The 72,089-nt window shown below is 46.0% G+C and overlaps 1 protein-coding gene across 1 annotated transcript; it reads left to right on the forward strand.

Moving 5' to 3' along the window:
- The first annotated feature begins 32,948 nt into the window (after positions 1-32,948).
- On the forward strand, positions 32,949-36,690 carry LOC125520287 (FHA domain-containing protein FHA2-like). Its single transcript, XM_048685169.1, has 4 exons — positions 32,949-33,339; positions 33,531-34,280; positions 35,011-35,165; positions 36,214-36,690. The coding sequence occupies exons 2-4, from the start codon at positions 33,614-33,616 to the stop codon at positions 36,421-36,423; spliced, it is 1,032 nt and encodes a 343-aa protein (XP_048541126.1). The 5' UTR covers positions 32,949-33,339; positions 33,531-33,613; the 3' UTR covers positions 36,424-36,690.
- Positions 36,691-72,089: the final 35,399 nt, after the last annotated feature.

Here is a 72,089-nt window from a genome sequence, read left to right on the forward strand (position 1 = left end):
TTGTCCTACGGACTAAAACCCTCCGGTTTATATAGACACCAGAGAGGGTTAGGGTTACACAAAGTCGGTTACAATGGTAGGAGATCTACATATCCGTATCGCCAAGCTTGCCTTCCACGCCAAGGAAAGTCCCTTCCGGACACGGGACAAAGTCTTCAATCTTTTATCTTCATACTCCAGGAGTCCGGCTGAAGGTATAGTCCGGCTATCCGAACACCCCCTAATCCAGGACTCCCTCACTCTTGTCAGTACCTTTTGCCTTGTAACGTTGTACTTAATTAATTGCTATTTGATTATGTATCATTACTCTGCACCTGAGCTTCATTATCCTCTATTTCTTCCAATATTATTTGATCTATATTTACTCTTTGCAAAATTTAGAATAATGGCAACGCTTATAAAGAAGTTTCTTTGGGGAATTTATTGAATTATCCTTCCATCGACATGGAGAAGGGCTTTGTCCAGCCCGTGTTAACATGTAATGTAAGTTCATCCTTCTCAAGCCTTCAAACTTTGTTCTAGTATAGATTTGGATAGGCATCATTTCCTCCACTGCTACTTACTTTGGTGTTTACATCTGATTGGATGTTTGCAACAACTACCGGTTTTAAATTATAGTTGTAAAAACATGTTCCTTATGCAGAACAGATCCATTTATTTGCTTATATAATTATGAAACCTATTGCGTGCCTCCTTGTTTCTCTTTCAGAGTCATATCTCTTATGCCAGGCATAACTTTAGGAAAGATAGTGAGCCAAACCATCTTGAAGAGAGCGAGATGACCCCATGGTCCTGTCTTGATGAAGACAGTGAGTTGTAGCTACTCACCAGCAGCTATGAGACAACCTCTGTGCAGTCGTCGCCTCAATCAGTTTGACTTCTTCAGTCTCAACTTAAAGCAGAAAGGCTTGCTTCAGCTCAGCTCTGACTTGATGTCAATGATGCAATGTAGATCTCAGAGGACTACCTTGCGGGATTTGGTGCTATACAGCTAGGGACAGAGCATCTATCATTGACACAACTGAGGTCTCATCAGCTCTGCTTGCGGTGCCCGTCCCGGCCAAGCCTAATGCCCTCTGAAGTGCTCTCAATTTTGTATATTCTTTTGTCGGTGTGTTTATATGCACTGGTGGCGACCTTTGATGCCCAGTGTATGTAATCCGCGGTCACGTTGCATTTATTATCAACGGTGGCGAACTTTGATTCCCGGTGGATCTAATATCCTATAATTTCTTTATTGTATAGTCTAGGCTTATTCTTGGTTGGTATGCTGTAATTTAGGTCAAAAGGTTCAATGGATCTCAATGTTGTCAGTATTCAGGCTGGTCCGTTACTCATATGGGCCAAAACGTGGGCCTATAATCATCTTGGGCCATTAGCAGGTCTAAACGTACAGTAGTTTTCTGCCTTTAACAAGCCGAATAAAGTTCTGGCCAGCCAGGCCAGACAATACCATGGGCTTTTAACAGGCTAAAAACTAGATTGGGCTAGCGTTGAGCCAAAAAATTCATGGGCCAATACAGGCCAAAACTGCCTAAGGCCCATGTTTGGCCCAAATAGGACGAGCGGTTAACATGCCAAAATATATCTTGGGCCCTGTTTGGCTCAATAAAATTATGGGCTTTAAGCAGGCCGGTATCAACGTGGGTCGTAGGCTCAACAATGTCACAGGCCATTATCAGATGAGCTATAAACAGACCGGATTCAACGCGGGCTGTAATTAGGCCCAACTGTTACACGGGCCATTAACAGGCTGATAGGCCAGCTGAACTGAAATTTATCCATGAAGACTACGGGCCGTTAAGAGGCCTAAAGTTACTTCGAAGAAGAAATATCCCAATTTCTGCATGGGCCGTTAAATGGCCTAAAGTTAAACCAGGCCGACAACGTCCCAGATGCACCATAGACCGCTAACATGCCGAAACTATTATCGGGCCGAACTGGTAAACGTGCATTTAACAGGCTGAGATACAAACCTGGCATAGAATGGGCCCAAAAGAAAAGTGGTCTGTTAACGGGCCTGATCCAATATGGGCCATAATTTGGCCCCAAACATGACGGGCTGTGAACGGGCCTGATCTGATATGGGCTTCAATTTGACCCAAAACATGGCAGGCTGTTAACGGGCCAGCCCACTAGTGTCTGAAAAAAATATGGTGGGCCTTTAGCTGGGCCGACATTTTTACCTTAAATGGGCCACTGTTGGACTGTGCCACGTGTCAACATATCATAGGTGTCATGGAATTGTCACGACAGAAGTCCTAGTGTGAGGACTTAGTCGTGAGGCCAACGCATCTATGTGGTAGCTTGAGAGGGGTTGAGTGGAATCGAGAAACGCAACACAAGACAAGGGTTTAGATAGCTTCGGTCCCCGGGAAACATCATCTGGTAACAACCCTATGTGCTGTTTGAGGCTATCTCTCATTATGATCATTGGGAAGTCGCCGTAAACCGGCTCTCCCAGTTAACCCTAACCCTTTCAAGATTGTTTCTTCTTACTTGTCCCCCTTTGGGGGAGCCCTGCCCCTCCTTATACATGTTGAAGGGGCGGGTTACATGTAGAGTCTAACTCGGACTTAAGGCTTTAACTATTATGACTTCTCTTCTTGGGCTTCTTAACATCTTGGGCTTCATAACGTCTCGAGCTTCATAACTCCTGGCAACCTAGTTACCACTGTCGGCCCGGGAGTTAACTGGTGCCGGTTTAAGATGGTCTGCCGGGAGTTAACTAGTGTCGATTTAAGAATGTCTGCTTAGTTATCATCTGACTTAACTCCTATCTTAACTACCAGCCGGTTTAACAACCGGCCGGTTTACCGTCTGGGTTAACTGCCTGTTTTACCTGTCTGTCTTAACTGTTAGCTGGTTTACCGTCTGACTTAACACCATCCGGTTTACCACCTGCCTTAACACATGCCGGTTTACCACCTGTAGTAACACCTGCCGGTTTACTAAGTCCCAGCTAGGTTATAACTCCGGCCGGATCATACCGCGGGGTATATTGATATGTCTCCAACGTATCTATAATTTTTGATTGCTCCATGCTATATTATCTACTGTTTTGGACATTATTGGGCTTTATTATCCACTTTTATATTATTTTTGGGACTAACTATTAACCGGAGGCCTAGCCCAGAATTGTTGTTTTTTGCCTGTTTTAGGGTTTCGAAGAAAAGGAATATCAAACGGAGTCCAAACGGAATGAAACCTTCGGGAATGTGATTTTCTCACCGAATACAACTCAGGAGACTTGGACCCTACGTCCAGCCAATTAACAGGAGGCCACGAGGTAGGGGGGCACGCCTACCCCCCCCCCCAGGCGCACCCTCCACCCTCGTGGGCCCCCTGTTGCTCCACCGACGTACTTCTTCCTCCTATATATACCCACGTACCCCCAAACGATCAGATACGGAGCCAAAAACCTAATTCCACTGCTGCAACTTTCTGTATCCACGAGATCCCATCTTGGGGCCTGTTCCGGAGCTCCGCCGGAGGGGCATCGATCACGGAGGGCTTCTACATCATCATCCAAGCCCCTCCGATGAAGTGTGAGTAGTTTACTTCAGACCTACGGGTCCATAGTTAGCAGCTAGATGACTTCTTCTCTCTTTTTGGATCTCAATACAATGTTCTCCCCCTCTCTCATGGAGATTTATTCGATGTAATCTTCTTTTTGTGGTGTGTTTGTTGAGACCGATGAATTGTGGGTTTATGATCCAGTCTATCTATGAATAATATTTGAATCTTCTCTGAATTATTTTATGTATGATTAGTTATCTTTGCAAGTCTCTTCGGATTATCAGTTTGGTTTGGCCTACTAGATTGGTTTTTCTTGCCATGGGAGAAGTGCTTAGCTTTGGGTTCGATCTTGCGGTGTCCTTTCCCAATGACAGAAGGGGCGGCAAGGCACGTATTGTATTGTTGCCGTTGAGGATAACAAGATGGGTTTTTTTTATCATATTGCATGAAACTATCCCTCTACATCATGTCATCTTGCTTAAGGCATTACTCTATTTTTAACTTAATACTCTAGATGCATGCTGGATAGCGGTCGATGAGTGGAGTAATAGTAGTAGATGCAGGCAGGAGTCGGTCTACTTGTCTCAGACGTGATGCCTATATACATGATCATACCTAGATATTCTCATAACTATGCTCAATTTTAGCAATTGCTCAACAGTAATTTGTTCACCCACCGCAGAATACTTATGCTCTTGAGAGAAGCCACTAGTGAAACCTATGGCCCCCGGGTCTCTTTCTCATCATATCAATCTCCATCACTTTATTATTGCTTTGCTTTTACTTTGCCTTTTACTTTTCACTTTGCATCTCTATACCAAAAATACCAAAAATATTATTTATCATCTCTATCAGATCTCACTTTCGTAACTGACCGTGAAGGGATTGACAACCCCTAAGCGCGTTGGTTGCGTTGAGCTATTGTTTTTGTGTAGGTACGAGGGACTCGCACGTAGCCTCCTACTGGATTGATACCTTGGTTCTCAAAAACTGAGGGAAATACTTATGCTACTTTGCTGCATCATCCTCTCCTCTTCGGGGAAATCCAACGCAGTGCTCAAAAGGTAGCAAGAAGAATTTCTGGCGCCGTTGCCGGGGAGTTTGCGCAAAAGTCAAAATACCAAGTACCCATCACAATCCCTATCTCCCGCATTACATTATTTGCCATTTGCCTCTCGTTTTCCTCTCCCCCACTTCACCCTTGCCATTTTATTCACCCTCTCTCTCTCTATCCTCCCTCTCTTTCTCTATTTGCCTCTTTTTGGCCATTTGCCTTTTGTTTGCTCGTGTGTTGGATTGCTTGTTTGTCGCGATGGCTCAAGATAATACTAAATTGTGTGACTTCACCAATACCAACAACAATGATTTCCTTAGCGCTCCGATTGCTCCTCTTACCGATGCTGAATCTTGTGAAATTAATACTGCTTTGCTGAATCTTGTCATGAAAGATCCGTTCTCCGGCCTTCCTAGTGAAGATGCCGCTACCCATCTTAATAGCTTTGTTGATTTGTGTGACATGCAAAAGAAGAAAGATGTCGATAATGATATTGTTAAATTGAAGCTATTTCCTTTTTCGCTTAGAGATCGTGCTAAAGCTTGGTTTTCATCTTTGCCTAAAAATAGTATTGATTCATGGAACAAGTGCAAAGATGCTTTTATCTCTAAGTATTTTCCTCCCGCTAAGATCATCTCTCTTAGAAACGATATTATGAATTTTAAGCAACTTGATCATGAACATGTTGCACAAGCTTGCGAGAGAATGAAATTAATGATACGTAATTGCCCTACTCATGGTTTAAATTTGTGGATGATTATACAAAAATTTTATGCCGGATTGAATTTTGCTTCTAGAAATCTTTTGGATTCGGCCGCGGGAGGCACTTTTATGGAAATCACCTTAGGAGAAGCTACTAAACTCCTAGATAATATTATGGTTAATTATTCTCAATGGCATACTGAAAGATCTACTAATAAAAAGGTGCATGCGATAGAAGAAATTAATGTTTTGAGTGGAAAGATGGATGAACTTATGAAATTATTTGCTAATAAGAGTGTTTCTTCTGATCCTAATGATATGCCCTTGTCTACTTTGATTGAGAATAATAATGAATCTATGGATGTGAATTTTGTTGGTAGGAACAATTTTGGTAACAACGCGTATAGAGGAAATTTCAATCCTAGGCCTTATCCTAGTAATCCCTCTAATAATTATGGTAATTCCTACAAAAATTCTTATGGAAATTATAATAAGATGCCCTCTGATTTTGAATCTAATATTAAAGAATTTATTTCTTCGCAAAAGAATTTTAATGCTATGATTGAAAAAAATTGCTTAAGATTGATGATTTGGCTAGGAACGTTGATAAAATTGTTGTTGATGTTGATTCTTTGAAACTTAGATCTATTCCTCCTAAGCATTATATAAATGAGTCTCTCAAAGCCATGAGAATTTCCATTAATGAGTGCAAGGAAAGAACCGCTAGGACGCGTGCTATGAAAGATGCCTTTATTAAAGCGTGTTCTCCTAGTTCCTATGAAAATAATGATGAAGATCTAAAAGTTATTGATGTGTCCCCTATTAAATATTTGTTTTGCCATATTAATCTTGATAATGATGGGACTGAATATGATCCACCTTTACCTAGAAGGCGTTCTAAAAATTCGGAGTATTTAGATCTTGATGGTGAAATTGATAAAAGTGGGATTAAAAGAAATAAAACCCAAGATGATGCTAAACCCACTATATTGGATTTCAAGGAATTTAATTATGAAAATTGCTCTTTGATTGATTGTATTTCCTTGTTTCAATCCATGCTAAATTCTCCTCATGCTTATAGTCAAAATAAAGCCTTTACCGAACATATCGTTGATGCCTTGATGCAATCTTATGAAGAAAAACTTGAGTTGAAAGTTTCTATCCCTAGAAAACTTTATGATGAGTGGGAACCTACTATTAAAATTAAAATTAAAGATTATTATTTTTATGCTTTGTTTGATTTGGGTGCTAGTGTCTCTACTATTCCCAAAACTTTGTGTGATTTGCTAGATTTCCGTGATTTTGATGATTGCTCTCTAAACTTGCATCTTGCGGATTCCACTATTAAGAAACCTATGGGAAGAATTAATGATGTTCTTATTGTTGCAAATAGGAATTATGTGCCCGTAGATTTTATCGTTCTTGATATAGATTGCAATCCTTCTTGCCCTATTATTCTCGGTAGACCTTTCCTTAGAACGGTTGGTGCAATTATTGATATGAAGGAAGGGAATATTAGATTTCAATTTCCATTAAAAAGGGCATGGAACACTTCCCTAGAAAGAAAATTAAATTACCTTATGAATCTATTATGAGAGACACTTATGGATTGCCTACCAAAGATGGCAATACCTAGATCTATTCTTGCTTGTTATGCCTAGCTAGGGGCGTTAAACGATAGCGCTTGTTGGGAGGCAACCCAATTTTATTTTTATTCCTTGATTTTTCCTCCTGTTTAGTAATAAATAAATTATTTAGCCTCTGTTTTGTTTGTGTTTTTTGTGTTTAATTAGTGTTTGTGCCAAGTAGAACCGTTGGGAAGACTTGGGGAAAGTCTTGTTGAACTTGCTGTAAAAAACAGAAACTTTAGCACTCACGAGAACTGCTGTCATTTTTATTTTGAGAGTGCTATTTAGTTAATTATTTTTGAATATGATTAATAGATAAATTCCTCACGTCCAGCAATTTATTTTAGAATTTTTGGGGTTCCATATCTTGCGCTAGATACAGATTACTACAGACTGTTCTGTTTTTGACAGATTCTGTTTTTCGTGTGTTGTTTGCTTATTTTGATGAATCTATGGCTAGTAAAATAGTTTATGAACCATAGAGAAGTTGGAATACAGTAGGTTTAACACCAATATAAATAAAGAATGAGTTCATTACAGTACCTTGAAGTGATCTTTTGTTTTCTTTCGCTAACGGAGCTTGCGAGATTTTCTACTTTAAGTTTTGTGTTGTGAAGTTTCAAGTTTTGGGTAAAGATTTGATGGATTATGGAACAAGGAGTGGCAAGAGCCTAAGCTTGGGTATGCCCATGGCACCCCCAAGATAATATAAGTACACCTAAAAGCCAAAGCTTGGGGATGCCCCGGAAGGCATCCCCTCTTTCGTCTACTTCTATCGGTAACTTTACTTGGAGCTATATTTTTATTCACCACATGATATGTGTTTTGCTTGGAGCGTCTTTTATGATTTGAGTATTTGCTTGTTAGTCTACCACAATCATCCTTGCTGTCACACCTTTTGAGAGAGCCATACATAATTTGGAATTTGATATAATACTCTATGTGCTTCACTTATATCTTTTGAGCTTTATAGTTTTGCTCTAGTGATTCACTTATATCTTTTAGAGCACGGTGGTGGATTTGTTTTATAGAAACTATTGATCTCTCATGCTTCACTTAGATTATTTTGAGAGTCTTAATAGCATGGTAATTTGCTTAAAATCCTAATATGCTTGGTATGCACGATTTAATAATAAAACTTTCTTATGAGTGTGTTGAATACTAAGAAAAGTTTGATGCTTGATGATTGTTTTGAGATATGGAGGTAATAATATCAAAGTCATGCTAGTTGAGTAGTTGTGAAATTGAGAAATACTTGTGTTGAAGTTTGCAAGTCCCGTAGCATGCACGTACGGTAAACGTTATGCAACAAATTTGAAACATGAGGTGTTATTTGGTTGTCTTCCTTATGAGTGGCGGTCGGGGACGAGCGATGGTCTTTTCCTACCAATCTATCCCCCTAGGAGCATGCGCGTAGTGCCGAGGTTTTTGATGACATGTAGATTTTTGCAATAAGTATGTGAGTTCTTTATGACTAATGTTGAGTCCATGGATTATACGCACTCTCACCCTTCCATCCTTGCTAGCCTATTCGGTACCATGCATTGCCCTTTCTCACATTGAGAGTTGGCGCAAACTTCGCCGGTGCATCCAAACCCCGTGATATGATACGCTCTTTCACACATAAACCTCCTTATATATTCCTCAAAACAGCCACCATACCTACCTATTATGGCATTTTCATAGCCATTCCGAGATATATTGCCATGCAACTTTCCATCATTCCGTTCATCATGACACATTCATCATTGTCATATTGCTTAGCATGATCATGTAGTTGACATAGTATTTGTGGCAAAGCCACCATTCATAATTCTTTCATACATGTCACTCTTGGTTCATTGCATATCCTGGTACACCACCGGAGGCATTCATATAGAGTCATCTTTGTTCTAGTATCGAGTTGTAATCATTGAGTTGTAAATAAATAGAAGTGTGATGATCATCATTTTCTAGAGCATTGTCCCAAGTGAGGAATATTAAAAAAAGAGAGAAAGTCCATAAAAAAGAGAAGGCCCAAAAAAAGATAGGCCATAAAAAAGAGAAGGCCCAAAAAAATGAGAGAAAAAGAGAGAAGGGACAATGTTACTATCCTTTGCCACACTTGTGCTTCAAAGTAGCACCATGATCTTCATAGTAGAGAGTCTCTCATGTTATCACTTTCATATACTAGTGGGAATTTTTCATTATAGAACTTGGCTTGTATATTCCAACAATGGGCCTCCTCAAGTGCCCTAGGTCTTCGTGAGCAAGCAAGTTGGATGCACACCCACTAGTTTCTTTTGTTGAGCTTTCATACATTTATAGCTCTAGTGCATCCGTTGCATGGCAATCCCTACTCCTTGCATTAACATCAATCGGTGGGCATCTCCATAGCCCATTGATTAGCCTCGTTGATGTGAGACTTTCTCCTTTTTTGTCTTATCCACATAACCCCCTCATTATATTCTATTCCACCTATAGTGCTATGTCCATGGCTCGCGCTCATATATTGCGTGAAAGTTAATAGGTTTGAGATTACTAAAGTATGAAACAATTGCTTGGCTTGTCATCGGGGTTGTGCATGATGATAGCATTCTTGTGTGACGAAAATGAAACATGACTAAACCATATGATTTTGTAGGGATGAACTTTCTTTGGCCATGTTATTTTGAGAAGACATAATTGCTTAGTTAGTATGCTTGAAGTATTATCATTTTTATGTCAATATGAACTTTTGTCTTGAATCTTTCGGATCTGAATATTCATACCACAATTAAGAAGAATTACATTAAAATTATGCCAAGTAGCACTCCGCATAAAAATTTCTGTTTTTATCATTTACCTACTCGAGGACGAGCAGGAATTAAGCTTGGGGATGCTTGATACGTCTCCAACGTATCTATAATTTTTGATTGCTCCATGCTATATTATCTACTGTTTTGGACATTATTGGGCTTTATTATCCACTTTTATATTATTTTTGGGACTAACCTATTAACTGGAGGCCCAACCCAGAATTGCTATTTTTTGCCTGTTTTAGGGTTTCGAAGAAAAGGAATATCAAACGGAGTCCAAACGGAATGAAACCTTCGGGAACGTGATTTTCTCACCGAATACAACTCAGGAGACTTGGACCCTACGTCAAGCCAATTAACAGCAGGCCACGAGGTAGGGGGCGCGCCTGCCCCCCCCCCAGGCGCGCCCTCCACCATATCGTGGGCCCCCTGTTGCTCCACCGACGTACTTCTTCCTCCTATATATACCCACGTACCCCCAAACGATCAGATACGGAGCCAAAAACCTAATTCCACCGCCGCAACTTTCTGTATCCACGAGATCCCATCTTGGGGCCTGTTACGGAGCTCTACCGGAGGGGGCATCGATCACGGAGGGCTTCTACATCATCATCCAAGCCCCTCTGATGAAGTGTGAGTAGTTTACTTCAGACCTACGGGTCCATAGTTAGTAGCTAGATGGCTTCTTCTCTCTTTTTGGATCTCAATACAATGTTCTCCCCCTCTCTCGTGGAGATCTATTCGATGTAATCTTCTTTTTGCGGTGTGTTTGTTGAGACCGATGAATTGTGGGTTTATGATCCAATCTATCTATGAATAATATTTGAATCTTCTCTGAATTCTTTTATGTATGATTAGTTATCTTTGCAAATCTCTTCGAATTATCAGTTTGGTTTGGCCTACTAGATTGGTTTTTCTTGCCATGGGAGAAGTGCTTAGCTTTGGGTTCGATCTTGCGGTGTCCTTTCCCAGTGACAGAAGGGGCAGCAAGGCACGTATTGTATTGTTGCCATCGAGGATAACAAGATGGGTTTTTTTATCATATTGCATGAAACTATCCCTCTACATCATGTCATCTTGCTTAAGGCGTTACTCTGTTTTTAACTTAATACTCTAGATGCATGCTGGATAGCGGTCGATGAGTGGAGTAATAATAGTAGATGCAGGTAGGAGTCAGTCTACTTGTCTCAGACGTGATGCCTATATACATGATCATACCTAGATATTCTCATAACTATGCTCAATTCTGTCAATTGCTCAACAGTAATTTGTTCACCCACCGTAGAATACTTATGCTCTTGAGAGAAGCCACTAGTGAAACCTATGGCCCCCGGGTCTCTTTCTCATCATATCAATCTCCATCACTTTATTATTGCTTTGCTTTTACTTTGCCTTTTACTTTTCACTTTGCATCCCTATACCAAAAATACCAAAAATATTACTTATCATCTCTATCAGATCTCACTTTCATAACTGACCGTGAAGGGATTGACAACCCCTAAGCGCATTGGTTGCGTTGAGCTATTGTTTTTGTGTAGGTACGAGGGACTTGCGCGCAGCCTCCTACTGGATTGATACCTTGGTTCTCAAAAACTGAGGGAAATACTTACGCTACTTTGCTGCATCATCCTCTCCTCTTTGGGAAATCCAACGCAGTGCTCAAGAGGTAGCATATATCCCCGACATTAGCCCCCAGTTTAATTTGGATTTATCCATATTAAACTGATCTTGATTATCCTTAAGTCCTTGTCACTTCCTTCTTCTATAAAATCCGAGTCAATAGACCAGGTTCATAATCAATTTGCTGACATTGGTTTGTCATAGAGAAATATTGTGAAGAATAACTCCTTTGACTTCAGCTCCCAATGCTTAACAAAAATATTGGCCTTTGAAATACTCATTTGATCTTCAGCCAGTTTAAGAATGTAGAACTTGCCAGTTTAAGAATGTAAAACTTTACCGGTTTACTATTGCCAAAATTGCCGGTTTAAGAATATTGATGGCACCGGATCAGAACTGTTTGTTAACATCAGTTTTGAAAATATACCTCTTATATGCCTATCAATTGTAGCCCCCAAGTCTTAAGAAGGTAGCATAGCAACAGCTTAAGACTTGCTTCAATATGAATGTCACAAGCTTGAAGAAATCCAGGTTGTTCATCTCAATCACCAGTCAAAACTGGGTATTCCACATATGTAGCCCCCAAGTGCCGGGTTGTCATGCTTGCAGCAACCTGGGACTTGAAATTGCCTTATGCTTATAAAAACTTCAATCAGCGTATCCCCCAAGGGTCGGGTCATTATGCAATAATGAGTAGGGACTTTATAGATATGATCATGTAGACTTGAACATCAACGTGTAGCCCCCAAGGGCCGGCTCAGTAAGATAATATTGAGCTGGGACTTTATATATACTTCATTGAGAATAACATTATATAATGTAACCCCCATCATGGGGCTTGAACCCACGTCCACAAAGTTGAGAGCTTTGTGCTTTACCAACTGAGCAGTGGATCCTTTAATAATAGATGAAAATTTGTGTACCTTGATTTGTTGACAGGAGCAATTGGTAGCCCCCAAGGGTCGGCTCATTACGATGTGATGAGTCGGGTCTTCAATAAGTGAGCAAAAAATGACTTTGCATTAGCCCCCAAGTGTCATGGTGCATCCTTGCAGTGACATGAGACTTGTGTATTTTTTGTAATCTCAACTTGAATAATGTAGCCCCCAAGTGCCGGCTCGTAAGCCTGCAGCGAGTCGGGACTATTCCTTCCATTGTACTCCCTCCGTCCCAAAATTCTTGTCTTAAATTTGTCTAAATATGGATGTATCTAGTTACGTTTTAGTATTAGATACATCCGTATCTAGATAAATCTAAGACAAGAATTTTGGGACGGAGGGAGTATAATAAATCATATCCATTTGATAAAATAAGACGAGGATTGTGCTAAAGAGACTTTGAAAACCTCAGTCATAATATTGGTTATTGATAACCATAATAAAAAATCCAGCCGTGTTGGCTATTAAAGATTTGAATAAGTATAACCTGGTTTGAAAACCGATTCCTGCCATATAAGCCGGTATATCCATTCACATATGATACATGCTATGATGATGTAATGATGATGTATATGTAATATATGATGATGTATATGTATGATCAAGAGGGTTTAAGCTATGGTTCAGATACGACCAGAGCCCCCATGTAGTCATAATTATGGCATTGCGCCGATCAAGATGTGTAGCTATGGTTCGAATACGACCAAGCCCCCAAGTGATTTCCCTGGTGCCCTTATGCTGATCAAGAGGTGTAACTATGGTTCGAACCCATAGCCCCCAAGTGATTTCCCTGGTGGCCTTTTATGCCTATCAAGAGGTGTAGCTATGGTTCGGATACGACCAAGCCCCCAAGTGATTTCCCTGGTGCCCTTATGCTTATCAAGAGGGTATAAGCTATGGTTCGGATACGACCAGAGCCCCCAAGTGATTTCCCTGGTGGCTTTAAGCCTATCAAAAGGTGTGACTATGGTTCGAACATAGCCCCCAAGTGATAGTGTGAGCTGTGCTCAAGAAATATCCATGTTTGAGCTGTGCTATGCAGCAGACTCTCTTTGGCCCCTTATGATAATATTGGCTTGATAGCCAGATTACGGAAATAACTAGAGCTGTGCTCTTATGATAACATTGGTCTTGATAGCCGGATCAAGAGGTGTAGCTATGGTTCGAATACGACCAAGCCCCCAAATGATACTGTGAGCTGTGCTCAAGGGGTACCTATGTTTGAGCTGTGTTGTGCAGCAGACTCTCTTTGGTCCCTTTAATTTTTCCTGAAAACTCGAACTTGCGAGAGATTATTCTTTTGAATCGGAAATTCTTAAACCGGATACTGAGAGCTTCAAAGCTTTTCGGGAGATAGCTTTCCCTTGAGCCGGATTATAAACCGGAGGCCTTCTTTTTAAGCCAGAAATTTTCTGACAGCCTTTAAATTGGCACCAATATGGCAGTTTAAGGTCCTGCATTAAATAACTTTGCAAGACAGAGTAATTGCTCTTTTAAAGAAAGCAATATATAATAAAAATAAACTGGATGGATTTCACCTGATATGTTAGGCCCAAAATTATCCACCGCGGAGTTGATGATCACCCCAGTAAAGGCGGGCGAGTCGGCTATAGGTGTGGACGATGAGTCAGTCGCGTATGTTGATGTAGTGGGGGCGGTGACTTGCTCGCGTATCCGTCCAGCAGTACGGCACGGACAAGCACTGGTGTTTGTGAACCACAGATGATCTGGACATAGACACCCGTAGATAACCTTTCTGTGTTGTCAGTGAATTCTGTTTTATCTTTATGCATGCATCCAAAGGATTTTCAACAACACCTGATCACTTTGACTTTTCGTCCAACCGGCCCTCTTTTTTTTAAAGCCCACCGGATCAACTTTTCTCCCAACCGCACCTCACCTTATCCTTTCCTTCTTGCATACAGGGATCCAACGCGACTTGAGAGTAGGGGCGGAGAACAGCGACGACTCAACGGGGGCACTGGCGGTTTTAAGGCCTCGGCGGCTCATGGTGAAAGGCGGGCGCGGCGATGCGAAGGCAACAGGCTGACTGAGGCCGCGCCCGCATCCACAGTGATGAAGCTGCTGCCCGGTGAAGCCGCAATCATCATAGAATGAGACCCGTGGCAGCTTACAATGAGGTAAGCCGGCCTCGGCGGCTCAGATTGGGGCCACGACGGAGGTAGCTAGAGGTGGATGCCTGCTAAAGCGGCTGGCGGTTTATGGTACATCCACCGCGGCGGATCAACAACGGCGGGTCAAAGCCGAGGGGCTCGAGAGTGAAGCGGGTCTGCAGGTGGTTTGTCGGGCGGCTGCGACGCACAGGCGGAGACCGCAACGGTGACTCGGCCACGGCAGAGACGGAGGTGGCCCAGAGTGGAAACGAGTCGGAGTTGACTTGAGACTGCGGCGGCCACTCGGATTGAGGCCGTGAGCAACTCGAGATGAGTCGAGGCGAGGCTGACTTGGATTTAGTTCAGTGATGTCTTGGCGGTGGTGCGCCGGCGGCTCGAGGCAAACCGGTGGGCATGGCTTGATGCCGGTGTCCGTAGGGGCGGCTCAGCCCACAAACAACGGGAGGTCGTGGCCACTTGAAGCCGGTTCGTGGTAGTAACAACTTGAGGCCGGTGTCCGGAGGTGGCAGTTCGGAAGATGCATCCATGATTCAAGGCGAAGGCGGAGTAAACCGGTGGAGGTGACTCAACAGCAGCCCGGTCGAGAGGCCCCGAGGAAGGAGATCGAGGCGGTAGGTCGGCAATTTATAATGCGGTGGGCTGACTCGGCCGCAACGGCGATTTGGCGAGGCGGACCAGAGTGAGGCGCAGTGACTCGGAGAAGAGTCGACCCGGCGGGGGAGCTTCAAAGGTGGCTCAGGAAAGGACGGTTCAAGACCGGAACGAGTGCGGCCCATAGTAGACTATTGATGCCACGGCCACGACGGCGCAAGGGTTCGGTGGCTCAAGCAACGGTGGCCTGCCACAGAGTGCTTAGAACAGCAGCAGCTGCAGTGCAGTGGAACAAACAGTCGGCAGCTTGTCGTCGGCAGTTTGGCGATTTAACCCTGACAGGCTCCAAGGCAGGAGATCAACCTAGCAACAGCTCAGCAGGGCCCTTAATCCGGGTGTCTCGGGGGAGTGAGGCGGGGAAGCAGCAACAGGGCAGTTCAACAATGAACCGAGGTGAGGCATTCTGGCGCAGTTATGGCGACGAAGTCAGCAGCGCTTCTGAATGCCTCACCTCGGTTCCGCCTCATCTCCAGGAGGCACGACACGCGACAGCAGTAGCTCTAGGAGACGAGGCGGCTCCGCAAAGGTGGCTTGGAGATGGCGGCCTTGTGGCAGGCAAGCCATCAGACGGTTTGGTCACAGAGGAGGCCGAGCCCAGGTGACCACGAGGCGATTCACGGCAACATAGAAAACGGTGCGGTGAACCGGACAAAGGCGGAACACCAACATGGCCTTTCCACGGTGGAGGTGGAGACCGCGGCAGTGACTCCGATTGAAGAATGGCGACTTCGGCGAGTTATGGACAATCAGCGACAGCGGTTCAAAGAGATGGTTACAGGTGACGGTGGCGAGGTTGTACTGGTGACTTCGGCGGAAACTGTGGTTGCTTGAACTCCAGTCGGCCTCGGAGAAGTAACACTGTAGACTAATCACCTTGTGCAGGTCTTGCCTCAGACTCAGCAGTTTGAGACGACGCGACGGCAACGCACGGCTGAACCGACGGTGGATTCAAGGCACAATGACGGCCGGTTTAACACGCAATGGTGAATCGACAGCTGTAGCAGAAACGGCCTGACCGTGCTCACTGTTGGAAATATGCCCTAGAGGCAATAATAAAAGCATTATTATTATATTTCCTTGTTCATGATAATTGTCTTTATTCATGCTATAATTGTGTTATCCGGAAATCGTAATACATGTGTGAATAATAGACACCAACATGTCCCTAGTAAGCCTCTAGTTGACTAGCTCGTTGATCAACAGATAGTCATGGTTTCCTGACTATGGACATTGGATGTCATTGATAACGAGATCACATCATTAGGAGAATGATGTGATGGACAAGACCCAATCCTAAACATAGCATAAGATCGTATAGTTCGTTTGCTAGAGTTTTTCCAATGTCAAGTATCTTTTCCTTAGACCATGAGATCGTGTAACTCCCGGATACCGTAGGAGTGCTTTGGGTATACCAAACGTCACAACGTAAACTGGGTGACTATAAAGGTATACTACGGGTATCTCCGAAAGTGGCTGTTGGGTTGACACGGATCAAGACTGGGATTTGTCACTCCGTATGACGGAGAGGTATCACTGGGCCCACTCGCTAATGCATATGCATCATCATTATGAGCTCAAAGTGACCAAGTGTCTGGTCACGGGATCATGCATTATGGTACGAGTAAAGTGACTTGCCGGTAACGAGATTGAACGAGGTATTGGGATACCGACGATCGAATCTCGGGCAAGTAACATATCGATTCAAAGGGAATTGTATACGGGGTTGCTTGAATCCTAGATATCGTGGTTCATCCGATGAGATCATCGAGGAGCATGTGGGAGCCAACATGGGTATCCAGATCCCGCCGTTGGTTATTGACCGGAGAGCGATCTCGGTCATGTCTACATGTCTCCCGAACCCGTAGGGTCTACACACTTAAGGTTCGGTGACGCTAGGGTTGTAGGGATATGTATATGCAGTAACCCGAATGTTGTTCGGAGTCCCGGATGAGATCCCGGACGTCACGAGGAGTTCCGGAATGGTCCGGAGGTAAAGAATTATATATAGGAAGTGCTATTTCGGCCATCGGGACAAGTTTCGGGGTCATCGTATTGTACCGGGACCACCGGAAGGGTCCCGGGGGTCCACCGGGTGGGGCCACCTGCCCCGGGGGGCCACATGGGCTGTAGGGGGTGCGCCTTGGCCTACATGGGCCAAGGGCACCAGCCCCAAGAAGCCCATGCGCCTAGGGTTCACAAAAGGGAAGAGTCCCACTAGTGGAAGGCACCTCCTAGGTGCCTTGGGGGGGAGGGAAACCTCCCTTGGCCGCCGCCCTCCCTAGGAGATTGGATCTCCTAGGGCCGGCGCCCCCCCTTGGCCCTCCTATATATAGTGGGGGAAGGAGGGCTTTTCATCCACGCCTTTGGTTGCCTCCTTCTCCCTCTCCAACACCTCCTCCTCCTCCATAGTGCTTGGCGAAGCCCTGACGGAGTACTGCAGCTCCATCACCACCACGCCGTCGTGCTGCTGCTGGTGCCATCTCCCTCAACCTCTCCTCTCCCCTTGCTGGATCAAGAAGGAGGAGACGTGGCTGTTCCGTACGTGTGTTGAACGCGGAGGTGCCGTCCGTTCGGTGCTAGGATCTCCGGTGATTTGGATCACGTCGTGTACGACTACCTCATCCCCGTTCTTTGAACGCTTCCGCTCGCGATCTACAAAGGTATGTAGATGCATCCGATTACTCGTTTCTAGATGAACTCATATATGGATCTTGGTGAAACCGTAGAAATTTTTTGTTTTCTGCAACGTTCCCCAACAGTGGCATCATGAGCTAGGTCTATGCGTAGTTCTTCTTGCGCGAGTAGAACACAATTTGTTGTGGGCGTTGATGTTGTCAACTTTCTTGCCGCTACTAGTCTTATCTTGCTTCAACGGTATTGTGGGATGAAGCGGCCCGGACCAACCTTACACGTACGCTTACGTGAGACCGGTTCCACCGACTAACATGCACAAGTTGCATAAGGTGGCTGGCGGGTGTCTGTCTCTCCTACTTTAGTTGGAGCGGATTCGATGAAAAGGGTCCTTATGAAGGGTAAATAGAAGTTGACAAATCACGTTGTGGCTTTCACGTAGGTAAGAAAACGTTCTTGCTAGAACCCTACTTCAGCCACGTAAAACTTGCAACAACAATTAGAGGACGTCTAACTTGTTTTTGCAGCAAGTGCTTTGTGATATGATATGGCCAAAGTTGTGATGAATGATGAATGATATATATGTGATGTATGAGATGTTCATGCTATTGTAATAGGAATCACGACTTGCATGTCGATGAGTATGACAACCGGCAGGAGCCATAGGAGTTGTCTATATTTTTTGTATGACCTGCGTGTCATTGAGAAACGCCATGTAAATTACTTTACTTTATTGCTAAACACGTTAGCCATAGTAGTAGAAGTAATAGTTGGCGAGCAACTTCATGGAGACACGATGATGGAGATCATGATGATGAAGATCATGGTGTCAAGCCGGTGACAAGATGATCATGGAGCCCCAAGATGGAGATCAAAGGAGCTATGTGATATTGGCCATATCATGTCACTATTATTATTTGATTGCATTTGATGTTTATCATGTTTTGCATCTTGTTTACTTAGAACGACGGTAGTAAATAAGATGATCCCTCATAATAATTTCAAGAAAGTGTTCCCCCTAACTGTGCACCATTGCGATAGTTCGTTGTTTCAATGCACCACGTGATGATCGGGTGTTTGATTCAAACGTTCACATACAACGGGTGTAAGACAGATTTACACATGCAAACACTTAGGTTGACTTGACGAGCCTAGCATGTGTATAGACATGGCCTCGGAACACAGAAGACCGAAAGGTCGAGCATGAGTCGTATAGAAGATACGATCAACATGAAGATGTTCACCGACGTTGACTAGTCCGTCTCACGTGATGATCGGACACGGCCTAGTTGACTCGGATCATGTTATACTTAGATTACAGGAGGGATGTCTATCTAAGTGGGAGTTCATTGAATAATTTGATTAGATGAACTTAATTATCATGAACTTAGTCTAAAATCTTTACAATATGTCTTGTAGATCAAATGGCCAACGTAGTCCTCAACTTCAACGCGTTCCTAGAGAAAACCAAGATGAAAGACAATGGCAGCAACTATACGGACTGGGTCCGGAACCTGAGGATTATCCTCATAGCTGCCAAGAAATATTATGTCCTACAAGCACCGCTGGGTGACGCACCTGTTCTCCCTGCAGAACAAGACGTTATGAACGCTTGGCAGGCACGTACCGATGACTACTCCCTTGTTCAGTGTGGCATGCTTTACAGCCTAGAGCCAGGGCTCCAAAAGCGTTTTGAGAGACATGGAGCATATGAGATGTTCGAAGAGCTGAAATGGTTTTCCAAGCTCATGCCCGGGTCGAGAGATATGAAGTCTCCGACAAATTCTTCAGCTGTAAGATGGAGGAAAATAGTTCTGTCAGTGAGCACATACTCACTATGTCTGGGTTACATAACCGCTTGACTCAGCTGGGAGTTAATCTCCCGGATGATGCGGTCATTGACAGAATCCTCCAGTCGCTTCCACCGAGCTACAAGAGCTTTGTGATGAACTTCAATATGCAGGGGATGGAAAAGACCATTCCTGAAGTATTTGCTATGCTGAAATCAGCAGAGGTAGAAGTCAAGAAGGAACATCAAGTGTTGATGGTCAATAAAACCACTAAGTTCAAGAAGGGCAAGGGTAAAAAGAACTTCAAGAAGGACGGCAAGGGAGTTGTCGCGCTCGGTAAGCAAGCTGCCGGGAAGAAGCCAAAGAATGGACCCAAGCCCGAGACTGAGTGCTTTTATTGCAAGGAAAGTGGTCACTGGAAGCGGAACTGCCCCAAATACTTAGCGGACAAGAAGGCCGGCAAAACAAAAGGTATATGTGATATACATGTAATTGATGTGTACCTTACTAGTACCCGTAGTAGCTCCTGGGTATTTGATACCGGTGCAGTTGCTCACATTTGTAACTCAAAGCAGGGGCTGCGGAATAAGCGGAGACTGGCAAAGGACGAGGTGACGATGCGTGTCGGGAATGGTTCCAAGGTCAATGTGATCGCCGTCGGCACGCTACCTCTACATTTACCTTCGGGATTAGTTTTAAACCTTAATAATTGTTATTTAGTGCCAGCTTTGAGCATGAACATTGTATCGGGATCTCGTTTAATTCGAGATGGCTACTCATTTAAATCCGAGAATAATGGTTGTTCTATTTATATGAGAGATATGTTTTATGGTCATGCTCCTATGGTGAATGGTTTATTCTTAATGAATCTCGAGCGTAATGCTACACATATTCATAGTGTGAGTACCAAAAGATGTAAAGTTGATAATGATAGTCCCACATACTTGTGGCACTGCCGCCTTGGTCACATAGGTGTCAAACGCATGAAGAAGCTCCATGTGGATGGACTTTTAGAGTCTCTTGATTACGAATCATTTGACACGTGTGAACCATGCCTCATGGGTAAGATGACCAAGACTCCGTTCTCAGGAACAATGGAGTGAGCAACCAACTTATTGGAAATCATACATACTGATGTGTGCGGTCCAATGAGTGTTGAGGCTCGCGGTGGCTATCGTTATGTTCTCACCCTCACTGATGATTTAAGCAGATATGGGTATATCTACTTAATGAAACACAAGTCTGGAACCTTTGAAAAGTTCAAGGAATTTCAGAGTGAGGTTGAGAATCAACGTGACAGGAAAATCAAGTTTCTACGATCAGATCGTCGAGGAGAATACTTGAGTCACGAATTTGGCACACACTTAAGAAAATGTGGAATAGTTTCACAACTCACGCCGCCTGGAACACCTCAGCGTAATGGTGTGTCCGAACGTCGTAATCGCACTCTATTAGATATGGTACGATCTATGATGTCTCTTACCGATTTACCGCTATCTTTTTGGGGCTATGCTTTAGAGACTGCCGCATTCACTTTAAATAGGGCTCCGTCGAAATCCGTTGAGACGACAGCGTTTGAATTATGGTTTGGGAAGAAACCTAAGCTGTCGTTTCTAAAAGTTTGGGGATGCGATGCTTATGTCAGGAAACTTCAACCTGAAAAGCTTGAACCCAAGTCGGAAAAATGTGTCTTCATAGGATACCCTAAAGAAACTACTGGGTATACCTTCTACCTCAGATCCGAAGGAAAGATCTTTGTTGCCAAGAATGGGTCCTTTCTAGAGAAAGAGTTTCTCTCGAAAGAAGTAAGTGGGAGGAAAGTAGAACTTGATGAAGTATTACCTCTTGAACCGGAAAATGGCGTAACTCAAGAAAATGTTCCTGAGGTGCCTCCACCGACTAGAAAGGAAGTTAATGATAATGATCAAGATACTTCTGATCAAGCTCCTACTAAAATTCGAAGGTCCACAAGGACACGTTCTGCACCAGAGTGGTACGGCAACCCTGTCTTGAAAATCATGTTGTTAGACAACGGTGAACCTTCGAACTATGAAGAAGCGATGGCGGGCCCGGATTCCGAAAAATGGCTAGAGGCCATGAAATCCGAGATAGGATCCATGTATGAAAACGAAGTATGGACTTTGACTGACTTGCCCGTTGAACGGTGAGCCATAGAAAATAAATGGATCTTTAAGAAGAAGACAGACGCGGATGGTAATGTGACCATCTATAAAGCTCGGCTTGTCGCTAAGGGTTATCAACAAGTTCAAGGGATTGACTACGATGAGACTTTCTCACCGGTAGCGAAGCTGAAGTCCGTCCGAATCATGTTAGTGATTGCCGCATTCTATGATTATGAAATATGGCAAATGGACGTCAAAACGGCATTCCTTAATGGTTTCCTTAAGGAAGAATTGTATATGATGCAACCGGAAGGTTTTGTCGATCCTAAGAATGCTAACAAGGTGTGCAAGCTCCAACGCTCGATTTATGGGCTGGTGCAAGCATCTCGGAGTTGGAACATTCGCTTTGATGAGATGATCAAAGTGTTTGGGTTTACGCAGACTTATGGAGAAGCCTGTGTTTACAAGAAAGTGAGTGGGAGCTCTGTAGCATTTCTCATATTATATGTAGATGACATACTTTTGATGGGAAATGATATAGAACTCTTGGACAGCATAAAGGCCTACTTGAATAAGAGTTTTTCGATGAAGGACCTTGGAGAAGCTGCTTATATATTAGGAATCAAGATCTATAGAGATAGATCGAGACGCCTCATAGGTCTTTCACAAAGCACATACCTTGATAAGATATTGAAGAAGTTCAATATGGATCAGTCTAAGAAGGGGTTCTTGCCTGTGCTGCAAGGTGTGAAATTGAGCTCAGCTCAATGTCCGACCACGGCAGAAGATATAGAAGAGATGAGTGTCATCCCCTATGCCTCAGCCATAGGTTCTATTATGTATGCCATGCTGTGTACCAGACCTGATGTAAACCTTGCCGTAAGTTTGGTAGGAAGGTACCAAAGTAATCCCGGCAAGGAACACTGGACAGCGGTCAAGAATATCCTGAAGTACCTGAAAAGGACTAAGGAAATGTTTCTCGTTTATGGAGGTGACGAAGAGCTCGTCGTAAAGGGTTACGTCGACGCTAGCTTCGACACAGATCTGGATGGCTCTAAGTCACAGACCGGATACGTGTATATTTTGAATGGTGGGGCAGTAAGCTGGTGTAGTTGCAAGCAGAGCGTCGTGGCGGGATCTACATGTGAAGTGGAGTACATGGCAGCCTCGGAGGCAGCACATGAAGCAATATGGGTGAAGGAGTTCATCATCGACCTAGGAGTCATACCCAATGCGTCGGGGCCGATCAAGCTCTTCTGTGACAACACTGGAGCTATTGCTCTTGCCAAGGAGCCCAGGTTTCACAAGAAGACAAGGCACATTAAGCGTCGCTTCAACTCCATTCCTGAAAATGTTCAAGATGGAGACATAGATATTTGTAAAGTGCATACGGACCTGAATGTAGCAGATCCGTTGACTAAACCTCTCCTTAGGGCAAAACATGATCAACACCAGAATTCCATGGGTGTTCGATTCATCACAATGTAACTAGATTATTGACTCTAGTGCAAGTGGGAGACTGTTGGAAATATGTCCTAGAGGCAATAATAAAAGCATTATTATTATATTTCCTTGTTCATGATAATTGTCTTTATTCATGCTATAATTGTGTTATCCGGAAATCGTAATACATGTGTGAATAATAGACACCAACATGTCCCTAGTAAGCCTCTAGTTGACTAGCTCGTTGATCAACAGATAGTCATGGTTTCCTGACTATGGACATTGGATGTCATTGATAACGAGATCACATCATTAGGAGAATGATGTGATGGACAATACCCAATCCTAAACATAGCATAAGATCGTATAGTTCGTTTGCTAGAGTTTTCCAATGTCAAGTATCTTTTCCTTAGACCATGAGATCGTGTAACTCCCGGATAACGTAGGAGTGCTTTGGGTATACCAAACGTCACAACGTAACTGGGTGACTATAAAGGTAGACTACGGGTATCTCCGAAAGTATCTGTTGGGTTGACACGGATCAAGACTGGGATTTGTCACTCCGTATGACGGCCCACTCGGTAATGCATCATCATTATGAGCTCAAAGTGACCAAGTGTCTGGTCACGGGATCATGCATTACGGTACGAGTAAAGTGACTTGCCGGTAACGAGATTGAACGAGGTATTGGGATACCGACGATCGAATCTCGGGCAAGTAACATATCGATTGACAAAGGGAATTGTATACAGGATTGTTTGAATCCTCGACATCGTGGTTCATCCAATGAGATCATCGAGGAGCATGTGGGAGCCAACATGGGTATCCAGATTCCGCTGTTGGTTATTGACCGGAGAGCGATCTCGGTCATGTCTACATGTCTCCCGAACCCGTAGGGTCTACACACTTAAGGTTCGGTGACGCTAGGGTTGTAGGGATATGTATATGCAGTAACCCGAATGTTGTTCGGAGTCCCGGATGAGATCCTGTACGTCACGAGGAGTTCCGGGATGGTCTGGAGGTAAAGAATTATATATAGGAAGTGCTATTTCGGCCATCGGGACAAGTTTCGGGGTTATCGGTATTGTACCGGGACCACCGGAAGGGTCCCGGGGGTCCACCGGGTGGGGCCACCTGCCCCGGGGGGCCACATGGGCTGTAGGGGGTGCGCCTTGGCCTACATGGGCCAAGGTCACCAGCCCCAAGAAGCCCATGCGCCTAGGATTCACAAAAGGGAAGAGTCCCACTAGTGGAAGGCACCTCCTAGGTGCCTTGGGGGGGAGGGAAACCTCCCTTGGCCGCCGCCCCCCCTAGGAGATTGGATCTCCTAGGGCCGGCGCCCCCCTTGGCCCTCCTATATATAGTGGGGGAAGGAGGGCTTTTCATCCACGCCTTTGGTTGCCTCCTTCTCCCTCTCCAACACCTCCTCCTCCTCCATAGTGCTTGGCGAAGCCCTGACGGAGTACTGCAGCTCCATCACCACCACGCCGTCGTGCTGCTGCTGGTGCCATCTCCCTCAACCTCTCCTCTCCCCTTGCTGGATCAAGAAGGAGGAGACGTGGCTGTTCCGTACGTGTGTTGAACGCGGAGGTGCCGTCCGTTCGGTGCTAGGATCTCCGGTGATTTGGATCACGTCGTGTACGACTACCTCATCCCCGTTCTTTGAACGCTTCCGCTCGCGATCTACAAAGGTATGTAGATGCATCCAATTACTCGTTGCTAGATGAACTCATAGATGGATCTTGGTGAAACCGTAGAAATTTTTTTGTTTTCTGCAACGTTCCCGGCCGGCTCGAAGGTTACAAGAGAAATGTAGATCAAGACTTGGCTCGCCGGCGAAACAATGGCATTCTGCGCTTTAAAAGTGAGCCAGTGATGTAGTGTTTTGAGCTCGGTGACTCAGGGCGTGGACGACGAGGTCGCTTGGCCGGGGCGACTCAGCGCGCGGTTCGGACGGCGAGCGCATGTCTTACAGCGGCAGCAGACGGAGGAGCGGCCGAGTCGGCCGAGCCCGCAGTTGACAATAACGGACGGGTCAATCCGGACCGGGTCACACCACTTGCGCCGGGGCGGTTTAGTACAGTCCTAGGCATTGACTTGGAGCGAGGGTGACTGCAGAGTCCGCGTCCTTCTCCAGGTCATGGTTGTAGAGTTCCTCCGGGTCATGGTGGCCGGCTCAGAGATAGTATCGACTTTGAAGATGCGGGGCAAAGCTGCAGCAACGACTTGGAAACCACTTGGCCATGGCACCAGCGGCGACTTTAAAATGCAGGGGCAGGGGCGACTCACGCGAGGGGCTGGCAGTGACTCGGAGGCAAACGGTTCGGTGGTGTAGACGTGCCAGGCCACTGAGACCGGTCGGCGGGTGGCTCTTCATAGTTTGTTGTAACGCCTGGTTGTTTTTAGGATCGAGCTGGCAGTTTGACTCCGTCTCGGTTTCTAACAGTGCAGCAGAAATTTAATCCGGTTACGACGGATCAACACATTACGGTGGCCGCACCATGCAACCCTAATTTCTCAATCCTCCAACTTGCATCTCGTGTTATCCTGCACGCTATCTGTGCTGGCATTTTTTTCATCTGACATATCTGATCTAGTAGTACTCAAGTAGTCCTGGCCCTATGGGATCCCTCAGATAAATAGCAGGAGCAATTTAAATCTCCTCTTCAACGTCGGGTCGTGTCTGGACTTTGAGCGTCTTAGAATTGATTTTGATCTCTGATGATTTTTCCTTCATATGGATGTTGCAACTAGGTGGACGACTCATGATCCGAGAGCTCTGGTATTTGCATCATGGACTAACCACCATACTCCATCCGAGGCCAGGACAACTCAAACAATACTTTGTCTCGGTCTCGGTAGATCGCCATGATTTTTTCGACGGCTTGTAAAAAACATAACCCTAAATTTCTTTCATCTCAAATCTCGTACATCGCTCCGGCTGCCTTCTATGGAGACGATATAGATCCTTCCAAATCGGTTCCTCTTTGTTCAATAAATCATGAGCTTCTTGATCCTTGAAGAGGTCCCTCCAAGAACTCAACACCACCGTGCGCGGGCCCCATGGTGGGCGCCAACTGTCGTGGAATTGTCACGGCAGATGTCCTAGTGCGAGGACTTAGTTGTGAGGCCAACGCATCTATGTGGTAGCTTGAGAGGGGTTGAGTGGAATCGAGAAATGCAACGCAAGACAAGGGTTTAGACAGCTTCGGCCCTGGGAAACATCATCCGGTAACAACCCTATGTGCTGTTTGAGGCTATCTCTCATTATGATCATGGGGAAGTCGCCGTAAACCGGCTCTCCTAGTTAACCCTAACCCTTTTAAGATTATTTCTTCTTACTTGTCCCCCTTTGGGGGAGCCCTGCCCCTCCTTATATATGTTGAAGGGGCGGGTTACATGTAGAGTCCAACTCGGACTTAAGACTTTAACTATTCTGACTTCTCTTCTTGGGCTTCTTAACATCTTGGGCTTCATAACGTCTCGGGCTTCATAACTCCTGGCAACATAGTTACCACTGCCGGCCCGGGAGTTAACTGGTGCCGGTTTAAGATGGTCTGCCGGGAGTTAACTGGTGCCGGTTTAAGATGGCCTGCCGGTTTAAGAATGTCTGTTGAGTTATCATCTGACTTAACTCCTGTCTTAACTATCAGCCGGTTTAACAACCGGCCGATTTACCGTCTGGGTTAACTGCCTATTTTACCTATCTGTCTTAACTGTTAGCCGGTTTAACAACCTGCCGATTTACCGTCTGACTTAACACCATCCGGTTTACCACCTACCTTAACACATGCCGGTTTACCACCTGCCGTAACACCTGCCGGTTTACTAAGTCCCAGCCGGGTTATAACTCCGGTCGGATCATACCTGAAGGAAATATGCCCTAGAGGCAATAATAAAGTTATTATTTATTTCCTTATATCATGATAAATGTTTATTATTCATTCTAGAATTGTATTAACCGGAAACATAATACATGTGTGAATACATAGACAAACAGAGTGTCACTAGTATGCCTCTACTAGACTAGCTCGTTAATCAAAGATGGTTATGTTTCCTAACCATGGACAAAGAGTTGTTATTTGATTAATGGGATCACATCATTAGGTGAATGATCTGATTGACATGACCCATTCCATTAGCTTAGCACCCGATCGTTTAGTATGTTGCTATTGCTTTCTTCATGACTTATACATGTTCCTATGACTATGAGATTATGCAACTCCCGTTTGTCGGAGGAACACTTTGTGTGCTACCAAACGTCACAACGTAAATGGGTGATTATAAAGGTGCTCTACAGGTGTCTCCAAAGGTACATGTTGGGTTGGCGTATTTCGAGATTAGGATTTGTCACTCCGATTGTCGGAGAGGTATCTCTGGGCCCTCTCGGTAATGCACATCACATAAGCCTTGCAAGAATTGCAACTAATGAGTTAGTTGTGAGATGATGTATTACGGAACGAGTAAAGAGACTTGCCGGTAACGAGATTGAACTAGGTATTGAGATACCGACGATCGAATCTCGGGCAAGTAACATACCGATGACAAAGGGAACAACGTATGTTGTTATGCGGTCTGACCGATAAAAGATCTTCGTAGAATATGTAGGAGCCAATATGAGCATCCAGGTTCCGCTATTGGTTATTGACCGGAGACGTGTCTCGGTCATGTCTACATTGTTCTCGAACCCGTAGGGTCCGCACGCTTAAGGTTTCGATGACAGTTATATTATGAGTTTATGCATTTTGATGTACCGAAGTTTGTTCGGAGTCCCGGATGTGATCACGGACATGACGAGGAGTCTCGAAATGGTCGAGACATAAAGATTGATATATTGGAAGCCTATATTTGGATATCGGAAGTGTTCCGGGTGAAATCGGGATTTTACCGGAGTACCGGGAGGTTACCGGAACCCCCCCGGGAGGTATATGGGCCTTAGTGGGCTTTAGTGGAAGAGAGGAGAGGTGGCCAGGGCTGGGCCGCGCGCCCCTCCCCCCCTAGTCCGAATAGGATAAGGAGAGGGGGCCGGCGCCCCCCTTCCTTCTATCTCTCCTCTTTCCCCCCTCCCGAATCCTATTCCAACTAGGAAAGGGGGGAATCCTACTCCCAGAGGGAGTAGGACTCCTCCTGGCGCGCCCTCTCCTGGCCGGCCGCACCCCCCCTTTGAACCTTTATATACGGAGGCAGGGAGCACCCCTAGAGAAACAAGTTGATCCACGTGATCATATTCTTAGCCGTGTGCGGTGCCCCCTTCCACCATAGTCCTCGATAATATTGTAGCGGTGCTTAGGCGAAGCCCTGCGATAGTAGTACATCAAGATCGTCACCACGCCGTTGTGCTGACGGAACTCTTCCCCGACACTTTGCTGGATCGGAGTCCGGGGATCGTCATCGAGCTGAACGTGTGCTAGAACTCGAAGGTGCCGTAGTTTCAGTGCTTGATCGGTCGGGCCGTGAAGACGTACCACTACATCAACCACGTTGTGCTAACGCTTCCGTTGTCAATCTACAAGGGTACGTAGATCACACTCTCCCCTCTCGTTGCTATGCATCACCATAATCTTGCGTGTCCGTAGGAAATTTTTTGAAATTACTACGTTCCCCAACAATACCGTGGGGTATATCCCCGACAATAGGCGTCTTCCTTCCACTGTAGGGATGACATCTATCCCAACGATGAGCTGACACGTGCATTATCCGGCGAATGAGAATTTTACATGTGGAAAATCCCCATTGGTCGGGGCTGTTAACGGGTTATCGGATCCAAACCGGAACCCGATAGCTTAATGGCGACCCGTTACGATGGATGCCACGTGTCGGTCACCCTTGACAAAAGCACTTCTATGACGCGTGATTTATCGTCATGGAAGTGGACACTTCTGTGATGATAATTTTGGTAATGTCATGGAACACTTCTACGACATCACAGGTATGATATCTTGATTCTGTCATAAAATCGTCATGGATGTACATGCATGACAAAAACATGACATAGTGTGACAAATACATATCATCACAGAAGTGTATTTTTTGTAGTTGCTTTTGTGCGTTTTGGTGTCTACTGATGGAAGTACTCTTATGACGATGGACATCCGATTCTGTACGACACTGCCTTTGAATGACAATGATAATATGACAAGAATCTAGCAGTGGTTTGGACTATCGTACATACATATGATGGAGAAGTGTCGTAAGTATAACAATGCTCGTCCGCTAAATTTTCAATTGGGGTGGGGTCGGGGTTGGTGGCGGGGGGGGGGAGGGGGAAAATTATATAAGACCAGGTCTCACGGTTAGCAGGTGAGACCCGTCCTGATGGATGACACGTGGCATTCAAAAATCACAAAGCATCTAATCTCCCCTCCCCCTTGATTTCAAGTGGGGGGTGGGGGATACTTTGTGATTTGTGAATGCCACGTGTCATTAATCAGAATGGGTCTCGCGTGAGACCTGGTCTCATAGAATTCTTTTCGGGGGAGGGGGCATCAAAATATTTCCTTTCATAGTCATCTGCTTCATCGTTTTACCCTAACCCTCCGCCCTTTATTAGTTTTCGATTCCACCCAAGCCCCGCTCCTTGTAGTCTTCTCTCCCATTTTCCATCCAACGAATCCCTTTTCAACTATTCTCCCATCCATTGACACCACAGTTCTCTACTAGTACCTGATCGGGGACATAAGAAGGGGCAAGTAGTAAATTTGATCTCAAGGTTATAAAATTTTTTCTTCTTTTCTCGTAAGTTGTTCTTCAAATTGGAGATTTTACCTTTGGGCTTGGAACTTGATTGGGTTGAAAGTTCAGATCTAGTTAACTGAAAATTTCATGTTCATTTGTTGAAAGTAGATCTGGTGAATCAGAGGTTAGTTTTTTATTTGATCGAGAGTAGTTATGATGAACTGAATGTTTGACCAAAAGTAGATCTGCTGAATTTGAAGTCAGATTTTCATTTGGCCACACATAGATCCGGTGAATTGGAATTTAATTTTCATTTGGCTAACCCATGTAAAATTTTCCCTTTTCTATTCTTTTCAGTTTTCCACCGTTTTGCAGTTGTTTTTGTTCGTCCTTTTCTCTCTCTCTTTATATCCATTCTTTTTCCTTTTCTGGCCTTATAGCAACTTCAACGCGATGACCCATTTCGTCTGCGCGCGTCCGTTTGGGTCGGCGCGGACAAAAATGTCGGCCCAACGCGCCGACCCAAACGGACGCGCGTCCGCTTTTCATCCGCCTGCTGACCCATTTCCGACCCATTTTTGAGCCAGATTTGCATCGGCGCGGACATGAGATGGACGCACGCCCACCTACTCCTCCCTCTGGCCCGCTGGTCGATGACGACCTCCATCATTTCCCTCCATTTCCCCCCAAAACCCTCCCACCCAGGCGCGCTCCCGCCGCTCCCGCCGCTCGCCATGAACGTCGGCCTCGATGCCGCCGCCGGCCTCGCTTCACTCGCCTTGTCCGGCATCACGACCGCCCCCTCCGGCAAAGGCAAGCCTCGCCCCCTGCAAGACCGCCATCGCGCCCAAGCCGAAGAAGAAGCTGACGAGCGATGAGTGGGCAAGAGAGTCAGCGAAGAGAAAGGGCTGGAGGCACGCGACGGACACGAGGGAGGAAGCCATCGCGATGGCCGCCATCGCCGCTGCTGCGCAGTAGGAGACCACCAATGCCCGCGTCACGGCGGCAATGAGGGAGGCGCTGGTGTACCTAGGGTTAAACCTTGGCCAGCACGACCTCGTCAACACCGCCGTGACCGCGGCTAGAACCGGCTCCTCTGGGTTTCCTCGGATGGTGCTGCCTGACTCACCCCACGCGTCGGCGACGCAACCGATGCCCGGCTTCCACGTCTACCCGCAGGCCTCCCGATTCTCCAGGGAGTGCTCGCCCGAGGTGAGCGTGGTGGCGTCTTCCACGCCCGTGCCCGTGTCCCATCGACCTCAACGCCACACCGATGGCCGATGGCTCGTCATCAGGAGGGGTGAGGAAACACGCGCGACACATGCCAGACAACGTGGTGCCGAGCGCATGCAACCTGTTCGACGGAATGCCGGCCTCCGGCAACGACGACTACATGCAAAACATCATCTTCGAGGGTGGTGCAGCGTCCGCTGGCGGTGTCGCCGTGGCCAGCTACGATCCCGAAGAGACACAAAGCCAGGACGACTGAGGGCCATTCACACCGTCCACCTTTGATCAAGATCAGGTCGCCTTCATGCATGATCAGGTCGGCCTGGACTGCTTCCCACTCGACCATGAGTTTTCAGACGACTATGGACAAGAGGAAGAGGATGAGTTGGACATCGAAGGGGAGTCTTTGTTCGAGGACGAGCTCGCCAACCAAGCCGCCTGGGGGAAGCTGAAGTGCAAGAGCAGGCGGACCAATACGTACACGGCGGCCGAGGACAAGCTTCTTTGTTGAGTGTTGGAGGGACATTGGGCAAGACCCCAAGACCGGCGCCGAACAAAAGGCATCAACCTTTTGGACTCGTGTCCATCGTGAGTTCCATGAGTGCAAGAAGTTTCCACTGTACCAAATGCAAAGCATGCGTGGATGGGTGTCCATTTCGAAGCGTTGGAAGGTGATCTAACAAGAGTGCAACAAGTTTTGTGCCACTCTTGAGAGCATCAATGCACACCCCGTGAGCGGCATCGGCATGCAAGACATGGTATGCCAGCAAGCGGCCCTCTTTTGTGTCATTCCGTTTATGCTTGCATGTCCATTTCCATATCCATTTGCCAATATGCTTGCATGCAATTCATTTGTAGGCATTCCAAGCTTTGAACTTTTGAAGGCATTCAAGGTCCAACGTGATGGCAAGTGCTTCAACCTCTCCCATTGTTGGAGGGTTATCAAAGACGAGGAGAAGTTCAAGGCGCAATATGCCGCCCTCAAGTCGCGTGGGGGGAAGAAGGCCGTGGAGGAGGAAGACAGCGAGAAGCCACGACCGCGGGGGAAGACCAACTCCAAGAAGGAGGACAAACGGGATGCGGCATCAAACGCCTTGATCGCAAGCGTGGAGGGCATGATGACCAAGAAGGACTCAAGGAAGGAGAAGCGCCGACGATACAAGGAAGAACAAAATGAACGCCTTCATGGAGATCCAAAGTAGGAGGCTTGACATGGAGGCGGAGAAGCAAGCCAAGATGCTAGAGATGGAGGCGGAGAAACAAGCCAAGATGCTAGAGATCGAGGCCGCCAACGCCAAGACCAAGGCGAAAGAAGTGGCTCTCATGAGCATGATGACGGGGGTGAAGATCATCAAGGTGGATCTCAACACCGTGTCGCCAAGAAAGAGGCCGTGGTTCGAGAAGATGTAGGTCGACATGCTCAAGTTTGACGACTAGTGATCTATGACGGCGAGCGCCATCCTTTTTTGTATTCCGGCAAGTGTGCTGGTATGACCACGGCCACGATGGCATGGTCGAACTCTCCCACCTTTTTTCTGTGTGCTGGCACGTGTGCCGGCCGTTGGCAAGTGTGTCAGCTGAACTGCGTGCTGTTTTTCTGAAGCTGGTATTGTATGCCGGCGCTGGTATGGTGCCGACATGAACTTCAGGCGATGACATGGCCGCCGGCATAATCTATGGCCGCGGGCCTTTTTCAAAATTTACGTGCGGACATGAAATGGGTCATCGCCATTAGACGCATCGCCTACTCAAATCTTAGAAAGGGCAGACGCCAAACGGGCGGCCGATCTAAACGGACAAAAAACGAACAAAGGCGTCGTCCGTTTAGGTCGACGCGTTAGCTGATATGATGATACTGATTTGTTATTTTCTGATGATACTGATTTGTTATTTTCTCTAATAGGAGAAAAATATATTGATTGGTTACTGTGATGAATGTTGATTTGTTATTTGCCTAGAGTATCCGTCGAGCATTAGCTGCCGTTGGATTCAGGTGCAGGTGTGAGCACTTTTTCTCATGAGCGGACAAAGATAACTCCATCCTCATGGTTGTCCACCAAACACGAGCTATTATACTCGCTGGTTCTGAGAAATTTACTCAAATTCTTTTCAGAAGCTCGCAAATTGAATTAGTATCGGGCCTTGATCTGTGAGGATTCAGGTGATGGTGCACCGCTTAGAATTCCGGCATCTCCATGTCGACGGTGTTCATCATCATCTTGTAAAGAAAGTTCCCCTCTCCCTTATTCATCGTCACTGATTTCTCCCCTCGGACGCCCTCTTCCCCACTCCCACTCGTTGTTCTTCTCTTCCCCGCAATTTCCCGGGCCGACGGCGACGGGGCCGGGGGCGGGGCGCATAAAGCAAAGGGCAACTGCCTACTGGCACTGGATTAGCGTCGATTAATTCCTCTTTTGTTCTTGGTAAGGAAACCCTAGCTTGACGGACGAACTGTTCTAGGGTGTTGATTTGTTTTTGGGATTCTTTCCTTGCTGTGGCAGTGAGCAATCAGAATCAAAACCTGAATCTTTCTTTCGTTGCCCGTCCAGCTAATCGCCGATTGATTGCTGCTTTGTGCCATACTAATAATTATTCTGTTCCATGGTCCGATTAGGTTCGTCTACTTCCGCGCGCAAGATCGGTCCGAGGCGCGGCGGCTAATCCCGTCGGAAAATCGAGGGTCCAACTGAAGCCGATATGCCCAACGTCAAGTCCGCCGCTGGTGCCGGTGCCATCCCTGCCGGATCCTCCGTCGGCGACGGCGAGGTGGAGGCAGGGTTCGCCAAGCTGCAGGGTGAGGATTTCGAGTACTACATGCAGACCTACTCCATCATGCTGGGCCGCAACAGCAAGAAATCCACGGTGGATGTGGATCTCTCCAGCCTTGGTGGGGGGATGAACATCTCGCGCCACCACGCGCGGATATTCTACGACTTCCAGCGCCGCCGCTTCGCGCTGGATGTCATCGGCAAGAACGGCTGCCTGGTTGAGGGTGTCCTGCACCTCCCTGGGAACCCTCCTGTTAAGCTTGACTCGCAGGACCTCCTTCAGATTGGAGACAAGAAGTTTTATTTCCTCTTGCCCACGAGGTCTATCTTTGCCTCGTTCGCTGCTCGGCAAGCCCCTGTTATTCCTCCGCAGATCCCGCCGCTAGCTTATGCGCGGCCAGGGCACCCTCGTGTGTCCGATTTCCATGACCGCTTCTCTGAAGGTGATTATGGCCGGGACAGTGATGACATTGGGAATGGTGTTGGGGAAGGTGGAATGAAGGGCAAGCTGAAGAGAACCAAGAAGTCTCCCGGAGATTTGGACATCTATGGTGGGCACAGAATCAATGTTGAAGCAATAGGAACATTGGGTGAAGGTGATACATTATCCTTGCTCATCGTCTTGTTTTTCTTCTAAAAGATATGCAGAGTTGATGATGATTTTGCACTCAAATTTAGCTGTACCTTTTCATGTGGTTATAGTAATATAATGATTAAAGATGATATGCCAACGTTCATATTAGAGACAGATATACACATTATAACGTAAATGTACTGTTACGGGAACTATCTATCTGTATAATTCTCTTATGGAACTCTGATTAGACGTTTACTGTAGGTCAGCATACATTATTAGTTGCTATTGCAAGTTTTATTATGTAAGAGCATTATGCTTTATTTATCATGATGTGTAAACATAACTGCATCTCCTATGTTGTTACCTTTAAGAGAAAAGGTAGCAGAGATGCAGTTATATTTGCACATCAAAAGATACACATCCAGATGCTTCAATCTGAATGTCTTGATGTTTTCCATTCTTAGTGTCTAGAGATAAATTAAAGTACATTATCTAGGCTATTTCTATCACTGTAGCAGCTGACATACTGTCAAGAACTATGAATAAATTGTACTCCCTCCGTTCCATGATATAGGTCTAGAAGCTGTTGGTGAACTTTGTTCCTGTTTGCAGTTCTGGACCTCGATTCCAAAGCTGTTACTGCATTCTGTTCATTTCAGCTTATTCCATTGAAAGACCAAAATCATTACCTTTTAACATGTGAGGAAGTATTTGTTTGATCTGAACTGAACTGACTTCTTTTTTTGCAGACAACAGATCAGAAATAAGATCAAGGGGTGACAAGGATGTGGACAACCAGCACCTTCAAACGGAAGAGAAGGAAGTCGTGTCATCTGTTGCGACTGTGTTATCTGACCTCTGTGGCCCCGGAGAATGGATGCCTATGAAAACACTCCATACAGAGGTTTGTCATGGAAAAACACACATATTTCGTATCTCACTTCTATGTTTAAGCTAAAGTATGCTATATTACCCCAAATTAGTCCAACCCGTCTTGTGTGAAACAACTGGATCTAACTCTGGCTTGGAAATTTTAAATGCACAGAAAGTAGCTTACTCTTTTGATACATTAAAGGGGCAAGGCGGTATCATCTCAGTTTAATTTTTTGAAATAGAATATCATTACAACTGACGACATTAACAAATGACTTATTGATTCAAAAGGATAATAACCTAAACTGCATTCTGAGAATATCATCTAGGGATAGAAGTCAGGTGCTAGCATCCCTGCCTGTCTAATACTCCCTCCATTCACTATTATAAAATGTTCTAACTTTTTTCTGAATTAGATGTATATGGACGCATTTTAGTGTGTTTGTTCACTCATTTCAGTCCGCTGTAGTCCATGTTGAAATATCCAAAACATCTTATAATAGTGAACGAAGGGAGTAGCTTAGTTGTATCCCGTAGGTGTATGTACAATAGCTTATCAAAACAACCATATAAATTCATGAAGGCATCCAGTTGTAGGCGCATGGGCTATAATAGGGCTTTTAGCATGTTAATGCATGACTCTGCCTGGTACCATCCCTCATTTGTCAGTTGTCACTCTGAACATGTTTTGCACTGAATGTTGTCGCTTGGGATTTGTGGAGCTGTGACTCACGGCAGAAGATTTTGTACTGATACTTACATAATCTTGTACAAGTAATGGGAAAGACTTGCAAGTATATCTTGTTATAGCTATCTTAAATTTTTCACTGTTAAATTTATTAATACTAGTGCTACATACTGGGATGTCCTTTCTATTCTGGTTCAGGTCACAACATTATCATGATTACTGATGTTGTTCTGCTTACCACCGGCTGCCAATTCAGAACCCCCTTGTTTTAGTTTCCCTTTTCTGATGATCTCCTTTTTCTTCACTCACCCAGCCATGTAAAAGCTTAGCAAACTGTTACAGTTACAATCAGTGTTTGCAATCTCTTAACCGTTTGTTTGGCTACTTGCAGCTTATGGACCAGTTTGGCAATGTGTGGCACCACAGCAGGGTGCGGAAGTACCTGACGGCGGATGACTGGTCGGTGATAGAAGCCAAGGGGAGGCCATGGTACGGGCTGCTGGGGCTGCTCAGGAAGTACCCGGAGCACTTCGTCATCAACACGAAATCCAAGGGCAGGGCGATCTCGGAGTTCGTCTCGCTGGTTTCCTTGCTCTCCTGACCAGCGAGGTGAGGCTGTCCCCAAAGCTTTGCTTGGGTTTTGTTCTGCATCCTTGCCGTCGCCGTCAGTCGGTCGGTTCGTTCATGTCTGGAAGGTCGAGTGGCGTCCTGATTTGCCTCTGCAGTTTTGCATCAGTTAAATGAACTTTGCTGTAATGTACTGTACACCTGGCTGGTTTCCTCCGTGTTTTTTACCTGTAGCTCTGTAGTGTGGAGAATGTTATGCGGAAACAGGACTTATAAGTAGTTTGCAGTTCGCTCCTCTTCAGGTTTAGTGTTGCCTCTTTGAACTACAGAACTTAGGGCGTCCTGAATCCTGATCGCGTGACATGGCGGCCGGCGGCAGCGACACTGATGCTGGGACCGTGGCGCCATTGTTCCCAGCAGCAGCCGTGTGGCACGCAGCCCTGTTATTTGCCGTGCCTAGCATGCTGGTCCATTGTTGTTGTGTTTTTTTTCCTGAGACAAGTGGTGGTTTTTGGTGGGAGCGAAAGGCAAACTCGTGCTGTCGGGTATGGGCCGTGGGAGTGGAGGCCATCTGGTACACCCCAGGCCCAGGAGACAGCCTCTTGATGCAAAAAACCTATTCTTTCAAGGAAAAGACCTTTATAATTCAGTGTAGTTCTTCACTGACTATTCTAGTGTAGTTTGACTCAAGTATACGTTTTCTGACGTCTCAGATTGCATGCATTTCTTAAATAGTATTGCACACTACTAACTAAAAAACTAGTACTTTACTGACAGGAAGTTAATCTTTACCTACTAATAAAGCGGCTATCGCTTCTGGTCGTCCGTCATTAAAATTACCCTTTAAGTTTGTAAAAATCACCCATCAATACCATCCATAAGTGGGAAAACGATTCAAGTTTTCGGACCAAAAATCACCGCCTCTTTCGTGGTCATATACGGGCGCGACGAGAATAAGTTACAGAATGATAAGCAGCAGAGTGGTTGGTTGATCTCTCCTATAGCAATGGTGCCAGGGTTCAAATCCCATGTGCAGGGCTTTACTCCCCTGTTTTTTTCATTTTACTTTTTTGTCTTTTCTTTTCTCATTTTGTTATAATATTCTAAAAGTTGCGAGTTTTCAAAAAAATGTTTGAGAAATCATAAAAATATATGTGAATTCAAAAATGTTTAGAAAATCATAAAATTCTTGCTGATTCAAATTTTTTTGGTGTTTTTGTAAAACTGTTCACAAAATTATAAAAAATCACAATTTGGAAAAAATGGTCGGGAAATAAAATCATGTTCATGATTTTGAAAAAATGATCGTGTATTCAAAACATATGCAGGGCTTTACTCCCCTGTTTTTTTCATTTTACTTTTTTGTCTTTTCTTTTCTCATTTTGTTATAATATTCTAAAAGTTGCGAGTTTTCAAAAAAATGTTTGAGAAATCATAAAAATATATGTGAATTCAAAAATGTTTAGAAAATCATAAAATTCTTGCTGATTCAATTTTTTTTGGTGTTTTTGTAAAACTGTTCACAAAATTATAAAAAATCACAATTTGGAAAAAATGGTCGGGAAATAAAATCATGTTCATGATTTTGAAAAAATGATCGTGTATTCAAAACATATTTGGGAATCTGAAAAAAATGTCCATTCACAAATAAAAATAAAAATTGTTTTTAAAATTTTGTTCCCCAATTTTTTTAAAAAAGTTCGTCGATTCAAAAAATGTTTGTTGAGTCAAAAAAGTTAATGAATTCGAAACCGATTCATACATTTAAAAAAATTGTAAACAAAACTAATGTTCATGATTTTTTTTTGAGAAAATCAAAAATTTCAAAACAAAATTGTCGATTCAAAAAATTGTTCACTGATTCAAAAGTATTTTATGTCTAGGACGAAAGTCTTTATATATGTTGGCGTTGGGAGTAGTTCGTGGTCAATGAGATTTGTTTTTAAAGTTTTAAACGTTCCCTTGCGCAACATAATGATAAGTGTGGCATGCACCGGCAAATTCATAGCCTTGGGATTTACCGCGGAATGCATTGTGATCATGTGGACATCGCGACTATCATCGTCTAGGGTGAGAAAAATAAATAAATGGCAACATGGTGAGCCACTATGTTAAAATAGAGTATGCTTATATATCAGGATATTGAGTCATACTTATTTGGTGAGCCATAATTTTTTGTCTTCCGTTGCAACGCATGGGTATATTTGGTAGTAAGTATATAATATGCAAAGAATCCCTCGCTTTGTAGTTTCCTTTCTTTCCTACCACGCAATCAATCTCTTGCTTACTTAAAACTAAAAGTAGAGTAAAAATAGGAGAGCCGAAATTTACACTTGCTAAATCCTTCTTCGACTTTGCTAGGCTTACGGAAGGATTCTCACACGATAGCTTTTACGGACTGATGTGTGAACTTATGATTGGAAAAGATTAGGGAGGAGGGAGACCCACCCCTGAAAATCATAGATCGATTGGTGAGAAATGTGTTCTTAAAATCAATCCGTGCGAGTCTTTCCGTAAGTGTAGCATTTTTTATCCTTCTTTGGTCCTAAAGTGCGCAATGCTACATCTACGGAAAGTTCCTTACGGACCACACAGTTGCTAAATCCTTCCTTATTCTTTTTTGTGTGTAATGCTACATCTACAGGGAGTGAGCCTTGGTTGGCACATGGTGCTTAAGGATTTCTCTTCTATTAAAAAATGCCTCGAAGGGCTAACCTTGGAAGGTCTTTTCTTTTTGAAATCAAGGTGAGTTTAACATTTTCGTTCTAAAATTGACTCCTAATACAACATCCTTGTTAAATCACGCTACTTTTGTAATAGCAACCTTTGGATTCATTAGTGTCACATGTTGAAACATTTGATTTACAATGGTGCCAACACAAGATTCATGGGAAGTGTCAATTATGTCCATGAGGGGTTGCAAATTCGTGATGACGGCCATCGGGGAGACAGTTCAAATGACAGGATGTGATGATGAGTGGCAATGCTATAAGCAAATAGTGAATGTGCCTGCAAGTTAGTTGTGGTCCAAATCAACAGTGAATGCGGAAGTTGAAGTATTGTAAGGGGGTTGTGACTGAAAATCAAGTACGCAAGAATAAAGTAAAAGTACAAGAGAATAATGGAAATGATGAAATCTGTAATAGGGCTAACACGTTCTCAGTGGATTCGGATCCACCACTAGTATGTGTGTTACGTGATTGCGCAAATACATAATTTTATGTTTAGAATCCATCTCAAATGTTTTTATTAGTGAATGGAGCCAATATAGATACATGCATACATCCAGTAGCTGTGTGTCACATACGTCACCATCGTTCCTCCCCACATTCAGGTCATGAAAACAAGATTAAGAGTTTCCCCGTGGACGCGAATAAATGTGGTCTCCGTTAATCCCCTATTAGAGATCAAGGAAGGAGGGAAGTAGCTTCTGTCATCGTAGTACCTGCTCAACCCACCATCGCAACAATAGTAATATCCTTCTCGTCCATAAAGGCAAATGTAGTGTGACGGACTTCACATAACATCGGGAAGAATATTAACATAAGCATATAGAAGATAATCGTGTATCTTATCGATGTTCAGCTGATACACACACTACTAGGGTTCCTCCATATCTTAGAAAGCTTTGGGGCTTACTCGGACAAGGAGACAACTAGCATCATCAAAATGGCCAGGACAATAATAGATGAAGGATTAGTGTAACAAACGTATGAATGCACACTAGGCCTTAGTATTACAGAGAAATGAATGGGGTGTTGGTGATGAGGACGTGGATGATAATGATGAAGGTTGATGCCGGAGTATCCTTGATCGGGTGGATGGCGTGATTGTGCCCTTCTTCCCATTCCCTCTCTGGAAGTTGCTTCGTATAGTATCAAAGTTGCTTACAAAAGAAACTCATCAAAACATACTCATATGGGGTCAAATGCAAAGAGCTCGCCGCGAGGGTTTCAACGATGAGGATGGATTGTAAATTTCGTGCCTGGTTGAATAGTCATAGCGTTTTGAATTGTTTCATGAATAAAATAATTGTCAAAACAACAGTGATACAAATGCAATGCATGTTGAGTTTGTGTCGAGTTGGGTTACATTTGGACTTGATATTGTACTAGCATGGGTAGGATACAGTTAATGCCAGTGTTGGACATGTTGTACCCTTGCCCTGGGAAGGGATAGGTAGCACGCAAGGGCGGGGAACGCAACCCCTTTTTTTGGCTTTCGACTTTCAATCTTTCATATCTTTTGAACCATAAGTTCAAATTCAGTTTCGTTTGCATATTTGTGTTTCTGGCGATGAGAGTTTCAAATGAGATCCATTCTAAATATGTTTACGAGTTTTTGAAACTTCATTAAGTTTTAACTTCTGAAACTTGGTATGAGCGGTCGACAAAATCGCAAGGTTCAGAACCTAAGACCGACAAGATTGTAAGTTTCACAAACTAAAACTTAAAATTTGTCGTGCCTCGTGCGGGATCGAATGACTTCATGGATCACGAGGCAATCGGGCGGCCGACACGGTTGGGCAGGTGCGTGCCTCTGCACCTGCGTGCCCTTGCAAGTTTCCACCCCTGGCTTTCTATATAATGATGGGGCACCCCAAGTTATAAATCCATGACAAAAAAGGCTCCACCGAATGCGGATCGCCTCCAGGCGACGGCTGACGCTGGCACCAGGGTGGTCGCCGGCGACGATGCTAGGGATTGAATCTAGGTTCTCATGCCTGGATACGGCTGATGCTGTCGATGCACCACAAGTGGGGGAAGTCTTCGCTATTGATGACTCTTCTGCGCAATCTACTGTGGTACGTCGGAGGAAGACCGATGAAAAGCTGGCCGCCGAGTTTTGGGCGGACATTGGCTACCCGACGCCGGCGTCGAGGGTGTGGGAGAGATCGTCAACTCGATGGAAAGGTGAGGTTTTTCGTGTGTGCAGGTCGGAGGCGCGCGGGGATTCGAACTCCAAGGAGGTTGCGGCGAACTCCGCCTCGACCCGGTCGGAGGTGCACGGGGATTCCTACCCGAAGGCGGATGTGGCAAACTCCAACTCGATTGGGCCGGAGGTTTCACCAAGGATGCCAGCTGCGGATATGCGAGGTGTCGTCGGGGTGCCGGCTTGGTCTAGGGCGCTCGTCAAGCCGTGGGTCGGTCCGATCCCGCCTCCTCGGGTATCACCTCTTCGGACGCTCGGCGACCTGTTACCGCATGCATGTCGCGGCGAGGAGAAAGCTTCGCCACGGACCAGTTCGCCGGCGTTCACTGTTGGACCGCCAGAGCGGGGTGCCTCGTCGAGCGCTACTCCCGATTCGGTGATTGCGGCGGGGCCACATCAGACTCAGGACCGGACAGATCCTAGGCGTTCACTTCGAATGGTTAATCTAAATCGTTTGTTTGGGCACTTGTGGAACCAGACGGAGAAAGTTGTGAACCCTAATTTCATTCACTCCTTCGCGTCCGTCGTCCGCTTTCCTGTTATGACGCGAGGCGATCCGGCAGCACCGCCCGGCCTCAACTCTGGTCACCATGCCCACTCAACTCCTGGCTCCGCCCAGCCGCCCGATCCTAGTCCGCCAGGAGGAGCCCAGGGGCTTTACTCCTGGGGTTTATCAGCTGGTGCAGCCGACGCAGCCACTTGCACTGCCGGGATGCTTGGCACCGGTGCAACAACAATTAGTCTACCAGCCGTCAGTGCAACACCAACAAGTCTACCGGGTGTCACTACAAAAAAAGACACATCCGTGACATTTTGGGCCGAACGAATTTTTTTCCTGTCATACATATGACACTTCTATGACGATAATTGTGACAAAACCCAGTATCATCATAGATGTGGTGGGCTCCTACTTCTATGACAAAAAATCATGACAGAAAATGGGCTTTTCATCCTGGGCGGGCCGGAGACGCAGCTGCATGACATTCTTTGGGCCGTCCATGACGGAAAAAACCATGGTAGAAGCGAGAGGGAGGAAAATTTCGGGGAGTTCCCGGTTACGGTGGGAGGTCGGGGGCCGAGCGATGCGTGTTTCTCTCGTACACGTACGCGTGTGTGTGCGAGGCGTTGACTCTAACTAAACCCGAGCGAGGGCTCTAACTGAACCCGAGCGATTGCACTGCAGGCTACACGTTACTGAATCCGAGCGATCGATCGGTGGCTGTTAACTGAACCCAATCGAGCGATTCCTTCGCTACTGCTACCAAATGAAGCCGATCGATACTGCCTCTGGGATGAACAGTGAGCGTTGCGGGGGGGGGGGGGGGGGGGGGGTTGGATGAACAGTGAGCGGCGGCGTTGCCTCTGGATGAACAGGACCCCATGGTGTGGTGGAGGGTTGGATGAACAGTAGACGGTGGAGGGGTGCCCATGGAGGGGTGGTTGAACATGACCCTGTGGTGTGGAGGGCTGGATGAACAGTAGACGGTGGAGGGGTGCCCGTGGAGGGGTGGTTGAACAGTAGCCGGTGGAGTAGCGCGCGGTGGAGGCTGGATGAACAGAAGCCCGTGGAGGCTGGAGGAGGTCGACGGTGGAGATGAACAGTATCCCGTGGAGTCCCGTTTTGCGGTACGGCACACCCCTCCCGATGAATAGGACCCTCGTTTCGACCGTAGGAGGTCCGTTTCGTCCGTTTTATGGTACACCACACCCCTCCCGATTAACAGGACCCCCATTTCGACCGTAGGAGGTCAGTTTCGTCTGTTTTGCGGTATGACACACCCCTCCCGATCAACATGACCCCCGTTTCAACCGTAGGAGGTCTGTTTCCTCCGTTTTGCGGTACGCCACACCCCTCCCGATCAACAGGACCCCCATTTCGACCGTAGGAGGTCCGTTTCCTCCATTTTGTGGTACGCCAGACCCCTCCGATGAACAGGATCCCGTTTCGAATGTGGCCGGTCGAACACAAGGCTGTTTCCTCTGTTTTGCGGTACGCCAGGCCTCGCTTCCATCGCCTGTTCCGTCCAAGCCCTCCCGATGAACACGACCACGCATTCCGTTTCGACCCAGCCGGTTGGCTCCCACACGTTCCGTTGCCTCCCGATGAACACGACGCATTCCGTTGCCTCCCCATGAACACGATGCATTCCGTTGCCTCCCCATGAACACAACGACGACGCTATTTCTCAGTTCCGACCCAGCCATGTACACGAGCCCTGGCCGTACATATGCGCGAGTAGGTGTTCGAGAACCTGCCCGTATGTACGTACGTGGCCGTATTTTCTTTCTTGCACCCTGGCCGCTGTATGTACGTGTACATGCTACGTGCGCGCCTCTACTACGACACCTACGCGCCTCTACTACGACACGTACGCGCCTCTACTACGACACGTGCGTGCCTCTACATCGACCAGTATATATGTACGTACACGTTCGCGACCAGAATGACAACGCTACGTACGCTTCGACCAGGTGGGTCCCGACTGTTAGGCACTTCCTTGCCTGCGAAGATGTAGCTAGTGGGTCCCAGCAGTCAGGGGGGCGAATCGTTTTGTTTTTTTGCCCGGACGCACTTCTTTGCCTGCAAAGATGTAGCTGCTGGGTCCCAGCAGTCAGGGGGAATCGTTTTGTTTTGTTTTTTTGCCCGGACGCACTTCCTTGCGTGCGAAGATGTAGCTGGTGGGTCCCAGCAGTCAGGGGGGCGAATCGTTTTTTTCGGACGCACTTCCTTGCGTGCGAAGATGTAGCTGGTGGGTCCCAGCAGTCAGGGGGGCGAATCATTTTTTTGGACGCACTTCCTTGCGTGCGAAGATGTAGCTGGTGGGTCCCAACAGTCAGGGGGAAAAGTTTTTTCCGCGAAATACGGCGGCCCGTCCAGTAGGTCCCTGCTGTCAGGTGGAGGAATAATTATTTTGCGCGTAATAATGAGACACTTCCTTGCTGCGGCCGTGGACCCAGCTGTCAGCCTCTCCACGTACAGTCCACGTCCGATGGAAGCCATTCCTTGACCACGTTGACCATGCCGCGCCGAGAGCACCAGGGCGGTGGACGACGGTGAGGCCTAGGAAGGGGACGACGCGGAGCCGGGGAAGACGCGGCAGTGGATGCCCACGCGTAGAGGAGTATGAGGGTTCACTCGTTCGGCTGCGGTGTGAGGCTGCCATCACCGCAGAATAATAGGGGGTGTGGGTGCGTAGAGGGATGGCCTGGCCAGCGTTGGGAGTAGTAGGGGGCGGTGAGGCCTCCGTGGCATCACAGCCGTCCACGGGCGGCAGGAGCAGGCGGCACGACCGGCGCTGCTTTGGGTGGCTGGAGCAAGAAGACCAGAGGTTGAAGAAGCACTACGGCCGTTGGATGGACATCATACGGTCACTGGAGCTAGAATCGTTCATATATTGACTAAAGTTGACAAAGGCCTCCGTCCCAGTCAACTTAGTAGGCCCACAAGTCAGCCTCCCACCAAGGTGGGTCCCAGGTAGCAGGGGGTATTCATTTTTTATGCGTAATAAGGAGGCACTTCCGATGGGTCCGAGCTGACAGCGGGGGGAACATTTTTTTCGCAAAATACGATGGCCCGTCCTGTGGGTCCCAGCAGTCAGGGGGAACATTTTTTTCGCGAAATACTGGTGGACCGTCCGATGGGTCCCTGCTGTCAGGTGGAGGAATAATTATTTTCCGCGTAATAAGGAGGCACTTCCTTGCGGCTACCGTGGACCCAGCTGTCAGCCTCTCCACGTACAGTAGTCTTCAGATGGAAGTCGGTCGTTGACCACATTGACCACGCCGCGCCGAGAGCACCACGGCGGTGGACGGCGGCGAGGCCTAGGAAGGGGACGACGCGGAGCCGGTGAAGACGCGACAGTGGAAGCCCGCGCGAAGAGGAGTACGAGGGTTCACCGGTTCGGCTGCGGTGTGAGGCTGCCGTCGCCGTAGAATAACAGGGGGTGTGGATGAGTAGAGGGATGCCCTGGCCAGCGTGGGAGTAGTAGGGGGTGCTGAGGCCTGCGCGGCAGCACAACCGTCCACGGGAGGCGGGAGTAGGCGGTCCCGCCGGCGCTGCTTTGGTGGCTGGAGCAAGAAGATCAGAGATTGAAGAAACACGACGGCCGTTGGATTGACATCCAACGGTTACGTCTGCTAGAATCGTTTGTTGACGTATATAATAACTAAAAAATCTTGCATACGCGTCAACTAAACAGGCCCACAAGTTAGACCACTCCCTCTTTTTTTAATAATTTATATATAGCTCATGGCAACTTCTTATGCAATTTATTGCAGTCGTTTTTTTGGTTGGCCAGGGCCAATTTCGCATATTTCTGTGGGTTCCAAACTATTTTTAATATCGAAATGTCGAGCCAGATTTAAAGTACTTTGAAGATATATTTAAATTAGGTTAATGCCCAGTGAAATAGGAATCTGAAAATGTGAATTTTTTTAGAAATTATAAAGTAATTGCCAATTTGTCATCTGTTTTTATATTTACAACCCATTTCATATTACTTTCAAGATTTGCAGGCGTCTTGAAAGAGTTGCAGCCCATCAGGGCGTAGAAAAATAAGTACACCTGGATTTGGTATTCTTCAGAAAAAATAATCTGGGCTCATTTTCACAAAGAAAAAATAGCTGGGCTGGTCACATGGTGAACATAAAATATAAGCCTGGGCTAGACGGGCCACAGCCCAGTTCAAACCCTACTCCATCTCAACAATACCAAACAAAAAAAATACTGCTCGAGTAGCTACGTCCCAGGTGTCAGCCGATCTTGTGCTGTTCTCTTGTCTATTGACTATATACGCTCCCAATGTTGTGGGTCCCAGATGTCAGGAAAACACTAGGAGGAAGCATTTTATAGAGGGCGGCGCCGCGGCGAGCGCACCAAAGCGTGCGGAGGACGTCGACGTTAACGATTTTGGAGACGGTGGGGCGGCAATGCGTGCATTGAGGCGCAGCCAGCCGTGGGAGGCGGAAGCAGGCGGCCCCGCCGGCGCTGGTTTGGTTTTGGCGGCTGGAGGAAGACAGGACTGAAGAAACACGACAGACTGTAAAAGCAGCGGGAGTACTTAACAACCTTAACTGAAACCAGCAGGGGCACTTAACAACCAAAGCTGAAAGTAGTATGAGTACTTTTATAGGTTCAACCGTACAAAGCATCCCTCGAACAGTGCTACTTTGCCTACAGTTAACCAAGGGTGAGGCCGCCAAGCCCCAGGACAAGGCCCAAGCGCCACCCCGCGCATCCACAACCTTCTGAAAGCGGCTTCATCTCGCAACATGGTCAATAAATAGGATATTCGCTTTAGAGCCATGGAAAAGCATGAACATAATCTTCTGTCCTATTCTCCAAGATGGACGGGCCTTCATTATTTGAGACCACCCATGAATAAGTATCTTTTCACCTCCAAGGGGAATTGAGTAGGTCGACATAAACATCATGTTGTGACCAAGCGCAAGTTTGACCCGACCATGGTCAGGCATCTGTATAGGAACAATAGAACTCGGCAGTTCCTGTTTCAAGAAGATCACAACTGTAAAACTGTGTATAAGCAATAGTTTATGAACAACATATATAACAGAAAATAGCTCGTACCATAAGTTTCTCGACACAGTTGGACCTGTTCAATGAGTGCAGCAGTGGCACACATATCCCACGTGGCCTTCCACCATTGAAACGCCCCACAAGGACCTCAAGATGATCAATAAAGTGTAGGAATTTGTGGATGTCGATCTAGTCAACTTCAGTGCCATTAGTAACAGCCGAGTTATTACAGAGTAACAAACGAGCATACTGCTTAACTCTGAAAAACCTACACGTGCCACCAATTATAAGAAAATATTAGTTAGAAGTAGCATCTTCATGAGATATTCATTGCTACTTCTAAAGTTAAATGGTGATTAGTTAGACATAATAGGTGGATTAAGAAGTAATTGAGGCAACAAGCAAGAATCAGATACAAAACTAACATGGATGAACAATTGGAACGGCGTCGGGGTGGAAGATCACAGTGAAGATGAGACCAGGTTCTGCTATTTTCATCAACATTCGTGCGCCAACTTTCAGTCCGTAACACTTGAGAAAGTTTATCCAAGTTTGACCATAAAAAAGCAGCGATCTTCTTGGTTCATGAACCCAACTCGAAACTTATATCCATGGCTTGTCTTCACTGTGACCATTAAACTAGTGTATTCAGTTATGGCAAGGCTGAGCATCTTGAGTACATGTGTTCTGGCAGAGCAAATAATACACTGCAGGAAAAATAATATGAGAACACAACATGTTCAAAAAACCCCCACCCTCCCGGATAGAAAAGAGGATTCTAGGAACATACTGTGCGCATTTCAAAATGATGTGCTAGGATGAGAAGGAACAAGTGTGGTGTCTCGCCGAGGGCGCAGAAACCTGTAGGGTACTCGCACTTTGGGCACTGCAAATGAAACACACTAGATTCAGTAGGAAGAAAAATGCATCAATGGCGACGGCTGCCATCCTAGGATTACCTGCAACCAAGGGACTTGGATTTATCGGGGATGGATGAAGAATTCGTACCTGGTTCTCCATGAGAAAACCCTGTGCAATCGCCAAGAGAGGGTTTTCTCTGAATAAGCAGACGAGGGAGAAGGGGATTCAGGCCCAGTGAAATATTGCCGCTTCATCCGTCCAGCTTACTGCTAAAGCTGGAAAGGGGGGGGGGTGATTTGACGGCTCATTGGGCATTACTGCGGCGCTACGACCGGGGTGTGTCTACCGTGAAGTTGTGCACTCTAATTTGTGCATATGGCATGTGGACCCCGTTGCCGATTGCCCCACATATCAGCGAAAGGAAGTAGAAAGACAGGAGTAACTAGTTACACATAAATATATTTTTTGACAAAGAGATACTCCCTCTGTAAAGAAATATACAAATCTTTTATATCACAGGCTCACCTTCCCGAGAAATATACTCCCTCTGCAACGTACGGGCATTATGGGGGTTCAGCTTTTTTTATGGGGGTTCAGCTGAGAATATAATACTCAGATTTTTGAACACATATAATACTCAGATAGGCTCACGGTTCTGGACTTTGGGCCGCAGGCCGACCCTGCATGTTTGGGGACCCATGTGTTCTACCTCAGCGCTTTTCATATTGCAAGAGATCGGTACGATGCTGGTTTTAGATGCTGTCGCAAGGCGAATACACAAAATTGAATAAAGCACGGCAGCTGTTGGAATGAAATCAAACGACAGTTCCTAACCAGCAATCAGAGTTGCAATTCTATCAACGATATACCATGTGATAAATAATACTGTCGTACTACTTATACACACAGGACACTTGTTTCACCATGCCAGATTATTACATCAAAATCTCTCGGAGGATAGATCAGTTCAGCAGTTGCGTGCTGCTACTGAAGAATTTCAACGTTGATTTGGACGAGCTCTCCTTGCCGAGAAAGTTCGATTTTGACATCATCCCCTACCGCAAGATATGATTTAGATTTGAACCTTGTGTAACCCTAGCCCCTCTGGTGTCTATATAAACTGGAGGGTTTTAGTCCGTAGGACAACATACAATCATACCATAGGCTAGCTTCTAGGGTTTAGCCTCTCCGATCTCGTGGTAGATCTACTCTTGTACTACCCATATCATCAATATTAATCAAGCAGGACGTAGGGTTTTACCTCCATCAAGAGGGCCCGAACCTGGGTAAAACATTGTGTCCCCTGCCTCCTGTTACCATCCGCCTTAGACACACAGTTCGGGACCCCCTACCCGAGATCCGCCGATTTTGACACCGACAATGATGATGAAGACATGCCGCATCAGATTTGTTGGGAAGCTTTACAAGAACCACACCATTTGTAATCGACGACACAACCAGGAAATTGTTGTGGTCAAGTATAGCCTCAAGAACATGCCTGACAACAATGCTACAGGAAAACACTAGTTCAGGACACGTGGCGATAAGGACACGACAGCTGGATAGTTCAGTAGTAGAACTCATCATCAGGTCTTCCAGTTCACACGGCATGACTTTGAGAACTTCATCTCCACCGCGGACCTGGTTCTAATTCAAACAGAAACCATATTTTATTACTACCTCCATTCAGAAATATAAGATGCTTTTCGATATTATACTCCATATATGACTACATATACGCACAGAAATGAGTGAACAAAGACACTAGAACATGTTTTCAAAGGCATGAGAGTAGAGGGATTACATGCAATATCCATAACACAAGTTGTTGAGGCAAATATACCCTCTTAAAAGGTAGCATTGATGTTCATAAAGTACTCCCTCCGTCCCAAAATTCTTGTCTTAGATTTGTCTAGGTACGGATGTATCAAGTCACATTTTAGTATTAGATACATCCATATCTAGACAAATCTAAGACAAGAAATTTGGGACAGAGGGAGTAGTTGAAAGTAATCTATAAGAAATTAGTGTCAACCTCTTGCATGTTTTGGTCAAAAGAGGAATTTAGAACCGTCATTTGGCACACTAAAATCACATGCAAGATCACCCAGAAAGTTGTACTACTAGTACTAGTACTGCGTGTTAGATGAAAAAACACGATCAAGATCGAGAAAAAGATCGTCAACAAGAGACATTACCTGGACTTGCTTAATGAGGGATCCCGGAGAGGGGGGCTTGGATAGGGCGATGGCTTTGAGCTTGTCTGCGGTAGTCTCAGCGGGGTGCTTGCGCTTCTTCGTACCATGAGCCTCGACGGTTTTGGACAGAGCCATAGACATCACGTCGGCCGGTGCTCCGGCGTCCAGCCAAGAGAGGAAGCTAAGAGAGAGGAGTGAAATGATGGTTGCTTCGTCCGTCCAACCTACTGCTGGAAACGAGGGGGTTTTGTGATTTGACGGCTTATTGGGCATTACTGCGGCGGTTCGATCGGGGTAGTCTACCGTCACTCTACTACGGAGTAGTTTAGTGCATGGCTGGTGGACCCAGGTGCTGGCTATCCCACACGTCGGCGAAAGTGAGTAATTTAGTGCATGGCTAGAGGAGGATCCACACGGTAGAGCGTGTCCACTATTTTTTTGAAGAAAAAAATGATTACAACAAGCGTTTCCACTCTTACGACGGAGGAGTGCGAAACACGGCAACCACTTGAACATACACAGTGCTCCTACTACTAGGCATGTGCAGTGGTTCATACGTCAGTACTACACAATCTTGTTGCTAGTGTAGTAAGATATGACGATAACAAATGATGTTGTGCGCATGTCAACTACTCCTATATGTAACATAGTACCGCTTTTTCGACTGTCCGGTCGAGAATGAACGGTGAGATCAATGTTAACAGAACTAGGTCCACAGCACACGGAGAGTATGGTGCTACAGTACTCCATGAAACATGAACCATATGAAGCACGAATAGTGTTAGGCAGGGTGTATGAAGGGTGCACGGGATGGGAGCAAAAGTTCCCTTCTCAACCCACTTTTGGGTGTTTGGCAGAGTGTATGAAGGGTACATGAGTCCACACTAGTAGGTTGACAAAAATACACGAAGAGGAAACAACTATATTGAGATGAGAATGCAACCAAACACACCCACATGCTTTGTGCTACAGTGACTGATCTGCACCGTCTGAGTTTGATCCAACGGTCATGTTGCGCCGAGACATGGACATGCCCATGCAGAGGGCGCCTAAACACCACCGAAGTCCCTCTGCTTCTCGAGGCGCACGACGTTGGTGATGCAGGGTGCAACCGCCCACAGAGCCCGCTCCCGGTCGACGGGAGCCAGCTCGTCAAAGACGGCGTCCAATGACACGAATGGATTCCGGTGACGGAGCCCTGAAAGGATTCGCCCGGCAATGGCGACGGCAGCCCGCAACCCCTCCTTGTCCAGCTCAGCCCCCACCATCGCACGGAGATGGCTCAGCTCCTCGGAGATATAGGTGAAGAAGGAGACCAGGTCAGGAAGCCGCAGCTCGTTGAAGTCGACCGGGTGGTCGAACGGGTTTAGTCCGATGGCCGGCATCGTCGCGCTGGCACGACGGTAGGCATCGCGCAGCCGCAACACGTGTGTGGCAACTTGGTTCACCAAGTGGCTGAGGAGATCCTGGACCTCGTCACGGTCGGCCCGCTCGTGCTCCAACCGGCTCCCCTGACGGCTTATCGTATCTCCCGCTTTCTGTAGCAACGCCGCCGACACCTCGCATCTTTGTGGTGGACGCTTGCTACTTTTGAAGCTCCGTGAACTCCCGCACATAACGGAGGAGCATGGCACTCCTCTCCTCCTTGAGCGCACGGAGCTCCACGTCCTTGGCCCCAAGCTCCGCATCCTTGGCATGGAGCTCCTATGTCAGGAGCCTCACCTCGGACTCCGTGATCTGCTGCGCCGCCATGACACCAGGTAGAAGCAATGGGGAGAGGAAGCAAAGGGGGCGAAACGGCTGAAAGGCAATGCAATCTACGGGGAGGCGGAGGGAGCGGGGAGTCTTTTGGTTTTCACCACGGTAAAACACCAGTCGACGACTTCTCACATCAGGGAGCAGTGGGTTTTTACAGGCGGAGTCATCGTGACTAATTGCTGCCGCGCCTGCTCCCGTCAATCAAAAAATTAAAAATCCTGCCGCGCCTGCTCCCATCAATCAAAAAATTAAAAATCCTGCCGCACCCAAACACCAGAGCAACGCCACGGTGGATATTTAAATTTACCTGCTGGCAAGTAGATAAAAAAGGGGTGAAAAAACAAATGTGGCGGCGGCCTAGCTAATCCGTCGAACTAGCCCAACTAGCTAGCCACCGTGCTTCACTGATGTACTCGGCGGGAAAGGTGGTCTTTCGTGATTTGACGGCTCATTTACTTGCTTCGGCGCTACGACCGAGGAGGACCCAGAAAACGCGCGGTAGGGCGTCCCATGTCAGGAAGAATATATGCGTGTACCACCCGGGAGGACCCCGAAACCGCGCGGTAGGGTGCGCCACGTCTCGGCACGGAGGAAAAATGTGCGTGTAAAAATATACTGTATCAGACGTAGTACCTATGATTCGACCTCGGGACCCAGCCACTCAGTCGAAAACACCCCACTAGCCGCATAGCTTCATCATGCAAACGTGGCACGGAGGATAGATGTGGTTAGCTCCGTCTCGACCAGCCACAACGTCTCTTGTTCTAGGCGATTCTTCTATTTTCCAAGCTTTTTTTAGTTGTAATAACACCACGGCAAGCTAGCGCCGCTCTTCGTGTGTGCCCGTGCAAAGGTTAGACGATGGAGAGAAGAGAGATTGAGATCGTAGACCTGGAAGCCACCAATAAGTGAGACAACGGTCATGCACGTGTTGACGAGGCACTCCCTCTACTCTACTCAACGCAAGTACTGTATAAAATCAAGTTATGGGACAAAGCCAACAACCGTTCGTTTTTTCAGGCTATCGACTTATGCTTTGTAGTCCAGGTTGCCAGTTCGAATCTCGTCTTTCAGATTTGTTTGTTTTAGGTCCAAATTTGATTAATGATAAGTGGGACCCCTGTGTGTTGTTCCGATATTTCAGTGTAGGATGGTTTTTTTGAACAAACACTTTGCGCGGTTAGACAAGTAACGGCACGAGTTACACGTATTTTGCAAGTTTACGAACAAAAATGACAGCGGCATAGAATATCACATCCACCCCACAGCTTATATACTATGGTGATACGAGTTTTTACACCGTTGGAAGTGAGATCCAATGGCTTGGGAGTAGTCTTTGTAATTATGCGCAATTTCCAAACTCTCCAAAGGTTTTTTTGAAAATAAAACATTCAGGCCTCGTGTGTGCCGCTGCATCTTCGATCCAACGGCTCCCCGGTGCTCATATTAGGTGCTCCCCATAGCTTAATTACCCGCTACGGTGATATGAGCATCTAGGTCGTATGATCAGTGATCAGATGGCACATGCGTAGTACTTGTACTTTCTGCGCATTTCCCAAACTCTATCAGCCGTATATTGCAAAAACATTCAAACCTCCTACTGTGGGCCGTTAGATCTCAGTGAACTCGTATCACCATAGAATCTACGGTGCGGGAGCACCTCATACTCTCCCGTGTGAGAAAACATAAGGTGCTATTGCAGCTTGGATGCTACGGTGATACGAGCTTGGAGGTCGTTTGATCTGAGATTGAATGGCATCTGAGCAGTCTTTGTGCTTGTAAGCAGTGGACGAACTCTTTTGGGGCTTTTCTGCAAAAAAACCATTCGAGCCACCGAGGAGGTGTTGGGCCACAAATCCAACGCCTCCGAAGAGCTTGTATCACCAAAGCATCTAAGGTGTGGTAGCACATGATATTCTTACGTACAGGAGAATATGATGTCCTCCTTCATCTTAGATGCTACGGTGATACGAGCTTCGAGGTCGTTGGATATGGGATCAAAGGGCATCTAAGTAGTTTTTGTACAAATTGTGTGCAATTCTCAAACTCATCAAGGTTTCCTGCAAAAATATTAAGACACATCATGTGAGCTGCTATATCTCAGATCTACAAGCTCCAAGCAACTCGTATCGGCATATAGCATCTAAGGTATGGGGGCACATGATATTCTCCCGGGGAGGAGGGGTGGGGGGTGCACAACCAATCGGTGGTTGGGAGGGTGGGGACAAATATAATCTAAACAACCCTAAACAGAGCTCCACAATTTTATCTAAGGTCGAGGGGTTGACCCTCGACAATCATACCTCTGCCTAAACACAACATTTGCATGTACTATAGTACTAGACTTAATATTCATGTTTCAGTTTCATGTTCATTTTAAATATTGAACTGAGGACCATGGATGTCTTACATTTTACTCCCTTCGTTCCTAAATATTAGTCTTTTTAGAGGCTTCAAATGGACTGGCACATACAGATGTATATAGACATATTTTAGAGTCTAGATTCACTCATTTTGCTCCGTATGTAGTCACTTGTTGAACTCTCTAAAAGACTAATATTTAGGAATAGAAGGAGTATTTTTGAATTCGTGTCATACATGCATGGTTTGGAAAAATAGATGCACTATACTTATTGGATTGTTGTTGTGTTCGTGCGTGTGTGTCTCTGTGTGTGTGTGTGGTCATATGCTTGATACATACAAAGTTTTCTCACCTCCATATTGTTCATCTTTTAAATTTGAATTTGCATTGGAAAACTTACTAGGGATACCATGAAATGTGAAATCCACATTGAGATCACTATATCACAAACTCACTCTAATTCAACAACTCGTCATAAATCAATTACCACGTTGAGATTAGTATTTGCAAGGAAAATATGGGTATTGTAATACACATAGATTTGTTCAGCAATTTAAAAGGTTCCATTCGTATTCTCGAATGGTAGGACCCAACGGCGTACCAGCCAGACCTTGGCTCGTGTTGATCCTAAAAAACCCGGGCTCGTGTCCTTCGGTGGCGTGCATGGTATGCACATTAGGCAACCCCAACCAGTCGAGCCTCAGCGTTTCAAGTTGAAATATCTGGCGGCCAGAATTCCAGCCCTAGGAAATTCCCCTCATGTCCCAGGTACATAATGACTACCAGACGGAGGGATGCTTTAGTAACTAGACAACGTTACCTACCGTGCCGAGCATGGTTCAATTCCCTCGGTCGCCGCTCATCAAGGTCACCCGTCAACTGCATTGCCTAGTACTACTACTACTACACCAGGATGAGCACAGAATTGAGCCCGTTTGTTCGTGCCTAGTACTCGAGTTAATATATCAGGCAATGCACTGGTACGGAGGGATTATCCTTTTACTCTGCATACATAACTTGTCTGAAGTCTAACTAAGCAAAATGTTTGACCAAATCCTTTCTTAAGAAATACAACAGGATAGATGTACGGCTTGAAAATTTATTGCATGATGCAGGTTATGATATTGTTTCGAATCCTGGATCTTAAATTTCAGAAAATCCAAAAGTGAGCATACATTCTTGAAACTAAGCATGGTCACGTGATATGGCCCAAATATTACTTCGTAAGTTTTTTCTTCAATTTGAGACAAGCTGCTTATGACAAGTTGCACAAATGAAGAGCCAAGGTATTTTGGAACAAAGACCTATCATGTTAAGGGGAACGCTTTCACTATTGAAACCATGGGCGTTTACGTGCCGCCACGAGTCCACGCTTCTCATCGGCAGGTGTTGTCCGAGCAAGCGTGTGAGTCGACGGGAGGCGTGCGAGCAGACCGCTGCGCCGGCTGTCAGGGAGGCATGCGAGCAGACCGCTGTGCAGGCTCACCGGGAGGCGAGCCCTTTGACCAGGCTCCGCCGCCCACCGTCGTCCCAACTGCTCCCAGTTTTAATGTCGCCGGCGCCGCAGTTTAAAATCAACCCCGCACTACCCGGTATCGCTACAATTCTCTCTCTTCCTCTCCGATTCTCCTGGCGTCTACCTCCAACTAGTCTGACCTAAACGTACGCCATGCCGCATCACGATGGTCTGCCCTTAGTGTTCCAGTTTCCTAAGGAAGACACCCAGCTGGAGTCTCAAGAACATAAGGCGCTTTGGGACGATCTTGAACTGGCCTTGCGGGAAGACGTCGCGCCTGTCCCCGCTCCCATTCCGGCTCCCGTTGCCCCGACTGCGCCAGCGCTCATCCCCGTGCACCTGCCAGCGCATGCGCCTGCGCGCGCACTGACACGCACGCCCATGCCAGTGCCCGTGCACCTGCCAGCGCATGCGCCTGCGCGTGCACTGACGTGCATGCCCGTGCCTGTTCCCGTGCACACGAATGTCTCCGCCGCGCCGTTGACAGCGCCTGTCCCCGCGCGGGTGCCAGTGCCCCCCCTCAGCGGCATGGATGGCCGCCGTCGACCGCTTCCTTGCACCAACGCCAGTCGCCTCCTCCCGCCAGTTGACTCGCTCTGAAGTCCAGAACAGTTTGGCCTTCCTTGAAGCTAGGCCAATGTCCAGGAGTACGCCAACAATGGCGCAAGACGTCGCCGTCGCCGTCGGTCAGTGGCCCGACGACACACAGAGCACGGCAGAGGAGCCGCTTCCCACCGCGAGACGCCCCCACCGCCGCCACGTAATCTAAATTTGCCATGAAAAACGTTCGGATTGCCATGCTTAAAATCCGAACGTTTATCATTTCTGTTTATTTTATATCGATCGTCGTATAATTTAAAGTCGGAGTCAGACTGAACGAAATGTATGGTTTGATCGATTGAATGTTCTGCTAGAGACGTATCAAATTAAATATAAAACGTCATCAAGCCACATGTATTCCTTGTCATCCAACGACCTAGACTGCTTCAATGTCGAGCTCTCAACACGTTTAGCGTGCAGTTAATTTCATGCCAAAATAGTGCTAATCACATGACAACACGCAAATAATATCCTAGTAGTTAATATCCACATGCACTTAATACACTTCCAAATTAACGTGCATTGCACGTACACACTGACTAGTGCTGCTAGTATGTGAAACTGGTGCCATGACTTGTGAACGCGTCCAGATATGGTCAACAGCAACATCGCCCGCGAGTTCTTCATGTTTGCCCGTGCGTCTAAACGCGGAAGGGGAGGAGAGAGAGAGAGAGAGCACACATGGAACCCACCAGTAAGTGAAGGCGAATAGTACTAAAAATAATATTACATGTTATCCATTAATTAGGCTGTGGTAATATAAAAACATTATGTAAACAAAGGGGGTACAACAAACATTGCTATTCTACGTATGTTGCCTATTAACGTGCAGCTTGAAGGCCCGGTCGCATGTTCGATCCTCGTCCTTTATTTTTTAATTTGTATATGGGTCCAAATTTGTTTAATGACATGTGGGCCCCTCGGTGTGTAGTTTGTAGCACTTTAATTTGTGGTTCGAAATTTGTTCCATTCCAAGTGGACTATCGGTGTGTAGTTTTGTAGCTTTTTATAATAATTAAAGAGAACAACATAGTTTTTTCAATAATACCATGGTGCGACGTTGAAGGCGAGAAAGGATGTGCGAGAGAGCGATGACCGAGCCAGAGGGAAATCAACTAGGGGAATTGCGTGGGTTGCAACGGTGTTTGGAGTAGTTGTGGGCCGAATGCTACGAAAATATAATCTAAACCGACCGGAACAAATGCCTACACAAATTAATCCAAGGTTGGAGTGCCCCTCGCAATGTAAATAGCTCCAGCTTTGCGAGGGATGGAGAGGTAGTAGCTTCAACGCGTGGAAGATACAGTGTGAGAAAGCGAGGTCAATCGAGAGACATATAGATAGAGAGACAAAGTGAGTGTGGTCCAACATTCATTGAACAAATATATATGCTCTAGAGAGATATTGTCCGATTGAGCTTTTTGGCAAGGGTGAGGGCTGTAAGATAGAGCTTGAGAGATGATCCAGTCACAGACGTGTAGATATATTTTGTGTGTGGGAGGAAGCAAGGTCAACCGATCACATAGGGTCGCCATGTGATCGAAAGAGTGAGACGGGTTGGAGAGAGTGACCTAGATAGACGATGTGCATGAGAGAGTATACAATGTGAATAGGTCGAATTGGGTTCAAACATGGTGATATATCGTTTTTGTCCGAGAAAGAGCGAGGTCAATCGAGACATATGGAGAGAGAGAGATTGAGTGAGCATGGCCCACCATGAGGTCGAAAGAGTGGCGGCGGCTTGGATGGACTGACCTAGATAGACAATCTACGTGAGAGAGTATAGAGTGTATCGATCGAGGCCCGAACAGGGAGATATATCATTTGTGTGTGAAAGAAAACGAGGTTAAATGAGACTCAGATAAAGAGAGCGAGATTGAGCGAGTGTGGCCCGTCGTGCGGAAAAAAGAGTGAGACAGTCTCGAGGGAGTGACCTAGATATACAACATGCGTGCGTGCGCACGAGAGGTTGGGGGGGGGGGCTAGATAGGCAATGCATGTATTTAGCGCGAGAGGGTGAGAGGGAGAGGGGAGAGAGAGAGAGCTCGACATGGGGTGCAATGGCGGGTGTGTGAGGTAAATACATTTGGTGACAGAGTGGAAAAAGGGGTTGTGTAGTTGAGAGACTTAGAGATCGAAACATGGAGAGAAAGAATGAACGTGTGCTCGAAACCGATAGCTTCCTAAGGTGGTTAGGAGAGGAAGATTGATCGATACAGGAAGTATGTACCGTTTGTGTGTGTGTGGGGGGGGGGGGGGGGGGCTAAAAACAACATTTGAATGTACATAGTACGAGACTTAATATCGATGTTTCAATTCGGTGTACATTGTAAGATTTGAACCGAGGACCAGGCATACGGGTAATTATTTCGAATTTGTGCCATACTAAGTTTCGAAAAGTTGACATTGACTCAGTTTGTTGTGCTATTTTGTAGGTCATATGTTTGAATCCATCCAAAAGTTTTCTCACTACCATGGTGTTCATCATATACATATGAATTTGTATTAAAAAAGTAGCATGGATACAGTGAAATGCGAAATCCACGTTAGAATTGGAGATCGCTACGTGACACACACTCTAATTCAAATAACTAACTACGTGACACACACTCTAATTCAAATAACTAATTATGTGACACACACTCTAATCCACGTTGGCATGGGTACTGTTTCGATTTTTTTCAAATAACTCCTCATTAATTAATTTATAGTACTCCCTCTGTTCACTTCTATAAGACCTTGAAGACATTTCAGACAATGTGCAAAACAGTTCATTTTAAGTTGTCTGAAATGACTTATAAAAGTGAACGGATGGAGTATCTCGTTTCGAATGACTAATTATTGCAAGAAAAACACGGGCATGGTAATACATACAGATTCGTTTGAAAATGAAAGAAGATTCGTTTGCATTCTCAAATATAGGCGCACCAGGCAGACCAGGGTCGTGTCGGGGTGGACGCTGCTTCGGTGCCTTAAAGGCAAATGCCTTTGGGTCACTGACATGTGGGCCAGCCACCTGTTGGGCCCACATGTCATGGACACAAAGGCAGGTGCCTTAAGGCACCGAAGCATAGTCCTGTCGGGGTGGTCGCGTGTGTCGGACGGGCGCGTAGCACCCAGCCACCCACCCCCTCCCCCCCAAAAAGGATGACGACAATATAAGTTCGCGCTTCCACGTTTCAGATTGAAATATCTGGCGGCCCCAATTCTAGCCCTGCAAAATCTCTCTTCTCCACCGTCCCCTTCCGCGCCCAGATTGCCCAAATCCCTAATTCGCCGCCAACCCTCGAATCACCCCTCGTCTCGTCTCTTTCCCCACCGTTCCCTACCTCTGTGCCGGACGACGACGACGAAGACGACGGTCGCGCTTCACCACCGCACCGGAGCTACCTCATCTACGCCCTCGTCCACCGCACCGGGTGGTCCACCGACAACGTCGGCCGCCGCAACCGATGTGCCTCACAGACACCGAGTTCCACCGCATCAGGTGCGCTTCACCGACGCCGTCTCCCAGCTCACCGGGGCTACTTCACCGAGCACATCGTCGCACCTCCGCCCCCGAGGCCGTTGGGGCTTCACCAATGGTCTCGTCCACCGCATCGTAGCGCTACGCTGCCACTCAAGATCTGCATCCGTGCGCGGCCAGCCAATGCCAGTGCCTCACCCTCAACGGCTCTAAAGTGACCCGCACTCTAGCTAGGCGAGCATGCCCAAGCGCCGGCCCGAACTAGGTATCCACACATCACTCCCTTGTGCACTGTTCCGACGATGTTTGGATATCCTTTCACTGCTCTCTTAGCTTACACGCCTATGCAACTCTGACTTTAACTCTTATTTCTTCTAGAGATATCATCTGAAACAAGCAAATCCATTTTTTAGCGAAGCATGACGGCGCTACGGGATCTGGTACACATCCTGCACACCCGTATAACCTTGTAAGTATCTGTCCTCCGGTACAACATCAAGGTCGATTCCTCTTATTTGATCAACCATTCGCCGTGTCAAAAATGCAGAGGTGGATGCAAGGAGCACAAGGCCTGCACATCCAAGCAAGTGGTAACATGGACTTGTACATGGAACATCCCAAGCACAAGCAGAGCTGCAGTGAGCCTCTACAACGAGATAGTGCAAGTCCCTGCATTTCATTTAATTCGTACTAGCACTCGTGTATGATTTGTGTGCAGTGGCTGATCCACGAATTCAAGTTACCAGGGATGAACATTTAACTTAAAAAATACGAAGGCACTTGCACTCTGGAAATCAACATAACTTGAGAAATGTGAAGCTACATGCACTTTGAAAACCAGCTAATGATCCAAAGTAGTTTAGATTATAAACACTAAATGATGCAAGCACCAAAAAACACAAAATGCAACATGGTGTACAAGGACTAAAAACATGGTATGTACTTGCTTGAATTATTCGTTCTCTGGCTGAAAATACCGAGTGTAATTGCACGTATAACCAGTGTGCAAACTGCATATCAATATATCTATCCTGCACAAGTATGCCAATAGTTTCAAACAACGGATTAGAAAAGTATTTATGCTATGTTGTCATGATACGGGGACTTTCTGGTAGATGGCCTGTAACGCCCCGAGACCGTTGCGCCAGGTGTCTTCCAGTTATTCGCTGTTGTTGCTTTGTCATTTGCTTGCGTGTCGCTTCTTGTCATGTCATCATGTGCATTGCATCATCATGTTTTCGAAACTTGCATTCGCCCAGGTTCTCCTAGTTCCTTCCGTTGTCCGTTCTGAGCCCAGACACACTTGCACGCGGCCGCGGCATGTCCGAAATAGTATTTTATAAGTGGCCGGAAAATGTTCTTGGAATGGGTTGAAAGTTGGCATGCGGTGTTGTTTTGTTGTCAGTAGGCCGCCTGCCAAGTTTCATCGCGTTCGGAGTTCGTTTGACATCCCAACGGATAACTATAGTGGCAGTAGAGCCGGTCTAACATCGGACGTTTTCGGTCTCTGAAAACAGTCGCCGGGCCTCCCTCTCTTCTCTTCTCTCAGATCGAGACCGTCTATACAGCCCACTAACTACCGCCAGGTCCAACCTAACCTCTCTCGTCAGCCCGCGGTCCTCCTCGCGCGTGCGCCCGAAAAGTTGTCCCGGACCCAACCCGAGCAGTCGTCACCATTGTGTCCGGATCATCCCCAAACACCTACAAAACGTCTCCGTTTTCTTATTTGATCTCCCTAGCCTATTTATCTGAGACCGTCCGATTAAGATCGGAGGGTCCAGATGCCCCTAAACTTAGCCTTTTGCTATATATAGATCAACTCTAGCCTAACCCTAAAAATCCCCCCCTTGTCCCATCGCGCCGCCGCCACCCACTCACCATTCCCCTCGGGATCTTCCCAGATCCACCTCATAGCCAGCCCGAGCTCCACCTAGTTTTCCCCACCGGACCAATCCATTGATCCACCTCCCTCCATCGACCTCCGAGCGCCCTGCAGCCGCTCGCGTCTGATCCAGGGAGAGCATCACCCACCCGAGCTCCTTCCACCGAGCCCCGCGCCTCTCCTTCAGTTCGCCTGCCGTCGTCCCCGGCGAGCAGTTCTGCCGGCGGCCACCAGCAGGCCAGGCCGCCTCCCCTAATTTCTCCCTTCTCCATTTTCTCGCTTTTTCTGATATCTCTCTGACCAGGAACCGTGAAGGAGACCCGATCCAACTCCTCATCCCCGCCGGACCAGAAGCCATGGATGGCCTTGTCACCGCGCCGCTCCGGTGACCTAGCCCGCCGGCGACCTCGACCTCTAGTTCCAGCCTCCCCTGCTTCTGCTGCGCGACGAGAACGACACGTACAACGAGCGCCCACTCGTCCCAGCCACGTTGACCGCCTCTCTCGGAACTCGCCGGCGTCACCACGGAGTTTCCCTGTCACTCCATCACTCCGACCCACGTCTCCGGCGGCCTTGCTGTCGTCATCACCTAGCCGAGCAGCCACCCGCGTTCCACGCCCGATGCCTCCTCGTCGTCGTCCTCCATCGACTTATAGCGACCAGACCTCAAACAGTCTGATCTCTGTGCTCCGGTGTTATCCCTGGATCAGTAATGCTGACACCACACAGTACTCGGAGGATTTATATAAGAGTAGCATTCACACACTTATTACATCGAGTGTTTCAATAGAGAACTTCTTACAATAAATATGGCTTAAGGCCATCTAATAACGATAACAACGGAAGGCTTGGAAGATAAGTGAGTCCATCAACTCCAACGGCATCACTGAGTATAGAACCACGACCTAAAACTCCTTAATCGTCGTCTGAAAAGTCTGCAACATTAACGTTGCATCCCGAAACGAGTCAGCACATGGAATATGCTGGCAAGGTAACACATAGAGAGTAATGGAATGAAACAGCTATACTATATGCATATTTGGCTGGTGGAAAGCTCTATGGTTACAGTTTTGCATAAAGCCAATTTTTCCCTACTTCAAAGGAATATATTTATTTAACTATCATGGTAGTTGTTAAACATTGAGAATGGTTGACATCATTCTCAATCCCAATTAAGCATCATCATTAAACATAACCCAAAAAAATTAATTTATAGTAACATGTTGAGATTCACATGATAATCCAAGTACTAGATACTCAAGATGTCCATAACCGGGGACACGGCTAACCATGATTAGTTTATTACACTCTGCAGAGGTTTGCGCACTTTTCCCCACAAGACTCGATCGCCTCCGTTTGGTTTCTCGGACTACATGGTGTTTGAGAAGACGGATGACCGAGACATAGTCTTTCAGAAGCGCTAGCACCTTACGAGCAGGTAGACCGTACCACCTACATCCCCTACATCTGCTAGTCTACCACTGTAAGAGTTCGCACGACTTAGTCAACTATGCTAGAGCCCATAATAGCTTGTGGCTGCACACGGAAGTTTCTAGTATGAATAGTCTCATGATCCCTTTGAGCCTGGGTGGCGGTCCAAAAGAAAACAGGCAAGTCCTGGAATACCCAGGTGCCTCAATCCACCCAGATGTGTGTTTAAGTTGCCACCTTAGATAAACCATTAATTAACAAAACCCACATCTGTCATGGATATCACTCACCCAATCCACGTCTACTAGCATAGCATGGCATAATAAGCAAACATAGAAGTAACTCCCAAAGGTTTGATAATAAATAGGTAATAGGTACTACCTCATCTACTTCCCATCCCACAATTTATTTAGATCCTAACCATGCAATGTGTGAGGATTGATCTAATGCAATAAAACTAGGTAGTAGAAAAGGTATGATCAAAGTGTTACTTGCCTTGCTGATGATTCGGGAAACCTAGAGATTCGAAGTAACAAGCGGCGCACTCCGGGTATTCTATCTCAGACAAACAAACAAGCATACAATAAGTACTCATCTAATGCACAGGTAAAACTAAAATAAGAGATCTAACCAGAAGATTCAACTTAAGAACTCCGGTTGGCAAAAAGAATCAAATCGAATGAAACAACGAAAGTCAAACGGCGAAAGAAAACAACTTCGTTCTACTAATCTGGATCTAGGGCAATTTTTACAGTAGCAAAATCTTGTTTAAGTTGGTTAGACGGATAGAGGGTTTCGAGAGAAAACTCTAGGCGCTTGAATCGCCTGATTCCGATAAACGAGCGAAAAGTTATACTAAAACGAAAATCGGATCAGGAATCACGATCAGAAAATTCGCGGATTTAATCCGAGAAAAAGAAAAACGATGAACGCTCGTTAGAACGAATGAACGGACGAATGCTCACTATTTAAATAAACCGGAAAAACTGTTCTATTTAAAAAAACCGAATCTAAAAAAAACCGACGGAAAAACCGACGAAAACTGATCTATATATTTTTTTAAAAAAAACCGATGGCACGGAAGTCGAGGCGCGGCGAACCTCGGGCGGCGGAATCCGGCGGCGGCGGCGGGCAGCGGCGACGCGTGGGGCATGGGGCGGCTAGGGTTTGCTGGGGCTGGGGCTGGGCCTCTCCCCGGCTTATAAAGCCCGCCCGGGCCGGTGTCCAGGTCGGACACGGCCCGTAGGTCGGTGCGCATTTTTTTTTTAAATTTTCGCTCGGAAGAAAAAATAAAAAGAAATACTAAACGGACTCCAAAAATTCCGAAATAAATTTTCACGGGCTTCTAAAATCAAGCCGCACAAGGTGAACATTTATTTGGGACCTAAATGCAATTTTGAAAAACGCACATTTTCCTAAATTCAAATAGAACACCGAAAAAACTCCGAAATAAAATCTTATTTGATTTTATTATTAAATCCTCAATATTTCTTTATTTTGGGAAAGTCATTTTATTCCCTCTCTCATATTTTTGTAGAAATAATTGATGATACAATAAATAAAATCAAATGATCCTATTCTCAAAATTTGAGAAAACTCAAATATGAAAATAACGAAATCCCCAACTCTCTCCGTGGGTCATTGAGTTGCGTACAATTTCTAGGATCAACCAAAATGCAAAATAAAATATGATATGCATAGATGATCTAATGTATAACATTCCAAATTGAAAATTTGGGATGTTACAAACCTACCCCCCTTAAGATGAATCTCGCCCTCGAGATTCGGGTTAGCTAGAAAATAGGTGAGGGTGGTCCTTGAGCAAATCTTCCTCTCGTTCCCAGGTGGCTTCATCCTCCGTGTGGTGGCTCCACTGAACCTTGCAAAACTTGATAACCTTGCTGCGAGTAACTCGACTGGAAAATTCGAGGATTTTAATTGGTTTCTCCTCGTAGGTCAAATTGTTATCCAACTGAATAGTTTACAAAGGCACTGTATCTCTAACGGTATGTCAGCCATCTCCGTGTGACATTTCTTTAACTGAGAAACGTGGAACACATCATGAACTCCTGACAATCCTTCAGGCAATTCCAACTTGTAGGCCACTTCTCCCATACGCTCCAAAACTCGATATGGTCCTACAAATCATGGCGCTAACTTCCCTTTAACTCCAAAACGCTTTGTTCCCCGAAGTGGAGATACTCGAAGATAAGCTCTATCTCCGACTTCGTAAACTGTCTCCTTGCATTTAGAATCTGCATAACTCTTCTGTCTGGACTGGGCTACCTTGAGCCTATCGCGAATCAACTTCACCTTCTGTTTAGACTCTTTAATCAAGTCAGGTCCAAACAACTGGCGGTCTCCAACTTCGTCCCATGACAACGGTGTCCTGCACCTCCTTCCGTACAAGGCTTCGAAAGGGGCCATCTTTAAACTGGTTTGATAACTGTTGTTGTAAGAGAACTCGCATATGGCAAATTATTGTCCCAACTAGATCCGTAATCTAGTGCACAAGCTCTCAGCATATCCTCCAAAATCTGACTTACTCTCTCGGTCTGTCCATCTGTCTGTGGATGAAAAGCCGTACTGAATTCTAGCCTGGTACCCAAAGTTTCGTGCAACTGTTTCCAGAACTTTGAGGTAAACTGGGTTCCTCTATCTGATACGATACTCCTTGGAACTCCATGCAAACATACAATCCTGGTCATGTATATCTTTGCCAACTTAGCACTGGTGTAAGTGGTCTTTACCGGGATGAAATGAGCTACTTTCGTCAATCGATCAACTACAACCCAAATCGAGTCATAGCCTGAACGAGTCCTGGGCAATCCCGTGATAAAATCCATGCCTAGCTTATCCCACTTCCATTCGGGTATCGGCAATGGTTGTAACAATCCTGCTGGCTTCTGATGCTCTGCCTTTACTCTCTGACATACATCACAAACTCCTACATACTCCGCAATATCCTTCTTCATTCCGGTCCACCAAAAAATATCCTTCAAATCCAAATACATCTTGGTGTTTCCTGGGTGAATCGAATATGGTGAATCGTGTGCCTCTTGCAGAATCAACTTCCTAATCTCCGGGTCATTGGGCACATAAACACGGTCTTCAAACCATAGGGTGTCATGCTCATCCTCACGAAATCCTTTAGCTTTTCCTTTGCTCAGTTTCTCCTTTATAGCGGCAATCTCTTTGTCAGTTTTCGGAGCTTCCCTGATTCTATCCATCAAAATTGACTGAATCTCCAATGCTGCTACATAGCCTCTCGGAACTATTTCCACACATAGTTCACGAAGATTTTCTGCTAACTCCTTGGGTATTTCTCCCGTCATTAGCGTGTTGACATGGCTCTTACGGCTTAATGTGTCAGCTACTACATTAGCCTTTCCGGGGTGATAATGCAATTTCATATCATAATCCTTGATAAGCTCCAACCATATCCTTTGTCTAAGATTCAACTCCTTCTGGGTGAAAATGTACTTCAAACTCTTATGATCCGTGTACACCTCACAATGATTTCCAATGAGGAAATGCCTCCATGTTTTTAAAGCATGCACTACGGCTGCTAACTCCAAATCATGCGTGGCATAATTTAACTCATGAGGCTTCAGTTGTCTTGAGGCATATGAAACAACTCTCCCTTCCTGCATAAGCACTGCTCCAAGTCCTCGACGTGAAGCGTCGCAATACACCTCATAATCTTTGGTCTGGTCTGGCAAAATCAACACTGGTGAGGTAACCAAACGTTTCTTCAACTCCTGGAAACTAGCCTCACATTCCTCCGTCCATATGAACTTGGTATCTTTCTTTAATAACTCTGTCATAGGCTTCGCAATCTTTGAGAAATTCTCAATAAATCTCCGGTAGTATCCTACGAGTCCAAGAAAACTCCGGATCTCTCCAACTGTTGTTGGGGCTTCCCACTTGGTCACGGTATCTACTTTGGTAGGATCTACTGCTATACCTTCTCCAGATATAACGTGTCCGAGGAATCCTACTTCCTTCAACCAAAACTCACATTTGCTGAACTCGGCATATAATTGATGTTCTTTGAGCTTTCCAAGTACTAAACGCAAATGCTCCTTATGCTCCTCTTCATTCTTTGAGTAAACCAGGATATCATCAATGAAAACTACGACGAACTTATCCAAAAACTCCATAAATACTTTGTTCATCATGTTCATAAAATAGGCAGGTGTGTTAGTCAGACCAAATGACATAACGATATACTCATACAGCCCATACCTGGTGGTAAAGGCTGTCTTAGGAATATCCTGTTCTCGAATCTTCAACTGGTGGTATCCCGATCGCAGATCGATCTTGGAAAATACCTTAGCTCCTTGCAATCGATCAAACAGATCATTGATCATTGGTAGTGGGTACTTGTTCTTGATCGTTACTTCATTCAATCCTCGATAATCAACAACCATCCTTAACGATCCATCCTTCTTCTCCACTAGAAGTACTGGCGATCCCCAAGGCGAAGAACTTGGGCGAATATATCCTTTATCCAGTAACTCCTTAATCTGCTTCTTAATTTCCACCAAATCCTTTGCTGGCATCCTATATGGTCTCTTTGATATTGGCCCTGTGCCTGGCAATAGCTCAATCAAAAACTCAATATCTCTATCCGGTGGCATGCCTGGCAACTCTTCTGGAAATACTTCAGGAAAATCCCTTACCACTGGTACTTCCTCCTGCACAACTCCTGTTAAGCAATTTACTTGGGTCCTCTTTGGCACATGTCGGGATACATACTTGATCCTTCTCCCTTCTGGGGTGGTAAGAAAAATTGACTTACTAGCACATTCAATATTCCCTTCATACTTTGATAACCAATCCATGCCTAATATCACATCCAATCCTTGGGATTCCAATACTATTAGGTCTGAGGGAAAAACATAGTTACCAATCCTTAATGGTAACCGATCACACCATAGACTAGCCACATACTCTGCTCCAGGCGAGGTTACTAACATGGGTGACCTAAGGGCTTGGGTTGATAGGTTATACTTATCCATAAATCCCCTTGAGATGTATGAATGCGATGCACCAGTATCAAAAAGAACGAGTGCAGTTAATGACTTAACCAAAAACTTACCTATTACTGCATCAGGCTGAGCATCAACCTCCTCCACGCTAACGTGGTTCACCTGTCCCCTGTTGAAAGGGTTCGGCTTCTTCCCAGACCTTCCATTGCCATTTTGGCCTTCAGGACATTCATTAGCATAACGTCCGGTCTTCTGACACTTAAAGCAAGTGACTTGGCTTAGGTCCTTCTTGGCTGGGGTTGATGGGTTGGTGCAGTTCTGGCCGTTGCTTCCTCCATTGCCATTACCATTCTTGGTGCCATTGTGGTTGTACGAGCTACCTCCTCCATGGGTATGCTGAAAATGTCCTCCCGGTCTAGGGGTAAAACGTGGCTTCTGCTGAGCTCCTGAATTGTACTTCCCTTGTCCATACTTCCTCTTGCGATTCTCAATTTGCTGTTGCTTCCCTTCAATCATAAGAGCACGATCTACCAACTCCTGGTAGTTGTTGAAGGTGGCTACCATCAACTGCATGCTCAACTCATCATTCAGTTCTTCTAGAAACTTCTCCTGCTTAGCTTCATCTGTAGCAACATCATTTGGGGCATAACGAGCTAGCTTACTAAATTCTTCCACATACTGGCCAACTATCCGTCCCCCTTGGCGCAAGTTGTGAAACTCACGCTTCTACATGGCCATAGCTCCTGCTGAAACATGGGCAGTACGAAAAGCCTGCTGAAACTGGTCCCATGTGACAGTGTCGACAGGGAAAGTGGCTGTGAAATTCTCCCACCATGATGTTGCGGGTCCTTCTAGCTGATGTGCGGCAAACTTCACCTTCTCCGCATCTGTGCATCCTGCTGTGGTCAACTCCCTAGCTGTCTTGCGGAGCCAATCATCTGCTACTATTGGCTCGATGCTACTGGAAAACACCGGCAGATTCAGCCTAAGAAAACGGGCTAAGTGGTCAACAGGTGGTGGTGGTGGTGGGTTGTTGTTGTTCCCCTGATTCTGATTTTGGACTAGCAACTGCATCAATGTGTTCTGCTGCTGGATCAACTGGGTGAGCTCCGGTGGAAAGGCAAATCCGGGGTCACGTCTCGGAGGCATCTGAGGGGTTTAGAAAAGATGAGATGTAAGAATAGAGGGGGTCTAAGAGAAAACACTACCCATATGCACATGATGCAAAAGCAAACAATTCACTTCATTCAATCAAACAAGGGCATACAATTGATCTATCTATCGCAAAAGTGCTCAGACTACTATATTTACATGGTGACTACTACTACTGATGAGGTGGTCTACTAGAAATATTCTTCGGTTGCAGACTCCATGATATTTGCTCCAGCTTCATCAACATAGTCATCATCGCTACTATCTGGATCCGAGTCGGTGCCGTCGATGATGATGTAGTCTTCCGGGCTAATCTCCTTGGGTTCTTGGTCTTCATCTACTGGCGTAGGGCCTCCCATAAATATTCCAATCTTCTTGATCAGGTCGTCATTCTTCTCCACCAATACTTCAATTTCCTCTTCATAATCTTCACGTGTAGCCTTGAGTTCTTCCTCCAGTTCCTTGATTCTTGTCCTTGCCTTCTTCAGGTCTATCATGTCGGCGCACATCTGGTTCTCCTGTCATCGAATGTGCTGGTTTAACTCCTGGATAAAAGTTGCGATTGATCTATCCTTCCTGGTGCTGATCATCTCCCAGTGCTCATCTCGGTGCCCACAAATCTGGTAGATAGTATCCCTGAGATCGTTGCGGTAGACTTCTCCAATGCGTCCCATGGCGATGTGAGCTGCCATGCTCTTTCCTAGACTCCAAGTTGGTGCATCAAAAGAAAACTCTATGGGCTCAGTGACTGGCATGAACGTCCTTCCTGGAACTTGAACTTGAATCATCCATCGCTCTTCTTCAGGTAAAGTGGCGTTGTAGGTTCCGTTGAAGTTTGGTACTCCTATATTCAGGTATCTAGTGACTTCCTTCAACTAATGTCCAAAGGGTGTATCTTCATCCGGTTGCGTGAACTTATTCCTTGCATCCGCCATCCTAAAGAGTAGAAAAGATGAGGAGTCAGAAAATGAGAAGAGAGTGAATAGTGATATAGGTCTTTAGCTTAGTGGTCGTGTCCTACAGTCAGCGTGTGCTCTGATACCATCTCTGTAGCGACCAGACCTCAAACAGTCTGATCTTTGTGCTCCGGTGTCATCCCTGGATCAGTAATGCTGACACCACATGGTACTCAGAGGATTTATAACAAAGTAGCATTCACACACTTATTACATCGAGTGTCTCAATAGAGAACTTCTTACAATAAATATGGCTTAAGGCCATCTAATAACGATAACAGCGGAAGGCTTGGAAGATAAGTGAGTCCATTAACTCCAACGGCATCACTGAGTATAGAACCACGACCTAGAACTCCTTAATCGTCGTCTGAAAAGTCTGCAACATCAATGTTGCAGCCCGAAACGGGTCAGCACATGGAATATGCTGGCAAGGTAACACATAGAGAGTAATGGAATGAAACAGCTATACTATATGCATATTTGGCTGGTGGAAAGCTCTATGGTTACAGTTTTGCGTAAAGCCAATTTTCCCCTACTTCAAAGGAATAAATTTATTTAACTATCATGGTAGTTGTTAAACATTGAGAATGGTTGACAGCATTCTCAATCCTAAAATCAAGCCGCACAAGGTGAACATTTATTTGGGACCTAAATGCAATTTTGAAAAACACACATTTTTCCTAAATTCAAATAAAATACCGAAAAAACTCCGAAATAAAATCTTATTTGATTTTATAATTAAATCCTAAATATTTCTTTATTTTTGGAATGTCATTTTATTCCCTCTCTCATATTTTTGTAGTAGAAATAATTGATGATAAAATAAATAAAATTAAATGATCCTATTCTCAAAATTTGAGAAAACTCAAATATGAAAATAACGAAATCCCCAACTCTCTCCGTGGGTCATTGAGTTGCGTAGAATTTCTAGGATCAACCAAAATGCAAAATAAAATATGATATGAATAGATGATCTAATGTATAACATTCCAAATTGGAAATTTGGGATGTTACACGACTGGAGCTGCCGGAATCGCGTCGAGTCCCGCCGCCGCACCCTTGTTCGTCTGCTGCTTCCAAGTCCCGCGCCCCTTGCCGCTCGCTGCTGACTTCGCCAGAGCCGCGCCTTCCCTTGCCTGAGAGCGCCGGCCATCTCCCTCGCTGGAGTCGCGTCCTGCTTCTGGTCGAGCAGCGCCTTGTCATGCGCCTCCTCTGCATCTGTTCGAGAGGAGATGCTGCAGACGCGCCTCGGCCGCTCACGTTGACCGACTCCAGATCGACCGAACGCACCTGGGCCACCTCCCCTTCGCCGTTGTCTTCGGCCCAGCTCCCACCTCCACCGATCTGGGCTAAGCCTAGCTAGGTGAGCAGCCCAGCCGCCCAGTGCACTATTCATATTCGGCCCGTATAGGTTTTTTTGGTTCTACGATTTTAGCTTTTTCCCAGAGAGTGCCAGTTTTACAGAAAAGTCCTTCATCATCATGCATTTAATAACTTCCCAACCATGCATCGGATTAAAACAATTTATATATGAAATATGCTTAGTTTTTCGTCTAGTTTCATAATATTCAACTTTCATGCATGTTTAAAATGTTTAAAATGCTGTTTGTTTAAATTTGCTTAAATAAGTTGCTAAAATGATTTATGTCATAACTAAATAACCGTAGCTCGGTTTTTAATAAACTTTATATGTAAATGGGGTGGAAAAATGCCTAGTTTAACATGGTGGCTTTACTTTGCATGTTTAACAACTCTAAAATATTGTTTAGGGCAGAACAGTACCAAATCTGTAATATGCTCATGAGGATTTTCCGGACTTGTTGTTTTGCTGTTCCGGCCTCATTTAAACTTGCATAGATAGATAGTTTCATCATGATTCACGTCTTGCCATGCTAACAACATTGAATATTGTTGGGTACATAAACAAGGTCTAACTAAATAAGTCATGTGGTGTTTCGTTGATATGCAACGGAGTTGCATGTTGAGCTCCACTTAATTTGTAGGATTGTTTGTGCATTTTGCCATGCCATGCTTCATTAAACCGGACATGCATCAT

Source organism: Triticum urartu, chromosome 7 (assembly GCF_003073215.2).
Source record: "Triticum urartu cultivar G1812 chromosome 7, Tu2.1, whole genome shotgun sequence".
Classification (NCBI taxonomy): Eukaryota; Viridiplantae; Streptophyta; class Magnoliopsida; order Poales; family Poaceae; genus Triticum; species Triticum urartu.

What these genes read in the sequence shown, in the direction of transcription:
- LOC125520287 (XM_048685169.1), top strand. Translation starts at nt 33,614, where the DNA reads ATGCCCAACGTCAAGTCCGCCGCTGGTGCCGGTGCCATCCCTGCCGGA. An exon ending in AATAGGAACATTGGGTGAAG is followed by an intron (nt 34,281 to 35,010) that starts GTGATACATTAT and finishes CTTTTTTTGCAG; the next exon opens with ACAACAGATCAGAAATAAGA. An exon ending in TGAAAACACTCCATACAGAG is followed by an intron (nt 35,166 to 36,213) that starts GTTTGTCATGGA and finishes GGCTACTTGCAG; the next exon opens with CTTATGGACCAGTTTGGCAA.